A 70,492-nucleotide genomic window follows, 5' to 3' on the forward strand; every position below is an offset into this window, starting at 1 on the left:
TTATTTATTCATGAGAGACACAGGGAGAGGCAGAGACATAGGCAGAGGGAGAAGCAGGCTTCCTGCAGGGGGCCTGATGTGGGACTCAATCCCAGGATCCCAAGATCATGCCCTGAACCAAAGGCAGACACTCAACCACTGAGCTACCCAGGTGCCCCTCTCTTTTCTTCCTTCCTTCCTTCCTTCCTTCCTTCCTTCCTTCCTTCCTTCTTCTTCTTCTTCTTCTTCTTCTTCTTCTTCTTCTTCTTCTTCTTCTTCTTCTTCTTCTTTCTTTCTTTCTTTCTTTCTTTCTTTCTTTCTTTCTTTCTTTCTTTCTTTCTTTCTTTCTTTCTTTCTTTCTTTCTTTCTTTCTTTCTTTCTTCTTTCTTTCTTTCTTTCTTTCTTTCTTTCTTTCTTTCTTTCTTTTTTTTTTTAGAGAGAGAGAAAGAGAGAGCAAGCAGAGGGGAGAGAGAGAAAGAGAATCTTAAGCAGGCTCCATACCCAGCACATAGCCCAAGGCAAGGCTCAATCTCACGACCCTGAGATCATGACCTGAGTTGAAATCAAGAGTCAGATGCTCAACTGATTGAGCCACCCAGCACACAAAGATAAAAGTTCTTTTGTGCTCATTCAGACTTCTAGGCTCAAAGTCCCCTCCAGGTGCCATCCTTGATATATCCATTAGAGGTTATAGCCACAAATTCAACTCTGATTATTTTGAGCAGAAATTTATTTTTTAAGAATTTGGGTAGTTCACAGGATCACCAGCAGGACTGGAAAATAAGACTAGGAAAACGGCTGGGAACAAGGAAGACTGTGAAGTCAGGGCCACAGTCAATAGAACACTGAACACTTGCACCATCTTGCCCCATCAATGCCATCACCATCATCCCTGCCACTACTACTCCCAGAAATAGGATAAGGCTATCTATTGTCACTGTTGCCATCAGAATAAATCCCCCATTGGCCTTGCTTCTTTGCTTACTAGCTTCTAGTTCAATGTTCAATGTGGGAGTGTCCGATTGGCTGAGCCCAAGACAAGTGTCTACTTCCTAGCTACAAGAGAGGCTGGGAGAGTGTATAGCTACTAACTACCAACTGTGTCTCAGCTGCAAGTCCATACCTTTCTTTGTGACGCTTCCAGTGGGACTCTGCAAACTATGTTTTCCCTCATTCTTTTGCCAGTTGCTTCTAGTTAGACTCTGCATGGGAGACACTGAGAAGAAAGTGTAAATGAAGCAAGTGAAATGAAGAAAGAAGGGGTTTCCTTCCTATTTCTGGTTCTGATCAGCATCTCTCCAGTAGCAAAACACAGTTCTACCTCCAGCCTCCAGGTCCTTTTGGCACTTTTCAAGCAAAATGCATTGCACTTCCTCAGAAATACCAGCACCAGCTGGCTGCATATCTCGATCCAGTGGACCCATCACCAGGCTCCCCTCAGAGGTCTGAATGCCAGCCACAGTGGATTTTATTTTATTATTTTATTTTTAAAAATATTTTATTTATTTATGAGAGACACAGAGAGAGAGAGACAGAGAGAGAGTGACAGAGAGAGAGAGAGAGAGAGAGAGAGAGAGGCAGAGACACAAGCAGAAGGAGAAGCAAGGCTCCATGCAGGGATCCCAACATGGGACTCTATCCCGGGTCTCCAGGATCATGCCCTGGGCTGAAGGCGGCACTAAACCACTGAGCCACCCAGGCTGCCCGCCACAGTGAATTTTAGAAAACTGAGTGCCAGCCACACAGCCTCTACCTACCTGTCCTGCCAGAGGTGTGAGCACCAGCTGTTCCTGGGCCCCTTCTATGAACTCCTAGGTCTGAAAACCCCAAAGATTTTATTCTCTCAAATTTAGGAGTGATGGGTGCACCCCCATCCCCACCAATGCTCTTATAACCAATTCTCGGTATTAAATCCTCTGTGTTTGAAATACGAGTGCATTTCTGTGTCCTTTACTGAATCTTTTTTTTTAAATAATAAATTTATTTTTTATTAGTGTTCAATTTGCCAACATACAGAATAACACCCAGTGCTCATCCCTCAGTGCCCGCCACCCAGTCACGCACACCCCCCGCCCTCCTCCCCTTCCACCACTCCTAGTTCGTTTCCCAGAGTTAAGAGTCTTCCATGTTCTGTCTCCCTTTCTGATATTTCCTACCCATTTATTCTCCCTTCCCCTCTATTCCCTTTCACTATTATTTATATTCCCCAAATGAATGAGACCATATAATGTTTGTCCTTCTCCGATTGGCTTATTTCATTCAGCATAATACCCTCCAGTTCCATCCACGTTGAAGCAAATGGTGGGTATTTGTCATTTCTAATGGCTGAGTAATATTCCATTGTATACATAGACCACATCTTTATCCATTCATCTTTCGATGGACACCGAGGCTCCTTCCACAGTTTGGCTATTGTGGACATTGCTGCTAGAAACATCAGGGTGAAGGTGTCCCGGCGTTTCATTGCATCTGTATCTTTGGGGTAAATCCCCAGCAGTACAATTGCTGGGTCATAGGGCAGATATATTTTTAACTCTTTGAGGAACCTCCACACAGTTTTCCTGAATCTTGACTGATAGAGAGGCTGGCTCTTTCAGCTTTTAGAAGTGGAATGCTGGTTTTATTTAATAACAAAACTCTGGCAGAGACTTCTTCAACTGTAGGAATGGGATTAAGATAGTGAATATTGACAAACCATCTGACAGCCATTATATCCATCTGATTTCCAACTGGGCTGTGGAATCTGACAACACCTTGCTAACCCTTCAAGCCTGGCTTGTAGCTCTAGTTTTGCTAGGTTTGCTGTGTGATCTTGGATGAATCTATTTCTTACTAGAAGCTTCTATTTCTACATGGGTTTTTAAAAAGGAGGGTGATTGGGGCTGTGGAACTCAACATTCCCTGAGTTTCCAAACCATCCTCACCTTCCTCTGGGCATTTCTGGCTCTTGAAGATAGCTTCAAGGAGGAAATAAGGAGAGAAAAGATGGAGTCCTGGATCTGCATGACACCATGAATAACACTTGAAGATCCCTCTTGAAGTGTCCTCTGGGTTCTAATGGACAGAATAATGAGCAAATGGTTGATAACAAAGAAACACAACATCTTCCACTGAGGTCCGTGTAAAGCAGAGAGTTCCCTGTGCTAAACTCCTATGACTCTAAGTTCATTCCTAAGGACAGCAGGTGAGCAGACTCTATAAATGGCAAGGCACACTCTGGCCATTTCCAAGGACCACTGATTCAAGGGCCTTCTAGGACAGAATGATTTTGTTCCAGTCATTCATGTATGTCAACATTAATCAAGGACTGAGAGGTACCAATGGGACAGACAAGCATCAGGTGCTTATCAGATTTGGCTGGGTTCCTGAGCTGCTATAGTTCCTCGATTGAGAAGTACTCTCTGACATTATTAATCCATCACCTTCATCTTATGCATAGGAGACTGAGGTCCTGAGGGAATCATCCCTCCATCCTACCCTGTCCCAACAAGGTCATACATTCAACCTAGGGCAAATCTGGGATTTATATTTGGATATATTTATTCCCAGATAAGTGCTCTTCCCACAGGATGCAAACCAGTTTTGACTTTTTTGCAAATTTGGTCTGGATCACAAAGATGCACAAAGACAGGCTTCTCCAGAGAACAGACTCTCACAGATTTGTGGAGGCAAGAGCCAGATAAATTAAGGAGATGTAAACACAGGGGCCACTTGGATAGATGGTCCTCTGAAAACTGCCAGACGAATAGGACTTTGGGGTCTTCTGCACAACCTTTCCCTGATCCTCCCCAGACACCAATAGACTTCTTAATCTTTGATTTTTTCCCCCCACTGATGGGTTGGCCCTTAAATATCATCCAATCCACAGGTTCTGAAACTTTAAAATCACTTGGAAGTACTTGTTAAAAATGCATATTTATGGGATCCAGAGGACCCATATTTTATTTTTATTTTGTTGTTGTTTTGTTTTTATTTCATAATAACAAACTTAACTCTACAACTCAGCTAGACTTGGAGGGGAGTAAGGAAAACATGGAACCCATTGAACTGCAATGAGAGCACAAATATTATGGGATATTTCAAGAAGATGGGGGTGAGGAGGTGCTCTCTTCAGAAGGTGGTCTGGTCTTGCTGGACTTGCCGTTCTTGGACTCAAAGTGCTCCATGGCTTCCACAATATTCATGATCTCTTTGACCTTGCCAAAGACCATATGCTTGCTATCCAACCACTCAATCTTAGCAGTGCAGGTGAAAAGCTGGGAACTATTTGTGTTGGGTCCAGCATTTGCCATGCACAAGATACCAGGACCATGTGCTTCAGGATGAAATTCTCATCATCAAATTTCTCCCCATAGATGGACTTGCCACCAGTGCCATTATGGCAGGTGACATCACCACCCTGGCACATAAATCCCAGAATAATCCTGTGAGAGCAGGAAACTTTATAACTAAATCCTTTCTCCCCAGTGCTCAGAGCACAGAAATTCTCTGCTGTCTTTGGAACCTTGTCTGCAAACAGCTGGAAGGAGACCAAGGGCTCGCCATCCACAGACATGTTGAAGAACACGGTGAGATTGACTGTGGTTAGGTGGAACAGGCTGCTCCAGGACAGTGGCTTCTGCAATTCCTTGAGGACCTGTATTTTAGACAGCCTCTCCCCACCCTAAGTAACTCTAATGTAGGTGTTTGCTAACAGCATTTTCAGAAATATTCATTAGTTTAACTAGCCCCTTTTAAAGAAAAAGAAACAAAGACATGGAGAGGAAAGGAATTACTAAATAATAAGTGGATCCCAGACTTTCATTAGAGCCTCTTGATCCAAGTGATATCAGACAATGAACTCATTTGAAAGTTACATCCATTCGTCATGGATGCAGTCTTAAGCAACTGACTCTTGGTTTTGGCTCAGGTTGTGATCTCATGGTCCTGAGATCCAGCCCTTTGTGTCAGACTCAGCATGGAGTCTGCTTGAGATTCTCTCTCTCTCTCTCTCTCTCTCTCTCTCTGCCCCTCTGGCTTGTTCTCTCTCTCTCTCTCTCTCTCTCTTTCTCTCTCAAATCAATCAATCAATCAATCAATCAATCTTAAAAAAAGATACATCCAGGTTTTGGTGTGCTGTGGTAGTCAAGCCTCCTGCTGTGGGGCTCCTTCCTGAAGCCTGGCACCTTCTTATCTTTCCCAGTCCTTTGGGGACCCCTTTATCCATCCTCCTGACTTCCTAATGCCTTTCCTTTCCCCCATGCCTCCAGTCCTTGCCTCTCCTCTTCCTTCCACTTCTTTCTCATCTGTTCCAATTATCTACCTATAGCTGTGAAAAAATTCCCAGAACATTTTCTATTTCTCACCATTTTGTGGGTGAGAATTTGGGAGGGAATGAGCTCAGTGGTTCTCTCCTGAGGTCTTCACCCACTTTCAGTTGGATGTCTTCTGGGGCCACAGTCATCTGAAGCTCTGCTTAATTGGAAGCTCATTCATGTGGCTGGGAAATGACACAGGCTCTTGGGTAGACCTTGTCTGGGGCTGTTAACCAGAGTGCATGCTTGGGCCTCTCCAATATGGTTGTCTTGGAGTGACTGGACCTCTTACATGGTAGCTGCCTCACACACACACCCAAACAAGCATCCTAAGAGGATCAGGTGCACTTCTTCTGGCCTTAACCCTGGAAATCACACAGTATCATCTGGTTTTACTCTACTGGTCAAAGCAGTTCCACAGTGTGCCAAGATTCAAATGGAGGGAGCATAGACTCCAAGGACTCTACCTCTAGACTGAAGTGCTTGAAAGAATTGTAGGTCCCTTCTTTTAAACTGTGCCATCATTCAGTATCTTTCCTTCCTCCATCCCTCCTCTCTTCTCCCTTCCTCTGTCACTCTTCTTTGCTACCCCATCTCCTCCTTTCATGCTTCTCCCCAGTTATCTTCTATTTTGTAGTGTCTGTGCTGGACTCTGGAAGTGTATCCTTTTTAAAAAAGATTTTATTTATTTATTCACGAGAGACACATAGAAAGAGTCAGAGACACAGGCAGAGGGAGAATCAGACTCCTCACAGGGAAACCGATGTGGGACTCGATTCTGGAACTGGGATTACACCCTGAGCCAAAGGCAGACGCTCAGCCGCTGAGCCACCCAGGCATCGCCTGGAAGTGTATCCTTTATTGAAAGCCCAGAAAACAAGCTCATAGCCTTTTCAGATATGGAGCTTCATGAAATTGATGGAGCTCAAGCTTCATGGTCCCTCACTTGCGCAAACCCAGTTCTATTCTTAAGCATTTTATGGCAATTTTACCGGACCATAGCATCACCAGAGTTCCCAACTTGCAGGATTTCTATACCTCTTTCTCTCTTTCTTTTGGTGTCACTGGATGACCCAATGGTTTCCTTGTTCTGCAAACATTCCACAGAGGGAGTAGATGCGAATTATTCATTCTCAGAGATATCAGACCTATAGAACACTTTATTAGGGAAACTGGAGGCTTCCAAAGTATACACAGGTATGCTGAGAGTTGAAGAGATAGGGTCAGACATTGATAAAGGGTTAAAGGATGAAGGGCATTGTGTTTGAAGAGAAGGTGACCTGGAGGAAAGGGAGTAAGCAAATTCTGAGGTTCCGTTTTTTTGGAACAGCCAATGTTTTGGCAGCTGAGATTTGGCCAGAGTAAGCCAATATGAAGCGTCAGTCAGGCACATGTGAAGAGAACCTTGGATTATGAGCCAAATTCTGAAGGTTGTTCCAGTTCTCTTTATCCTACTGAGGGAGATGGTGACTCTGCAAGATAGCAGAATAAAAAAGGATGAGATGATTGGGCCTTACTCACCTCAGGAACCAAATGCTGTAGTTAATGGAACAAAAGAGATGGGATCATTTTTATATCTTTTCACAGGAAGATAAAACAGAAGTGGAGTGACTTTTAGGGCTCATAGGGTGCTTGTGTGCTCTGGTTTTTCCAGTCAAGTCCCAGTTTACACCTGTTGTCCCAATGTAGTAATTCATGGCATCCCCTTTCACTCTCAAAAGTTTCTTGGTTTGGTCAATAAAGCATGTGGTTGCCCTGGTTCTAATCACCTTAAAAAGGAAAATGAAGAGATTGGGTGATGGTGCATGGCACCAACACTGGGCTGGTTCACTGGGCCTTTTTCTTTTTTTTTTTTTAATAATAAATTTATTTTTTATTGATGTTCAATTTGCCAACATATAGAACAACACCCAGTGCTCATCCCGTCAAGTGCCCCCCTCAGTGCCCGCCACCCAGTCACCCCCACCCCCCGCCCTCCTCCCCTTCCACCACCCCTAGTTCGTTTCCCAGAGTTAGGAGTCTTCCATATTCTGTCTCCCTTTCTGATATTTCCTACCCATTTCTTCTCCCTTCCCCTCTATTCCCTTTCACTATTATTTATATTCCACTGGGCCTTTTTCTGACATAGTCTTGGACACTCCACCCCTTCTGCTTCCTCACTCTGCACCCTTTATCCATCTCATACCTCCCAACTTCCCTTTGGCTACTGCTCCTCATCTTACCTTCTCTTTTCCAAAGCATCCTCTATCGACCCCTCTACAAGGTGCATTCTTACCTTGTGATTGGACTTGTTCTATTTGCCCCAGGCCTGCCAACTTCCTGGAATGAGCCCGCCAACACCCAGATCTCCCACTGGTGCAGGTGAGCATGGGAGACGGGACCCCTGGGACTTACATATTTCTGGGCAGATGGCCCTGCAGACAGCTTCAGATTGGAAGTTGTTATTGTTCCCACTGCAACCACCATAGTTGAATCTGTAGCAGCGTTTGTATTCCTTATTGTACCACCAGCGTGGAATGAGGGCCAGGCAGAGGCCCACATTCATTGGCAAAGTGCATATGTCTGCAAGAAGATGGCAGAGCAGTACTGCTCGGGTGCCTGCCTTGCTAAAGAATATTCCAGGCATGTGCAAAGGCTTGGAAGAATGATAGAGCATGATATTTTTAGAGCAGCATGGATGTGCTAAAAAAAAATATTGTGCTGTTACACTTCTCCACTCTTTTGCACATGCTTGGAGAGTCCACCCCTCTCTTGCTTACTAGGTACATTTCTATTCATTCCTCAAAACACTCCACCCCACATCAGACTCTTCTGTGATCTCTCTCCTGGCTCCATTCTTCACTGTTTGCTTTTCTTTATTGCTTTTCAATCTTGCCTACACTTCCACATAATTGTAATTATTTATTCATATTTTCTGACTTCTCCATCAGAAAGTGAGGTTTGTACATTACATCATCTTGGTATACTAGTTCCTAGCAGATAATCTGGCACTGAGAGGTTGCTTCAGGAATGTACACAGTACAAAATCAAATATATCCTGAACTTTGAGAAATACTTAATGAGCAACTGTTTTTTTTTAAGTTTTTATTTATTTATTCATGAGAGACACAGAGACAGAGAGAGAGAGAGAGAAAGACAGAGACACAGGCAGAGGGAGAAGCAGGCTCCATGCAGGGAGCCCGGCGTGGGACTTGATCCCGGGTCCCCAGGATCACGCCCTGGGCTGAAGGCAGGTGCTAAACCACTGAGCCACCCAGGTATCCCCCTGAGCAACTGTTTTGTGCACAGTACTATGAGGTACAAATAGAGTTGTTTAGAACCTCACAGTCTGAAGCACAACAATGACAGTTTTTTATTAAAACTCTTAGCACTTGACATATATTGACATATAACCTTAGGAGGTAGGTCCTCTTATTGTCTTCATTTTGCAGATGAGGAAACTGAAGCTCAGAGAGACAAAGTAACTTCCCTAAGGTCACAAAGATGACAAGGGATTTGAACATAGATATTCTGTTGCTCTTAGAATTAAGACCAGATCCCTTACTCTGGCTGGCAAGACTCTGCCTTGTCAGAACCCTGCCTATGTAGCATGGCCTCACCCTCCTGATACTTCTCTCTCTCATCATGGGCGTACTTGCTCTCTAGTCTCTGAAATTTCTACGCCTGAACTTGCTGTCCCTGAACACAGGGACTTTGCACATGTGTGCATTTCCTGTGCCTGGAAATTTTCCCTCCAATTTTTGCCTACTTACAGCCAATCTTTCAGATCTTAAATCATAGATCTCTTTTCCAGGAAAACCTGACCTGCCTCCCCTGGCCTATATTGAGCAAGCAGAGCCCATCATGTGTGTAAGCGGCACCAGTAAATATTTGTTGAATGGATGAATGAATGAATGGTCCTTGATGGTCCTCTTTAAAGTTCAATCATATGGGCACAGAAGGAAGAGTGGAAGAGTAAAAAAGTGGTTAGAGAAGGAATCCTGGATTTATATGACAGAGAAGCCTGGTGGGGGGCAAGGGGGAATGCCAGGAAATAGAAATTGTATACTTGTTTCTTATAGCTATCGTATCACCTGATACTATTTGATGTTTGATGGGACTTCACTGAGAACTTGGCATCTCAGAGGATCACAGAAGAATAGCCAAGAGACCATGTGGTCTAATGCCTACATCTTTCTTACAGATGCGAGAAGCTAAGGTCCATAAAGCAAAAACTCTGTTATTCACATCACATACATGAATAGGGGCAGAAAATGAAATAAACTCCTCCCCATTCCAGCGCTGCTAGGATTTGGTTTAAGTAAAAGATGCACCCAGATTCTTGGTCAGAGACCAGCCATCAGGAAATCAGGGGAGGGGTCGAACACTGCCAGTGTAGATGGGCAGAAAGTGGGGGCCAGGAGGGAGGGCACTGGATACTTCAGGGGGTTTGTGTGTTACCTTCCTTGAGGTCTAAACATTTCTTTGAACAGTTAAAATTGCAGCAAGTCATCTTCTCAGGGCAGCTTTTACTCCTCGAGCATTGGTCGATTTCTCTGTAACGGCATGGTATTCTGGTACGGGGACACTTGACTGAGGAAGGGGAAAAAGGGAAGAAGGCAGGCAAGAACCCTCCATTGACAGGCCCAGCACATCACTGCAGAGTTAGAGAAGGCTTTTCGCTTCATCGTCCACAGAAGTAGAGACCTTCAGAGAGCTCAGGATTTTCATACCACTGGCCCCACTCCCAACCCCATAACAACTCCTCATCTATTCACCAAACACAACCCTACTCTCACCCGCACCGCCCGTAAGGTTTTAGGGAGAAGGATGCTCTCCTCTAGGACTACTCTGGTCATTGGATTTCCTATATTTGGACGTTCCCTGGGTGGGGGTAAAAGGGCTGTAGCTCCTCTAGGTGACTGAGATCTCCATTTGTGGAGTCAGGTAGCTGGGCTTTTGAATTCTCTGCAACCCGTGGTGTGGCAGGCACCATTTTTGGACCTTGATTCTTTCATTTGCCTGTAAAGTTATTTGGAGGTCTAGTTGACAAATCTTGGAGGCCTTGTCAGGCGGCCTGGGGCATATTACTAATAACTAATATTAAAGAGATACTATGAGCTTGTCCTCTTTTCCTTAATTCTCATGGCACTTCTATGGGTGAATCCTACCAATATCCACATTTTATAAAACAGAGGAATCTGGAGCACAGGGAGGTCATGTGAACTTCCCCAAGGTCACACAGCCACCAAAAAGTGGAGCCTGGATTTGAACCTGCAATGTATGGCTTCACTGCTGAGTGCTCAGTGTATTTTAACTGCTACTTATGGGAACCTTCATATCTCAGCATTCCAAGGGACTTCCAGAGACCATTCTTTACTCCACAGGCAAGGACTCTCTGGGGGTTTGGGTGTGGGGAGACTTTTGGGGGCTGCAACTGGAAAATTTGAAGCTGCTAAGGGTGGTGCTAGGGCAAGGGACCTTTCTTGTAGGAAAGGCCCACAAGATCCCAGCACCTTTAGTCCATCTCATGAGCTCCGGGTCTAGGCACCTCCAGAAGGAATCCCTCTCATAATGACAGTGGGGAGTCTGTTGCCATAAACTCGGGTTCCTGCACTCACAGAGTGCATCTTATCAGGAGGAAGGGGCCTGAGGGATGGACTGTGAATATCTCCCCTTTCTCCCACACAGGACCCCAGGTTGAGTAGGGGAAGCTTTCCTCATCTGTAGAATTCTTCCCAGAAACTTCCTCCCTCCCAGCAACTTCCATGTCTCCGCTGGGAGGATCTGGTCCCCAGTACTTACTGGCAAGTAACCCCTCAACCAGCTCAGGTTTCCGGACTCCCCCCAAGAGGATGAAGAGTGCTAGGACTGACAGAAGTCCCAAAAGCCCCATGTTAAGAGCTACTGGCCTGGCTGATGGCACCAAAATTAAGAACTGCTCCTCAGTAGCTCCTGCTTCTGAACTTTGGCTTCCCTGGAGCAAAAGCCACATATCACTGGAGACAAGCCAGCTACACTCCCTCTGTTGGGGAACATCAAGTCCCAGAGGTCATTAGTGGGAGTATCTGGAACCCACAGCACTAACCCTGGGGGAAAGGGATTTTGACAGGCAGCTTCTACTCCTCAGCTCACTGAGGCTCTCTGGCTCTCTGGTAGCCAGGAGGAGGGAGTAAAGCTTGTCTGGGACTTCTAGACTCCCTTGGAGAAAGGGATGTCCAATTTCATTTTCCATTTTCCAGGGGGGAGTTTAGAGATCAAGAATATGCTAGTTCTTGAGATGCCTGGGTGGCTCGGTTGATAAAGCATCTGCCTTTGGCTGAGGTTGTGATCCTGAGGTTCTGGGATCAAGCTCCATAGCATCGGACTCCCTGCTCACTGGGGAGCCTGCTTCTCCTTCTTCCTCTGCTCTTCTCTTCCCCACCCATGTTCTCTCTCTTTCTCTCTCTCTCTCTCTCTCAAATAAATAAATAAAATCTTAAAAGAATATTCCAGTTCCCTCTTTCCAATCTTACCCTTCTCCTGATATGTTTTTGTCTGCTTCTTTTTCTCACGCTGTTTATTTTTCTTCTCTCTATGCTTCCTCCTTTTATTCTGTCCCTTGCCTTTTTCTCTTTTCCTGTGAGTCTCCCTCTGAGTCTCTTTCTCCCTGCCCTTTGTTTCCCTTCTTTCTCCTTTTTGTTTTCTTTGGGCCACTCCTTTCTCTTAACCATTGCCAAAAAGAAAAGGTATTGCCATAAGGAGCTTTTGGGGGAGGAGACAGGTTGATCCCAGGTTAAGCCAAATCTTCAGAGAGTATATGTTGAGATCATGGTGCTTTGAAAGCAAGAGAGGATGCCAGAGCTAACAGAGAGCCTCTGTCATTGTGTGCAATTTGGAATGTATGATGCAGGAGGAAATGATAAATATCAGTTACAACCTCAGAAACAGAAGCCATAGGCCATGAGGATCCTTCCTTGAACTTTTCAACTTAAGGTTTGAAGCAGAAATATGACATGTTCTTGGCTCACCTTTGATTTCACCTGCAGCTGCAGGAGACAGATCTAGTGAACTTTTTTGTTCTAATCCATTTTTTAAAGTGAAGTGGAGTTCACATCAGATAAGATTAACCTTTTTTAAGTGGACAGAGTAGAGGCTTCTTAGTACCATCACAATGTTGCATAATCACCACTTTTTTTTTTTTTTAATCACTCCAGAAGAAAACCTTAGGGGCACTGGGCTGGCTCAGTTGGAAGACCATATGACTCTTGATCGCAGGAGCTTGAGCTCCACATCTGATATAGATATTACTTAAAAAAATAAAACTTTTTTTTTTTTAAAAAAAGGACTACCTATTAGTAGTCACTATTTCCCCCAGCCTAATCCTGCCCCTGGCAACCAGTAACCAGTAACTTTCTATTTCTATAGATTTACCTTTTCTGGATATCTCATATAAATAGAATCATACAGCATATCATCTTTCATGTCTGGCTTTTTTTGCATAGCCTAATGCTTTTGAGGTTCATTCACATTGTAGCCTATATAACCGCTTTGCTCCTTGTTATGGCTGAATAGCATCCAGTGCACAGTAATAACTTCCCACTTCTAGTGTCAGAGTCTCTACTTCTGTGCTGTGGGTTTTCTCTGGCTCCCTGACAGCTTGCTCAGCTTGCATGAGGAACAATCTAGAAGAGCAAGGGGTTTAATACACCCAGATATCTGGGGGGGGATGGGAATTAGTGAAAAAATGCCTCAGCTGCTCCATCACGGAGATGAATGCAGACATTTGGACATATGTTTACAGGGTTCCTTAGAAGGTCCCCAGGGGGAGTAAGCTGCAGTTTGTCCCCATCGTAACAGCTCACAATCGACTCTTCTCTTGCCTGTATCACTTACCCGCCCCCTCCCCCCCATCTTGTGTGTTTGGAAAGATGTCCCAAGTAAACTCCTTTATCCATGTCCTTGTCCTAGGATTGGTTTCTGGGGGATTCAAACTAAGGCAGTGCCTGTAGACCCTTGTCCTAAAAGGGTCTTATAATTTTTTTAAGAAACAGAGAATAACAATGTCTTTGATGCTCTCAGCTCTCGAAGTTCTGACTGTTTTCACTCCCTTTAATGGTGTCACAATAGCCTCAATGATCCTTTACTCTATGCAAGATGTAATGTACCAAACAATGTGAATTATTCAGCCTCAGAGGCATGGGACTAAACAGAATCTTAATTGGGGAAAACTGGGGGCTCTAGACATCGGACATAAAGGAAAGAAGCATAGGGATGGGATCAAAAGAGAATTATACCATGTTTGAAAAGAGGCTGAGATAGGGAAAGAGGAATGCAGAAACCAAGGTTCTGTTTGGGGGAAAACCTGGGGCCTTGGAATGTAGACTGGAACAGTGGAACCCAACGTGGAGAATCAGCCAGGTGCATGGACACAACCTCAGATCACGAGCCACCTCCTGGTGGTTGTTCAGGTGCATCCTTATGCACTGAGGAATAGGAACCCGGCAAGAATGTAGGATGGGACCCACTAAGCATCCTGGGCTCAGCTTATCTTCAGTGTGAGTCTTGAAGTTATGTTTGTGCTTCTTTGCACAGTACCATTTGAGGTACATGCTCTGCAATATTCACACCATTTGCTATCCCACACATCCACATCTTTTGCTCTGCATTCCCTCTGCCCACCCTGCTGCTGCTCATTAGCGGCACTCCCACCTCTCCCTTTAAAACCTCAAACATCAGCTCCTCTGTGATGTCACTGACTCCATCTATACCCCATACCCCACAGACACCTGGACCAATCCTGCATTGTTCTACCATGCTTCTGATTTCATGTGTGTTATTGTGGCTGGTTTACATCCTTGATCTCCTCCATGAGGTTGTGAGCTTCCAAGGGAGCTTTTCAGATTTTTTAGATTGTGTCTAATTTCTACCCACTCTGCTCCATTGTCAAGTCCTGCTTACTTTACCTCCTAGACACCTTTCAAACTCACCTCACTCCTCTCCATCCCCTCAGTTCCTCTCTGGTTCAAGCTACCACATCCTTTATTCCTGAGTCCTCAAAGATACTCTGTTCCTTCTTTGTAGGCATCGTAAAAACCTGATCATGTCACAGTCCACCTCAGTGGACTCATTTGCTCTTGGCATCAAAGTGAGATACTAGCCTCTGGTCCGGAGTAGTTGAAGGTTTCCTGGTGCTAAGTTGCACTTCAATAAGGAGAAAGGCAGCACATCTGCAGCAAAAAGCTGGTAAATACCAACAGCTTAGTTATGACGTACAGCAAAAATGTGCCAGTAATAGCCACCAGGGGACTCAAAAATTAACAAGCACAAACAAACAAAAAAGAGAATAATGAGTTAAAAGCAACCATGAGACTGCTGGTACAATCCTACAGTCATCTTCCGTTTGGGGAAACTGAGGTCCAGACAGGATGAAGATACTTCCTAATATTAACAAAATATCAGGGGCAGTGATGGTTCTAAATTGCAGGTCACCCCAACCCAGCAATCTTGCTCAGAGACCAGCCCTTAGCAAAGCAAGGATGATGCCACCTAGGTGGGCAGATGAGAAGGTGGGCAAGGTGGATGGTTATTCTGAGGCTCAGAATAATATCTTGATTGAGGTCTAAACATTTTTTTCCACAGCTGAATACACAACACTTCTTGTTGTCATCTAGACATTGTCTGTCCTTCGCACATTCATCCCTTTCTTGGAATTCACATTCCCTAGGGAAAGGACAGTTTTACAACCATGAATGATGGAGGGCACAGTGTCCACTCTTCCCCCAACGTGAGGCAATTCTGGGGAGTCAGGGAAGTTTGCTTTGTCTTTGCTCATCCACCAAGAGACCTTTCTTCAGGGTGTCTCATTTATTTCCCAGCACTGTCTATGCTACCCTCCCTTTTGACACCCCTTATTCTCTACCTTCTTACCCCATGCCTAGTTCCACCCCCTAGCCTCATCCCCTCTAAGGCAGGATGTCTCAACCTTGTCACTAGGGCCTGATCATTAGTTATGGGAGGAGAAGGGCTGTCCTGTGCACTGTAGGATGTTTAGCAGCGCCTTAGCCCTCTACCCACTGTACACCAATAGCACTCCCCAGTTTAAAAACTAAAAACATCTCCTGACATTGCACATGTCCCCTGGAAGGCAAAATGGCCCCACTGAAAGCCATTGGTCGGAGGTAATTTGGTCATTTTGGCCTGGTTGAGGAGTCCGTATTTGGGAGTTCTTTCTGGGGGGCACTATTGCACAGTGATTAGTATTGCTTACTCTGACTTCAGAGAGTTGGGTTTTAAAATTCTACCCCTTGGATTACCACTCACCTCTCTGAACTGTGGTTTCATCACTTGTAAAATCATTTTAGCCTCAAGAGGTGTTGAGGAAGAAATGAGACAAAGTGTGTAGGGACGCTTGGGTGGCTCAGTGTTTGAGCATCTGCCTTTGGCTCATGACCTGATCCCGGGGTCTGGGATCAAGTCCCGCATTGGGCTCCTTGTGTGGGCCTGCTTCTCCCTCTGCCTGTGTCTCCGCCCCGCACTCTGTCTCTCATGAATAAATAAATAAAACCTTAAAAAATTTTTAAAAAGTGTGTAAAGCTCTAATCATAGCAACTGATGCATAGCGATGTTAACTAACATTTGTCAACTGTTTGCCATAAGCCAAGAGCTTTTCTGTGCATTTAAATCATACCTTGTTCAGTTTTACTGACATCCCCATTTTGCAGAGGAGGAGATACAGCACATGGAATTTAAGCATCATGCCCGAGGTCATGGACACTGAGTGGTGGAACCAGAATGTGGATCTCTCAAACTCCTGACTTTCTAAATGTTCAGTAAATGGCAGCAATAATCATTATTACTATGAGGTCATGGATTCTTAACTGCAGTTCAAAGAACCTTCTGGATACTGTCTTTTATCCTTAAGGTAAGGCACCCCTGGGGTTGCAGGAATGGTTTATAATACTCTGCAGTATTGTATTGCATTTGAAAGAATCAGGACTTGCTAGGGATAATATCCTGAGAAAGGGGGCTGTTTCTGTTGTGGGGTGAGAGGAAGGGCTCCTAGACTTCCCAGATTCCTACAGTCTCTCTCATACACACTAGATCCTGTGACTCTTCCCTCCACTCCACTCTACCCCATTGACCCTCACTTCAAAGGGGCTGAAAGTCCTGCATTCTTGCATTCACTGAAGGGCTCTTCCATAAAGAGAGAAATTGGAAGAAATATGCAAATTTCTCCCAACTTAGGACCAGCGCTAACATGGTGGGAAGCAACTCAAGTCTTATGCCTTGTTCCTTCCTCCTAGTAACTTTCCTCTCTCCAGGGTGAGGGCTGAAGCCCCAGTACTTACTGGGAAAGATCCAGTCACTCAGACAAGAACCCTTGTCTAGTGAATGGGACATTCACTAGAAGGGTGGATAAGACCAGGATGCTCAAAAGTCTAGAAGACTCCATACTGAAGAAGAGCTGGTCTGTCCAGTGATTCCAGAGCATGAAAATGTCCAGCTGCCTTTGACCAGCCTATTTCTTCAGTAGTCTGTATGTTGGATGTGAGAACTGGAGTGAAGCCAGCCACCTCCTTTCCTGCTGGGAACCCCAAGTTCCTGAGATCATCAATGTGACAGCGGGTGTCTATAGCACACAGCCCTGGGGAAGGGTCTTTTGTTGCATGGTTCCTGATCCTCAGCAGCCTGGGCAGAAGCGTGCCCTCTGGTCAACCAGGGGGAGTGGGCAAAGCTTGTCTCACATTCCAGGTGACCTTCGGAGTCAATGCCACCATCAGGGTCGTCTTCTTGGTAACTCTGAGAGTTGCAGAATGTGCCTGCTCTCCATTCACTTTACATTTTATCTGCACACTAAGTGGCATGTCCTTTTTGTTTGTCTCTGACATGTGTCTCTATGGATCTCTTGTTATCTCTGTCTTTCTGTGCTTCTCTGTGTCAGTGTCTGACCTACTCTCTTCTTCTTTGGGTCTCTCAAGGTCTCTGTGTCTCTTTATCCCTCTCCTATCCTTTCCTCCCATCCTTCTCCATTTTCTCTTTCAGTAGTTTATATTCTTTGAATAAGGCCAAAAGAGTAAATGTGTTGCCACAGAGTGGGGCATGGGGAAGGAACAGCCTGTCAGCACAGTTTTCAGAGAGTATTTGTCAAAGTTGTATTACTTTGAGAACTTTAAGGAATGTCATAGAGCTTCTAGGGGGGTGTCTCCCATCTGGTGCAAACTCCTTGTTGTTGGAGGAGGAACTGTAAGATAGGGAGACCTGCCTGAGAGACTACACCCAAGAAGAGGTCCATAGCAGTGGAGTGGCTGGCTTCTGACTGGACTGGTGAAAGGGCTCTGGAGAGAGTGCTAGGGTACTTGGTAGCTTTCCAACAAAGAGTCCACATGTCAGCCAGTCTCTCAGTCTTGGCAGGGAGAGAGACTCTCTTCAGAGAGTAAATGTCATCTGTAGGGTCCTCATTTCTTCCATTAACTAGCTGTTGCACTTTTGGGCCAAGCTTTGTTCTCCATTTGTCCTACATGATGGGCAGAAGCCAGACAAAGCAAGCCTCATCATCAGTTTAGTGATGATATGGTCACAAAATTTAGGATCACTGACAGAGCCTTCTATGGGAGTTTGTGATGTGGGTCTCAGCCTATTTACAGTGAGTTTCTCAGCTAGGAAGGCCTGAGACATCCCTGAGTGGGGGGCATATTTACTCAAAGAGAGGCCTCCAGACATTCCCCTCACAGACATCCCCCTACCACCACTGGGCCAGTGTTGTGGTTGGATAAGATTTTGTGGTTCTTTTTATGATCCCAGGACTTGCATCTATCATACCATCAGGGAACTTAAGAGAACAAGATTTAATAGTCACAAGCCTTGTAGGGTACATGGCAGGCTAGAGGGCCACACAGGAGGTTGTGGACAGAGAATGTGGGAGAAAGTGCAGACCTAGGACTCTCCCTTTATTAGGGTCCCAGGGTGAAATGTAGGGTTTCATGAGTTCACTTTCTGTTGGTGAATTTAAAGCACATAGAAGTGGGTATTAGGGTGTGGGAAGGGAGAAACTGGGCTTTGCCATGATCAATGATTTGGATTCCTTGAGGACTTCCTAAAAGTGGAACTTCGTGGGTGAGGGGAGAGTGGTTGCTCATCTAGTCCTGTCATTACAATCTGTGTTATACAGCTGAGTTGTCCTATTGTGTATTGCAGTGGGTGTCTTTGAAATGGATGCCTCACCACTCAAAAGCTTAATGTCAGGCACTCACATTACAATGAAAAAGCTGACTCTCAGGCACTTACACTACAGAATCCCATACCATCAGTTTCAGGGACCCAGTGGACCCCACAAAGGGAGCAGGAAATAGAATTTCTAATGAATAACCAAGATGTCTTCAGAGGTGCTGTCCCTCTTTATTCTGTGTCCTTCTCAAAATCATCCCAGAAGAGATTACAAAGCTGAACCACCTGGGTGGAAGGACTCTGAGGGCACAAGTCCCATTTCCTCATCTTACACATAGGGGTCATAAGGCCCATTGGAGTGCAGATGCTGATTCAATGTCATCAAGTGAGTGAGTGTCAGAGATACAGGTCAGAGGGAATGGAGTGTCTGAGTTCTTGTCAGAGGTCACTATGGAATCTTCTGATATTAGTGTGGACATAATATGTTACTATGGAGTGGGAGGAATAGTACGTAAAAGGGGAGGGGGTGAAGGTGATGTGTACAGTGGGGACAGAAGCTAAGGAATTCCAGGGTCTATAAATGCCCAAATGGTTCCTGCGGCCCCCAAATAAGACCAAATTCTTCTCTAAATCTTCTTGAAAGTAAATGAAAACTCAGAATTCTGATTGTTCTATCTATCTATCCTGTCTTGCTTAATTTCCAGCCCCACCCAAGGGTCTCACTTTCAAAGCAGGTGAGATGAAATTTATGTCTTTGGGGCCTGAGATGAAAGACACATTTTGGCCCCTTCCCTCACCCAATATCTTGAAGAAGGCGAGTAAGGATACATGTGGATCTTTGCCCTGCTTCTCTTACCTCCTCTCACTGATGGTCATAGTACCCTGCCTCTACTAGCTCAGCCACACTTCTGTTCAAGTACCTATCCCCTGTCAGAATGAGAAACTCCAAGGGGTACTAAGCTTGATGGCCTCTACCTGGAAATTTTTGCTTGTTAATTAGGCCAAGACAGTTTCCTCAAACTTCCTGTCCCTGGCTTTCTGTGTTGTTTCCTGAGTCCCTACATGTATTACTGAGTTTCATGTTGTGTCCTTAAATGAATTCTGACCTTCATTAAACAGGCCTATGTTTAGAGCCTAGTGCTTAGCACATTAATAGGCCCGGAATAAATGCTCCAAGTAAACTACTGGATGAGGAAGGTAGGTATGTGGGTGGTTCATAGTATGATGAATGGGAAGATCATTTGAAGAATATGAAGAAGGATGGGTGAGGGTATCATGGACATTTGGATGCATGAATACATGAACATGGATGGGTGGGTGAAGAAGTGGGTTGCACTGAACATAAGGATGGATAGGTTAGTCATGGAATGAATGGGTCTATTTGATGGAAACTCTGAATGGAAGGGAGGTGAGTAAATTGGTAGGTGGATGGAGGGGAGATGGGCATAGAAATGATGGAGAAGTATGTCGTTGGGCATGAGAGGATGGTGTGTGTATGAAAGATGGATAAAGGCTGGATATAAAACAGGCAGCTGCATAGGCAGAAAGAAGATGGGTGGGAAGGGTAAGTGGATGGATATATGAGTGAAACCATGGATGAAAAGACAGGTAAATTTAAAGATATATCAATGCAGTGTAGGTGAGTGGGTGGATACATGAGTAAATGGAGGGAATGGTGGTGAATAGGTGGGAGTAGGGTAGAAACATGAGTATAAGAATAAAAACATTAACGAAAATTAAAGATAAAAAATCATGTACAAAATAATTTATATTACTCTAAAGTAATACATTTGAAAGTGGAGAGAAAATGGATCAATTTTAGCAACACATAAGAGACCTAACTTTATAGAAGAAGAGGTAGAAAGCCTGTACAAGTATAAGATAAAACACAAAGAAAATTAGTAAAGATATATCTTACAGAAAGAACCTAACCTAGATGCTTTTGGAGCACAATTTTGTCCAGCTTTCAAGGAACAGAGGATATCATTAAAATGTTATTATTGAAACTATTATTAAAGATACTACAGATCTTGGGAGGTGTCTGGCTGGCTCAGTTGGCAGAGCATGCAACTCTTGATCTCCGAGAGTGAGTTCGAGCCCCACTGGGGTGTAGACATTGCTTAAAATAAAATAAATAATAAATTTTAAATGAGCACTGGGTGTTATACTATATGTTGGAAAATCGAACTCCAATTAAAAAATATACAAAATTTAAAATATTACAGGTCATAGGGAGAAAAAGTACGTTTTCCAATCAGTTTTCCATGCTAGTTTGTTGAAAGGTATATGACTCAGATAGTAAGACATACCAAAGTAATAGACCTATTTTTCTTTTGACCATTGATGTGAAAATTCTGCACAAATTATTTGCTTAAAGAACCTTCAGTGTATTAATACAAGTATATCCTCAATACGATTAAGGTCAATCCAAGAATGCAAGGATGATCCAACACTTGAAAATTTAATAATGTACTCTCTTATACCAGCACTTTAGAAGAGAAAAATCATTACATGATTTTTGGATGCCTAAAAGGTTTTTGACAAAATGCCACAGTAATTTCTAATAGCAGCTGTAAATGGATGAAAACAACCCAAGAGTAGTAACATCTGTTGATCCCAAAGCCAACAACAAGTATCATTTTATACAGCAAGAGACGCTGACTCTAAAATAAAGAACCAGACAGGGATAAATGTCATTACCTTTATTTTCAGCATTGTTTCAGAGGCTCTACATGATATAAAAAGACAAGGAAAGATATAAGTCGTGAAATTGGAATAAAGAAGAGTTAAATTTCTCATAATTTTTGGTTGACATGATTCTCTATAAAATCAAAGTAATCCCATTAAATACTGTTCTACTTCGAAGACAATTTGGAAGGTAGTTGGATAAGAGATAGTATTGATAGCTTTTTATCATGCTAGTCATAGTTAATTACATCGATGATAATATTTTCCACTTACTGGTCATTTTTGAGATTCCAGGCACTTCAGTCCACAATGTGAACAGCACTTCTGGGACACTGGGCAATCACGATCCTGCAGGCACTTGGGTCTCTCAATCTTGGAACACATCAGGGGCTTGCGTGGGCAGAAACCTGATTTGACTTTATGGGATAAAATAAGACTTGACCTTGAAATACTTGATCATAGTTTGAGACAAATTTGGGGGACTTGGGGAACCCTAAAAGGGCTATCTTCTGAGGAAGCCTCTTACTCTTTCCCCCTAGAGTAACAATAGTGTGCAGAAGGCAGAGTATCAGCATTCTATGGCTAATAATTTGAGGAGTATCAAAGAGGCTTGCCATGTCTGACATAGAGAATCCGTTAGGATTCCTGCCACTCCCACAAAACTAATGGATTTGGGTTTCCTAATCCCAAAGTACCAGAGTCTGAAGGAATGTTAGAGAGCATTCAGAACTTCCTCATTTTAGAAATTGTAAAATTTGAGGATTTTGTAGGGGCATGTGAGTTACCTAAGGCCATATGGAAAACAAGTAGAAGAGTTGAAGTCAGTTGAAAGGCCTTGGGTTCCTTCCAGGACACCAGGCTGTACCTCAAAACACTAACAATCTCTGAGACGAGAGCATATTATCTCAGCACTACATGCAGAAATGAGCACTAGTCTCAGAGGTACAAAGTTCAAGTCTGCCCCAACAGCATTTTGCTACCCATCTTTTCCCCAGCATCCCTTACATGATGTGAGTATGCTCTACATGTTCTGAAGTTTTGTGTAGACAGACATAAGACTTATTAGGAATGGACGTAATGGTTATCATTTTTTTTGTATGAATAAGTGGATATTGTCACCTGTTGGTCAGTGAAGAAGAGACTCAGAATAAATAAGTTCTCATGGGGAAAAATAGGCAGTGATACTATGCCTGGTTGGCTTTGAAGACTAGCACAATAGTTTCCTGAAATCAGGAAGGCAACAGGAGAGCAGTGATTGGGCCTTAAAAAAGGAAAATTTCCCAAGAGACATCTAAGGTCAACCAAAGGGGCATCCCCATTCCATGAGACAACATGACATCCTTAGCATATTTGGGAGGTATATCTCCAGTCCTCACCTGTCCAGGCCTTGGCACAAACAAAGCCACACATGGATTCACAACATTTGTCACTTTTGGGGCAATCCATGTCACCCTTACAGGAAGCTGGACACTCCATACGGTTCTTGAAGGGGAAGAGTGGGCACTGTCCAGTCTTGACTAAAACAAGAACAGATGTGAGTTTCCTCAAACCCCACCCATCTCACACCCTTCAAACACCTTTACCTTCTCTTCAAAACTAGTATATCTTTCTGTGACTTGGTTCACTCTACCATGACTACCTCTGGGAGCCTGCAGAGGAATGCAATGCCTCAGCATCTCATGGGATGTGGTAGGAAGAGAGTTAGGCTTGTTCTTTGAAACCCCAGGTAAGAAGGTGGCTCCTCAGGTTGGGCTGGCAGCTGAGGATGTGGTAGGAAATGGTCAGATTCAGTGGAACAGGACCCTGAACTTTACAGATTCTGGATCTATTTTTAAGGTAGATCTAAAAGGATTTCCTAACTCAGTAGATGTGGATTGAGAATGTTGATGTTGATTCATTAAGGGTCATTTAGAAGTCGATTTCAATCAAGATGGGGAGAACTATGGGCAGAGCAAGTTTGAGGTGGGAGAGCAAAGATGAGGAGTCTTGTTTTAGACAAGTGAAGCGTGAGGTGTTTGTGAGATTGAGATGAAGGAGTAGAGTAAGCAGTTGGAGTTTGGGAGTCAAATTCAGACTGGAGATAAGACTGTGTGGGTCACTAGGACCTGGGTGGTATTGAAATCAATTTGTTAGGATTTTGTGCATGTTTCCTGTGATCATTATGTGATTGCAAATTCTATGAGGGCAGGAAGTATTTCTTGTCTTCTCTTTCTCCTTCTACTCCTTGTCCTTCTTCTTCAAGTCAGACTCAGACAGACTGTGGTGTGTTTGACTCTCAGAGCTATTGTTAGGTTCTTTCTGAGCCCCAGATGGAAAAAAAGTTTCCCCCAAACTCACCCAAGCCCATTTCCCTGGTTGCTTCTTTCTGCTGGCTTCTGAGAGTGAGCCAAGGTCTAATCCATAGTGCCATGATTCCTTACAGCATCCCACAACGGGTAAGGCCACAACAGTGCCTTGTCTATTCAGGCTCACTGGATGTACAGAATTAAAATTCCAGATCTACCCAGGACCCACTGTGAATCCTTGGGCGACTAACTTTATCTCTCTGACTCTGTTTCTTTGTGAGGCTAATAGACGTGATGGTACAGTATTCAGCTCGATTCACAGACCCGGAGGCCAAAGTACTAGTGCTGCCTTGTATGTCACACAGTGTTGCGTTTGAACATCAATGGTCACTCCCTGGATTGCTACTATTTAGTGAGCCCACACTACTGAACAGCCCCCATGTCAGACCTTGTGTCCTGATCACATATAATCCTACCAACACCTCACCTCAGTGAAGTCTTTGCTGTTAGTCCAGTATTACAGGGGAGGGACAGAAACTCAAAGAGGTGAAGAAATTTTCAGGAAATGGGAAAAGGAGGAGTTTCATCTACCTCTGCAAGACACTGTCTCCCAATATTACTGGTGTTGGTCATTAGAGTAGGAACTAATCCACAGCCCTCACCTTCACCTCACCCTGTTCTTCACTTACTCCATGCTCTACTCCTACTTCATGGGATTCCAGACCTGACCTGTTGATGCTTCATTCTTGGATGAGTCCTCAGGTACTACTCAACAGGCATGTGCTCTATGTCATTTTTCTGCCACAATGTCTCCATTAGGTAAATGCTATTTTTATCCCCCTTTTATAGACAAGAATGCTGAAGTGCATGGAAGCAGAAGACTGACCCAAGGCCACTCATTCAGTGAATGACAGAGCTGACTTGAGTCAAGACAGTTTCACCTCAAAGCCTAAGCTTATACCTAGGCTGGTATGCTATTTCTGGTTAGACTAGTTCCTCGGACTGCTAGGCTTATAAGTCTTACCAACTGATGAGCAAGCCACTCTGCAGTTTCCTCTGCTGATGAAGTTGTTGGCATTCCCATAGCAGCCTCCATATTTAAACGGTTTGCATATCCGATGTTTAAAGTCAAAATACCAGCGCGAGAGCCCAATGTTACAGCTTCCTTGGTCTGAGGGTAGCATGCAGGGTTCTGAGGGTGGGAAGCAAAGAGTTAAGGCCAGAAAGGGTAGTAGAAAAGAGAAGGGGTCAGGTTCTTAGCTTCTACACAATTCTTGGTATGACCATACAAGTCATACAGAGCCACTGTCAAGAAAAGTCTAGACTAGTTCTCCTACAAATAATCTATGTTGTGCACTATCTCTGAGCACCATTTCTACCTTGCAAAAGACATAGTGAAAAGCATATGAGGATGTTTTGTAGCTGATCTTTTACTCTAAGGCCCTGAGCTTTGGGAAGGTGAGACTTGTTCATTGACTGTATCCAAAGTGCCTAACAAAGCACCTGGTGTATAGAAGGAACAAGCCATGAAGAAAGAAAAACAGCAATGTCTCATGTCTGGATCCTGTCTGATGCTCACAGCTGAACCATGTCATTCTCTATTAGAAATAGATAGGTCACAGGACATCCACATCAAAGAAGATTGCTCTAGGGCCATCATAAAGGGAAACTAAAAACACAATATTGTGAAACCCATGAAATGCCAAACACCTATGAGTGATTTATGCTTCTCTATCCATTATGGCTTCATCCTCAGTCTAGCCTGCCCTCTCTGTAGATAAGATTCCCTGAGAGTGTCCCACTTTTCAACAACACCCAATATAGACCACCCAGGCCCCAAATTCCCCAATCAAAGCCTCTCTCCTATAGTAGATTCTTTCCTGAATCTCAGTAGCTTTTTACTGAGATCCCTCCAGTTATATATGGTGAACATTCTCCCTCATTATAATGAATAATAAATCCACCTTGTTCACCTATAAGTGTATTCCCGATGGCCTTTGTCTAAAGGACATTAAAACAGACAATTTGGATATATATATATATATATATATATATATATATCATAATTTCCTATTATGAGATGCTCTATATTTTAAGTTAGCAGGAAACTTATTTGAAGGCCAAAGGGTCCAAAACTAAGGCCAAAGGGTCCAAAACTAAGCCCAGCATCTAAACCAACTGAGCTTTGTATTTACCACATGCCCAGCAACAGTCTCTTGACGTTAGGGGGCACGCAACTAGTATTAGTTATTTGTGAATGCTTGAATGTTGACTCAAAAAAAGACTATCATCCATATTATCCAGTTAATATCCACCATGCCTGAACTCATTGTTTGTACTTGAGTGTTGGGAATCTGAATAGTAAAAGAAAAGCATGAACCCTAGCTTTTTGTCCTACCATCCAAGAGAATCATTCAACTAGTTCTGGATGGAGCAGGAAGAAAGGCACCTGTAAAGGCACCTGTGCCCACAGCCTGGGGGTCACTACCTTGGAATGGATCCATACACTTCTTCTCACAGGCGAATGAGCAGCACTTCATGTAATCCTGGCAGTGCAAATCACTTAAGCAGAAGTCTGGAACTTTAGTCTCACAGATGACCCTGTCTTTGGGGCATACTCCTGGTTTCCCTGCAACAAAGCAATGTCCACATTCACATCTCTTGAGAGTTTCAGCTCTCCTCCTATGGCAAAGGTGAAAAGTGATGTTCTATCGGCCCTGTCTTCTACCTTCCATCCTCTGTTCTCACTCTGCTTATATTTAGGGATTGGGTCTGTTTCTCACCACTCATGGTTCATTTAGATCTATCTGAGTCAGGAATCTATGCTCAGGTCAACTGAAGGGGAAGCATCTCAGATTCCACAGCAGGGAGTTATATGAGGATCAAGAGTCTTACCATAAGTTCAGGAGCTCCTCTCTCCTCTTGGAATAGAATATGTTAATGCCCATGGCATCTACCTCCAGAACTGTAGTTGATTGGGGAAGTTAATTAGTAAGGAGTAGAGGAAATATCATGGAAATAGGAGTATAGGAGTCACCAAAAAAACCTGATTTGGGCTCCTGGCTCCTTGTGAGCTCAAGGCCAAACTGAGTTCCACTATACAGCTTCGCAGTTACCTCTAAAGTGTGCAGAAATGGGCAGCAGGAGGAGCACTCCAAGACAGACCTGGTGTGGAGGCCTGACGCCAACACAACTATAAATAATCTTGGGAAAAAGGTATTCCTTTGGAGTCCAACGTTTCTCATCTATAATATGAGAAAATCCTTACAACCTGCTTAAAAGAATTAAGGGGATAATGCCTGTAATGCATTTGTCACAGTGCCTGGCACATGGAAAGAGCTTGGCAGATATGGGTTTTCTTCCTCCTTTTTAAGGGCTAGACATGGCTTCCTAATTGCCGGGGTTGTAGGAAGCAGAATTTGAAAGTTGCTTCGCCAAGATTCTCATCCTCTGGTTATTAAACCAAATATGAATTTAGGTGCTGCTGTTAAGGGAGTTCATAGATGTGAGTAGAGTCCCAAGTTAATTGATCTTAAAATATAGAGATTATCTGAGCGGACCAGTCCTAAGTTCTTGAGTCCTTAAAATGAAGCGCTTTCCCCCTGATTAATAGGGAAGAGGTAAGAGAGATTCAGTCCAACGCGCTATTAGTAACATTGAGGATGGAGGAAGCTAGGTGCCCTGGATGGAAGGTGGCTTCTGGAAGCAACCCCCATGGTACAACTGCAAGGAAATGATTCTGCCACAGCCAGAGTGCATGGCCAAGAACTCTGGGTTCCTAGATGGGAATGGCAGCTTTGGCTGACACCCTGGTTTCAGCCTGCCAAGACCCTGAGCAGAGAATCCTGGCACACTATACCAGACTTCTGGCCTAGAGGTAATGTGTCACACAGCGACAGATAACTACTATACTGTGCAGTTGGCTGCAGGACTCTAAACCAAGCAGCTCTCCAGTGAGATCTGACCAGAGAAGCATGATTCATTTGGATACTACTGAGACTTGGAATTATAGAAGTTTGGAATTGGAAAGACCATATAGGTCATTAGTATCACCCTCCCAATTTCCTAGGCAAAGGAAAGAAGAAGAAGAAGAAGAAGAAGAAGAAGAAGAAGAAGAAGAAGAAGAAGAAGAAGAAGAAGAAGAAGAAGAAGAAGAAGAAGAAGAAGAAGAAGAAGAAGAAGAAGGAGAAGAAGAAGAAGAAGAAGAAGAAGAAGAAGAAGAAGAAGAAGAAGAAGAAGAAGGAGGAGGAGGAGGAGGAGGAGGAGGAGGAGGAGGAGGAGGAGGAGGAGGAGGAGGAGGAGGAGGAAAGGGAGAGGGAGAGGGAGAAGAAGGAGAAGTCAGATGTGAAAATACAGTTAATGAGGGGCAGCCCTGGGACCTCCAATTCATGACTCACTCTGGAAGCCAGAAGCCCCGAGCATGCCATTGAGACTTTTAGTACTTTCCAGATATATTCCTTACCCTTCATACCATGCTTCATGCATCCACCATGGACATCTGAGGCTAAGAAGAATTGTGGTTCCTAATCTGGAGTGTACAATGGAAACCTCTGTGCATCTTTTAGAAACTGCAGACTGTGGCCTGAATCAGAATCTCTAGAAAGTGAAGCCTAGGGACTTCAATTTTTAAAAGCACATCTGGGGACACCAAAGCAGGCAGTTGAGCATCATGATGCAGGCTACTCCTTGGGAGCCAGTGTTCTAGCAAATTAAATAAAGGAGACTAGGGATCCCTGGGTGGCGCAGCGGTTTAGCGCCTGCCTTTGGCCCAGGGTGCAATCCTGGAGATCCGGGATTGAATCCCACGTCAGGCTCCCTGCATGGAGCCTGCTTCTCCCTCTGCCTGTGTCTCTGCCTCTCTCTCTGTGTGCCTATCATAAGTAAATAAAAATTTTAAAAAAGGAAGGTCTATGACTATTAATATATAAATAAATAAATACATAAATACATAAATGAGAGTAAAGCAAATCAAATAAGGGATACCTCCAAGAAGTAAAAAGGCATAGAAATCTTGAGATTCTAAAGACAAATGTCCCCACCTAATGTAGACTCTAGTCAGTCCAGCCTCCCTTCTGCTTCTGGAGGCTTGTAAACCATTTTTTTGGTTTAGCCATTGTACCTTCTTGCCCCACTGTCAGCTTCAGCTCTCACTTATAATCCTCCTCCCTGCCGGTCAGCCGTCCTCAGTTCCTTACCTTGTCTGTGCCGTCTCCTCCTGAATGCACACACCCTGATGGTCCCTCTGCAACTACTAAGGATGCTCCCTGGGTGTAGATATCAGCTCTCTGCTGTCTTTACTGGACACACACTTTCTGCACCACATCCATATCCATGATGCTAACTGTGGTTCCTATACCTCTCTCCAGACCCATCTTCACTTCCAAGCTAAAGACACATATTCAACCACCTGGGGAACATGCATCTGGGCATCTATAAGACCTCTATGCCCACATGTATAAAACAGAACTAGGGTCTCCCTATGCCTCAGCAATGCCTCCATCTCTCTACTCACATCTTTATATTTGACATCAGCAGGCTCCCAGGTGGTCATGAGAACCCTGAGATTCCTTTCTCCCAATATTTCACCCCAGCATCCTATCAGTCATGGACTTGGGCCAGTTTTCCCTCTAGTCTCTCTCCAAGCCCCATAGCTTCTTCTCTTGACCACCATTTCCAGGGCAGGCCAGACCTCATTCCATTTCTGTCCTCCACTGTGCAACTGCCTCCTCACTGTCCTCTACCTCAGGCTCCTGCTTAGTGATAGATTCACTTTAAAAATTAATCTTGGAAAAGACACATATCAGGAAAAGGTAGAGAAATAATTTGGAGGCAGTAGATGAGGGAAGGATCAAAGGGCCCAGGGTGTGTGAGCAGGGCTAGTTCTCTAAATCCACAGAAGATGTGGCTTTAGAGAACTCACTCAAATAATGTGAGTCCTTGCCTCCCGCCTGACACTCAGTCTCAGAAAGGCCTGCTAAGGAAGGGTGGCTGAAGCTCCTCTGAACCCACGTATCTCTATTTTGACTGGCGATGAAGTCGTCTCCTCCAAAGAGATAGAGAGAAGCAGCAGGAGTGCTATATTCCTCCAGGAGAAGGTCGAACTGTGGAGAGGAAGGTTCCTGTGTGGGATGAGAAGAGGCAGAGGGATTAGGCACAAGCCAGACAGACATATAGAGCTTGTGCTGAGAACCATGGAGACAGTCCACCACTTCTCTCAGTTCACAGCTGAGGAAACCAAGATGCACAGTGGGGAAGGGGTTTGTCTGAGGTCAGGTGGAGAGTAGGGCAGGACCTTCAGGCCTAGGGCCTTCCCAGTGACCCCACACTCTGCCATGGTCTGGAGCATGTCCCAGCAGGACATTTGCCCATTGTCTTGTTCCTCCATGAAAGACCACATGTGAAGGATCACAGGATTGTTCTGGAATAGTTGCAGGGCTGGTTTGCCCACTGTCACACTGTCATTCCAAGGGCAACCCTAGCCATGAGTGGACACCTTTTCCTTGCTTCACTGATGACAAGAGACTGATGGTATGAGGTCTTCATGAGGGCCTGAGCATGTCCCTCTGGGTCTTAGAGCCCCAGAAGCAAAAAATCCCAGGTGACCTTGGGTGAAGAAAAGAATGCCTCATCTTCCTTCTGGTGTTATCCAAGCCTAGCTTCTGATACTCCCAGAGCACTCCATACACAGATGACCCTTCCCTACTCACTTGACACCCATTTCAACATGTCTTTTCTTTGTCCTTATGTCTTCTAAATTCTGTGATGTGAAGAACTGATAATGCCTTGCCATGTTACCTCTCTCAGACTAAATGCATCTCAAAAACAGCAAGAGAGATAGATGGAGGCAGAAAGGAGGGGAGACAGAAAGAGAGGAAGGCCGAGAACGTTGTTATGCCCAGGAAGGCACCTATGTTGTTGGTGGAACTTCAAACATGAAGTTCAGACATGAAGTTCTGAAAAGGCATAGAGTCTTTTCCAGATCTCCTGAAACCATATTACGTGGCTGCCTAAGACTAAAGACTTATAGCAATGTCTTCATTTTTGTCCCTAGAATTCTAATCCTGAATCCTCCCCACATTTTACAACAGTGCCTGGGCTGTTCAGTAATGACAGTTATGGCTCCAAACTCAGTGACACTAATTTTTGATCCTGGCTGGTAACTTAGCACTGTAGCTGTGTCTTGGAGCCTTAGTTTCCTCATCTGGAAAATGGGAATGATACAGCATACCTGGCAACTTTGGTGTCACTGTAAGGATTAGATGAAATCAGGTGAAGCTTATTCATGAAGTGGCATGGCATGGTCAAAAATAGTGCTTGGAGTTGAATCTGAACTCATGTGGTGGATCCCCTACTTGCCAGCTATGCCTCTTGGCTCAGCCACTGAACCTCACTGAGCCTCAGTCTTTTTTCCTTTCTTTTTTCAAGATTTTAGTTTTAACTAGTCTCTATACTCGACGTGGGGTTTGAACTTACAAGCCCAAGTACAAGAGACACATGGTCCTCTGAGCCAGCCCGGTGTCCCTTACCTCAGTTTTCCTCGAAGGAAATAGTAACACACCTACTTCATAGACATGAGAATTAATGAAACTCTTGTGGAAAGCATGATGACTGGTGTAATTAATATATTTTAGGAAGTAAACAAATAATTTACTGAATGTCAAAGAAAAGGTGCCTATTGTCTTTTTGGCTCTTGAATTTCCCATAAACATCTCTGTATATCATTATTTCTCTTCCCTGGGAAGATTAGCCAAGGCCCTATGGTGTCTTAAATTCTTTTTTTTAAATTTTTTAAAATTTTTATTTATGATAGTCGCACACAGAGAGAGAGAGAGACAGAGAGAGAGAGACAGAGACAGAGACACAGGCAGAGGGAGAAGCAGACTCCATGCACTGGGAGCCTGACGTGGGATTCGATCCCGGGTCTCCAGGATCTTGCCCTGGGCCAAAGGCAGGCGCTAAACCGCTGCGCCACCCAGGGATCCCTAAATTCTTTTTTTTTTCACTTTTTAAAAATTAAATGTATTTTTTTTTATTGGAGATCGATTTGCCAACATATCGTGGAGTCTTAAATTCTTATATCAAATCACTCTTTGGGTTTGAAGTTTTATATCTATTGACCCAGTCTTAAGTAGTAGTTGATCAGACAGCCTATAGTCTCTTAGTAGGAAGCAGATCTCCAGGGATGCGGGTACAAGGAAAGATGTAGATCAATTGGATTGCCAAATATAATGTAGGGTATTCGGTTAGAATTTTTAGTAGAAGTATATCCAATGAAATATAAAGACTGTAGTTACACGAAAAACGATTCAGTATTTATCTGACATTCAAATTTAGTTGGTCATGTAATATTTTTATGTGCTAAATCTGGCAACCATAAAACAGTGAATTCATTCTGGAGGGGTATTTCTTTGGGCAAGAGACTACAAAACATGTGTCCTGTGGGGAACAAGCAAACGTGTGTGGCTTACTGGTTCAGTGGCCCTGCGGACTGGGACAGATGTGGGAGGCATGGACTCGATCGTCCTGTAGGAACAACAATGAGCCAGGAATGAAGACACTTTGATCAAAGCCCAAGTTCCACCATTAATTCACCATGTCAATTTGGGCTACTTTTATTTCAGTCTACCCATTTGAAAAATAAGGAGGCCAACTCAGTCAGTCCTGTCCATGCTGCATGCTGGCATTCCCCTACTCCAGAGGACACAGATTTTCTAGAGGCACAGACAGGTTTAAGGACATGATGTCCTGGTTCTTAAATTCCACATTTACTGTTTCTTGAAGTTGGTCTGCCTGAGAAAAAGCCTGCAGCCTGCCTTTCTCCTCTTCTATCTGTCTCTCAGAATGTCCTGTGCTGCTTCCAGAAAAAGGTGGGGATGGGAGCATATGCCTTACCCATCTCTTATATGTGTTGAAAGTATAAAAACTGAGTTCTAAACAAAGGAACAATTTGAAAATGTATTTTCCTTTTTATTCTTTCTTTTTTAAATAAATTTATTTTTTATTGGTGTTCAATTTGCCAACATATAGAATAACACCCAGTGCTCATCCCATCAAGTGCCCCCCTCATTGCCCCTCACCCAGTCACCCCCACCCCCCGCCCACCTCCATTTCTACCACTCCTAGTTTGTTTCCCAGAGTTAGGAATCTCTCATGTTCTGTCTCCCTTTCTGATTTTCCTGAGTATGCTTCCCTGGGAGCAAAGCAAAAAATATGTGGATAGGAAATAAGGGGACAGCACCTTGTTTCACTCAAGTGTCAAGTTATAGTATGTCATTATGCCTTTAGCTCCCTCTTCTAGAGTTAGAAATCCCAAGGACAATGGCATATATCCACAGGGATGTACATAAAAACATTCATTTCAATTGAAAAGCGAAGTCAGTCTTTTTGTGGGAGAAACTGGTCTGATTTGGCTAATTGAAGACTGTCTCTTCCAACTAGCTGATTCGTTGAGCATTTTCCATAAATATAGGGAGTTAAATCTGTGGCTTCAAAAAAATTTCTGACTGTGTTTAAAGCATGTTAGTAAGATAAAAGCATTTTATAAAATATATACTATCAAAGGTCTATCAGAGTTAACTTTCCAACATTTTTGGAGTGCATCAGATTCATCAGATTCAATAAGGTGTCTAAATAAAAGAATAACAGGTATAATTAATAACATTATTGAACATGTATTAAATATTGGTAATGGCTTTTTGGTAAACTTCCCAAAATTAAGAAAATCACTTGTGATTTTTTGTCAGTATCCTAATTACTTAGAAATAAATTCTTTTCAAGTATAAGATTTCCAATCTATGCATTTATAAAATTTGAAAGGGGGTTTAATGAAGCTGCTTTTTAATATTTAACTTAGATCATTAAAAATAATTTTTATTAGAGAGCATTTTGTGATTTGGTGGGGCAACGTACTAGAAGTTCAAAAAACCAAGTGACATATCTATAACAAAATTTTGTTCCCCTGCACTTACTTATCACTAAGAGATGCATTACCTATAGAATTTTGCTTACCATTGAAATTTTGGTAATCAATAATTTCAATGTATTTACTTACATATCCATTGTTATTGTTATTTAAATAACGAATGGAATGAAAAATCAATGCATAAGAAAAAATTTTATTCCTAGAGTCTTCTGGTCCCAGTAAATGAAAACTTAAAATTTCAATCTATATGCATGTTTTTATTGCATAGCAGTATGAAAAGGTGGTGATTAAAGACTCTTGAGCATAAGATTATATTGCCTTAGAGTAAGAGTCTGTGGGGTATTAGGAATGGAAATATGAATTCAAGGAGAAGGAGAAGTGTTTTAAAATGTCCGACTTTTAAAGAAAGGCTTTCCATGTATTTTTTAAATGGATTGTAGGTATCAAATTAGGACTTTATTTATTTATTTATTTATTTATTTATTTATTTATTTATTATTTGCATCAACATGGATGGAACTGGAGGGTATTATGCTGAGTGAAGTAAGTCAATCAGAGAAGGACAATCATTATAAGGTTTCAATCCTACGGGGAATATAAGAAATATGAAAGGGATTATAGGGGAAAGGAGTGAAAATGGGAAAAGTTAGAGAGGGTGACAAAACATAGAATGGTATTTTGACCCCAATCGATTTATTTTTATTTATTTTTATTTTTATTTTTTTGCTTCTGCTTTATTTTCTTTTTTTAATAATAAATTTACTTTTTATTGGTGTTCAATTTGCCAACATACAGAATAACACCCAGTGCTCATCCCGTCAAGTGCCCCGCTCAGTGTCCGTCACCCATTCACCCCCACCCCCCACCCTCCCTTTCCACCACCCCTAGTTCATTTCCCAGAGTTAGGAGTCTTCATGTTCTGTCTCCCTTTCTGATATTTCCTACCCATTTCTTCTCCCTTCCCTTCTATTCCTTTTCACTAATATTTATATTCCCCAAATGAATGAGACCATATAATGTTTGTCCTCCGATTGACTTATTCCACTCAGCATAATACCCTCCAGTTCCATCCACGTTGAAGCAAATGGTGGGTATTTGTCATTTCTAATGGCTGAGTAATATCCCATTGTATACATAAACCACATCTTCTTTATCCAGTCATCTTTCGATGGACACCAAAGCTCCTTCCATAGTTTGGCTATTGTGGACATTGCTGCTATAAACATCGGGGTGCAGGTGTCCCGGCGTTTCATTGCATCTGTATCTTTTATTTTTAAAGCTGGGCAGCTTCAACAAGATTAATATCTACAACATGTTTGCATAATACATTTGAGATTCATCCATGTTTTTGCGTGTTGTCTGGAGCTCTTATGGCTGATTTATGTTTCATCTTATGAGGTACCATAGATTGTTTTTCCATTCACTTAATAGACATTGGGTTGTTTCCAGTTTTTGGTGAGTATGAGTAAATCCTCTACGAATGTTTTCATACAGGTTTTAATATGGACATAAATGGTCATTTCTCTTAGCTAAATACCAGGGAGGAGGACATCTGGGTTATGTGATAAGTATATGCTTATAAGAAACTGCCAAAGTGTTTTCCAAAATGGCTGTACCATTTTGCATTTCTACTAATAACATATGAGAGTTCCATGTGCCTCATATCCTTCCTAGCATTTAGAATTATAAATGTTTATTTTAGTCATTCTAATACATGCATAGTGGTACAAGTGCAACAACTTTTAAGAGATTAAAGTAATTTTCTTGAATTTCTGGGTCTCTAAGAATCTAAATCACTTAAAATGATGGTAGGGTTTGTTTTGTTTTTTTTACTATTTCCCAACAGTCCATTGTCGAATGACAATGTTTCACACCCAGTGGGTTCCTCAGTCCCTGAGCCTGGGTGGTCAAAAGTTTCCCCAGAACCCCATCACAGAACCTACCTCTTTTCCCAGCTTCCCCACATGGCAGAGGTTGTTCTTTGCAGTAAACGGAGGAGCATTTTGCAATCAAAAGATCTCCTGATGGTCAGGAGCCGGGGGAAGAGTGTGAATTTCCAGGTTACAATTTTTGGAAACTACAGGTAAGGCCCCACTGTGACTCTACTACATCCCATGACTGCCTACTGCTTCCCCCACTCCCACCACACAGCGGAGCACAGCCAGCCTCAGGCTCTATTTCCAACTGAGAGCTCCTCCCTCACATCTTCCTCCTCCCAATGACATAGCATGTCTCCTGCTTGGCTACTCAACCAAGAATGTGCCTTTAGCCTCAGCCACAGGGCAGACCTTGAGGAGGACAATTAGCTCTATGGGTCTCTTTCATGCACCTTGCCCTAAGCTTAGGCAGAGTAAGTAGATGCCTCCTTCAAAGACGTAACTCCTATCTAGTGATCTACATTCTGATATTGAAATCCTCTAAGGGTGGTATACAGAGCACTACATCTCTCTGCTATATGTTGTTTAAATGTCTTAAACTTTCTAATTTTGTGTCTCTTTGACCTATCAGTAATTCAGAAAGTTGTGTTGAGGGCTCTCAAGACAAACACTTCTCAATTTACCCCTGTAATTCCATCCTTGTTTGTTTAATATATATTGATCCTATTGATTTAGGTAAATACAAACAATTTCTGGTGAATTGGATCTATTATCATTGTACAGTGACCCCTTCTCTATCCCTAGAGTAAAGTCATCTTGTAGCTCTGTATTGTCTGATATTAATCTATCTATACCATGTCTTCTTGGTTTACATTTGCCTCGACTTTCCCCTCTCAGTTTGCTTTCAACCTTTCCATGCACCTGTGTTTTATTTTTCTTACAGTGTCTATATACATTTAAAAAAATCCTTTCCAGTCATCTTTGCTGATCAATTGGCATTTATGGAGTTAATGACATGTGTGTTCATTTCTACAATCTTATTTTGAGTTTTCTTTTTTTTTATTTTTTTTTAATTTTTTTATTGGTGTTCAATTTACTAACATACAGAATAACACCCAGTGCCCGTCACCCATTCACTCCCACCCCCCGCCCTCCTCCCCTTCTACCACCCCTAGTTCGTTTCCCAGAGTGAGTTTTCTATAATCTCTTATTATTTGCAGATTCTGTACGTGAAAATTTATTTTGTTTGCTGAACAATTCAATATCAAGGAAACAGATAACTTGATTAATAAATGGACAAAGGACTTGAATGGGAATTTCTCCAAAGAAAACTACAAATGATCAACCGGTATAATGAAAGATGGTCAGCATCATTGATCGTCAGGGAAATGAAAACCAAAACTACAGTGAGATCTCCAGTTACACCTTGTTAGAATGGCTATCATCAATAATCCACAAGATAATGAGTATTGGCAAGGATGTGGAGAAAAGGGAAGTCTTTTCCATGTTTGGTGGAAATTTAAATTGGTGCCATCACTATGGAAAACAGTCTGGATGTTCCTCAAATAATCAGAAACAGAACAACCATGTGATTCAGCAATACCACTTCTGACTATACTATATCCAAAAGAAATGAAAGTAATATCTTGAAGCGATATCTGCACTCCCATATTCACTGTAGTGTTACCCATGGTAGCCAAGATATGGAAGCCATCTAAGTGTCAGTGCATGGGTGAATGGATAATGAAAAAGTGATATATATGAACTTTATTCAGCCTTAAAAATCCTGTCATTTGCAACAACATGGATGAATCTGGAGGATATTATACCAAGTAAGAGAAGCCAGGTACAGAAAGGCAAATCCTGCATGATCTCACATGTGGAATCTCAAAAAGTTGAACGCATAGAAGCATAAAGCAGAATAGTGGTTGCCAGGGACTGAAGGGTGTGTGGAAAAGAGAAGGTACTGTTCAAAGGGGGCAAGCCCCCAGTTATAACATGGGAAGTTCTGGAGATCCAACATGTAGCATAGTGACCATAAATTATAAAACGGTATTGTACACTTGAAATTTTCTAAGAGAGTAGATCTAAGTGTTCTCACCACACATTATAAAAAAGAGATGGCTATGTGAGGTGTTGGATATGTTAATAACTTCATTATGGTGATCATTTCACAAAATGTAACTATATCAAAACTTATGATACCCTTCTTCAATACATACGATTTTTATTTATCAATCTACTTCAAGAAAGCCAGGTGAGGGGGGGAGGAGCAAGATGGCGGAAGAGTAGGGTCTCCAAATCACCTGTCTCCACCAAATTACCTAGAAAACCTTCCAATCATCCTGAAAATCTATGAATTCGGCCTGAGAATTAAAGAGAGAACACCTGGAATGCAACAGTGAGGAGAGTTCGCGCTTCTATCAAGGTAGGAAGACGGGGAAAAAGAAGTAAAGAAACAAAGGCCTCCAAGGGGGAGGGGCCCCGCGAGGAGCCGGGCTGAGGCCGGGGCGAGTGTCCCCAGGACAGGAGAGCCCCGTCCCGGAGGAGCAGAAGCTGCACCGACCTCGCCGGGCGGAAAGGGGCTCGCAGGGAGTTGGAGCAGGACCCAGGAGGGCGGGGATGCCCTCGGGCTCCCTGGGACACTAACAGGGACCTGCGCGCCCAGGAGAGTGCGCCGAGCTCCCTAAGGGCTGCAGCTCGCACGGCGGGACCGGGAGCAGCTCGGAGGGGCTCGGGCAGAGGAAGAGGCTCCGTGCGGAGGGGGCTGCGCGGTTCCAGGAGCAGCTCGGGGGGGGGGCTCGGGGGCGGCTCCGCGGAGGGGGCTGCGCGGCCCGGGAGCGCGAATCCAACAGCGCAGGCCCCGGAGCACAGGGCGCCGGGACACAGCCCAGGATCCCGCCTCCCCCGGGACAGGCAGAGGCCGGGAGGACCCAGGACAGCAAGGAAGCTCCTGCCCCAGCTGAGAAGATCAGCGGCCCCGCCCCGGAGCCTCCAGGCCCTGCAGACCGGGAACTCCGGAGTTCCTGCGGGGGCTGAATCCAGGGCTCCAGATCTGGCCCCGCCACTGGGGCTGTTCCTCCTGCGGCCTCACGGGGTAAACAACCCCCACTGAGCCCTGCACCAGGCAGGGGCACAGCAGCTCCTCCAACTGCTAACACCTGGAAATCAGCACAACAGGCCCCTCCCCCAGAACACCAGCTAGACGGACAACTTCCAGGAGAAGCCAAGGGACGTAAAGTACACAGAATCAGAAGATACTCCCTGGTGGTTTTGTTTTTTTGTTTTGTTTTGTTTTGTTTTGTTTTGCTTTTTGATTTGTTTCCTTCCCCCACCCCCTTTTTTTCTCCTTTCTTTTTCTTCTTTTTTTTTCCGTTTTTTTTCTTCCCTTTTTTTTCTCTTTCTCTTTTCTTTCCTTCTTTCTCTCCTCTCTTTTTCTCTTTTTCCCAATACAACTTGCTTTTGGCCACTCTGCACTGAGCAAAATGACTAGAAGGAAAACCTCACCTCAAAAGAAAGAATCAGAAACAGTCCTCTCTCCCACAGAGTTACAAAATCTGGATTACAATTCAATGTCAGAAAGCCAATTCAGAAGCACTATTATACAGCTACTGGTGGCTCTAGAAAAAAGTATAAAGGACTCAAGAGACTTCATGACTGCAGAATTTACATCTAATCAGGCAGAAATTAAAAATCAATTGAATGAGATGCAATCCAAACTAGAAGTCCTAACGACGAGGGTTAACGAGGTGGAAGAACGAGTGAGTGACATAGAAGACAAGTTGATAGCAAAGAGGGAAACTGAGGAAAAAAGAGACAAACAATTAAAAGACCATGAAGATAGATTAAGGGAAATAAACGACAGCCTGAGAAAGAAAAACCTACGTTTAATTGGGGTTCCCGAGGGCGCCGAAAGGGACAGAGGGCCAGAATATGTATTTGAACAAATTCTAGCTGAAAACTTTCCGAATCTGGGAAGGGAAACAGGCATTCAGATCCAGGAAATAGAGAGATCCCCCCCTAAAATCAATAAAAACCGTTCAACACCTCGACATTTAATAGTGAAGCTTGCAAATTCCAAAGATAAAGAGAAGATCCTTAAAGCAGCAAGAGACAAGAAATCCCTGACTTTTATGGGGAGGAGTATTAGGGTAACAGCAGACCTCTCCACAGAGACCTGGCAGGCCAGAAAGGGCTGGCAGGATATATTCAGGGTCCTAAATGAAAAGAACATGCAACCAAGAATACTTTATCCAGCAAGGCTCTCATTCAAAATGGAAGGAGAGATAAAGAGCTTCCAAGACAGGCAGCAACTAAAAGAATATGTGACCTCCAAACCAGCTCTGCAAGAAATTTTAAGGGGGACTCTTAAAATTCCCCTTTAAGAAGAAGTTCAGTGGAACAGTCCACAAAAACAAGGACTGAATAGATATCATGATGACACTAAACTCATATCTCTCAATAGTAACTCTGAATGTGAACGGGCTTAATGACCCCATCAAAAGGCGCAGGGTTTCAGACTGGATAAAAAAGCAGGACCCATCTATTTGCTGTCTACAAGAGACTCATTTTAGACAGAAGGACACCTACAGCCTGAAAATAAAAGGTTGGAGAACCATTTACCATTCAAATGGTCCTCAAAAGAAAGCAGGGGTAGCCATCCTTATATCAGATAAACTAAAATTTACCCCAAAGACTGTAGTGAGAGATGAAGAGCGACACTATATCATACTTAAATGATCTATTCAACAAGAGGACTTAACAATCCTCAATATATATGCCCCGAATGTGGGAGCTGCCAAATATATCAATCAATTATTAACCAAAGTGAAGAAATACTTAGATAATAATACACTTATACTTGGTGACTTCAATCTAGCTCTTTCTATACTCGATAGGTCTTCTAAGCACAACATCTCCAAAGAAACGAGAGCTTTAAATGATACACTGGACCAGATGGATTTCACAGATATCTACAGAACTTTACATCCAAACTCAACTGAATACACATTCTTCTCAAGCGCACATGGAACTTTCTCCAGAATAGACCACATATTGGGTCACAAATCAGGTCTGATCCGATACCAAAAGATTGGGATTGTCCCCTGCATATTCTCAGACCATAATGCCTTGAAATTAGAACTAAATCACAACAAGAAGTTTGGAAGGACCTCAAACACGTGGAGGTTAAGGACCATCCTGCTAAAAGATAAAAGGGTCAACCAGGAAATTAAGGAGGAATTAAAAAGATTCATGGAAACTAATGAGAATGAAGATACAACCGTTCAAAATCTTTGGGATGCTGCAAAAGCAGTCCTAAGGGGGAAATACATCGCAATACAAGCATCCATTCAAAAACTGGAAAGAACTCAAATACAGAAGCTAACCTTACACATAAAGGAGCTAGAGAAAAAACAGCAAATAGATCCTACACCCAAGAGAAGAAGGGAGTTAATAAAGATTCGAGCAGAACTCAACGAAATCGAGACCAGAAGAACTGTGGAACAGATCAACAAAACCAGGAGTTGGTTCTTTGAAAGAATTAATAAGATAGATAAACCATTAGCCAGCCTTATTAAAAAGAAGAGAGAGAAGACTCAAATTAATAAAATCATGAATGAGAAAGGAGAGATCACTACCAACACCAAGGAAATACAAACGATTTTAAAAACATATTATGAACAGCTATACGCCAATAAATTAGGCAATCTAGAAGAAATGGACGCATTCCTGGAAAGCCACAAACTACCAAAACTGGAACAGGAAGAAATAGAAAACCTGAACAGGCCAATAACCAGGGAGGAAATTGAAGCAGTCATCAAAAACCTCCCAAGACACAAGAGTCCAGGGCCAGATGGCTTCCCAGGGGAATTTTATCAAACGTTTAAAGAAGAAACCATACCTATTCTCCTAAAGCTGTTTGGAAAGATAGAAAGATATGGAGTACTTCCAAATTCGTTCTATGAGGCCAGCATCACCTTAATTCCAAAACCAGACAAAGACCCCACCAAAAAGGAGAATTACAGACCAATATCCCTGATGAACATGGATGCAAAAATTCTCAACAAGATACTGGCCAATAGGATCCAATAGTACATTAAGAAAATTATTCACCATGACCAAGTAGGATTTATCCCTGGGACACAAGGCTGGTTCAACACCCGTAAAACAATCAATGTGATTCATCATATCAGCAAGAGAAAAACCAAGAACCATATGATCCTCTCATTGGATGCAGAGAAAGCATTTGACAAAATACAGCATCCATTCCTGATCAAAACTCTTCAGAGTGTAGGGATAGAGGGAACATTCCTCGACATCTTAAAAGCCATCTATGAAAAGCCCACAGCAAATATCATTCTCAATGGGGAAGCACTGGGAGCCTTTCCCCTAAGATCAGGAACAAGACAGGGATGTCCACTCTCACCACTGCTGTTCAACATAGTACTGGAAGTCCTAGCCTCAGCAATCAGGCAACAAAAAGACATTAAAGGCATTCAAATTGGCAAAGAAGAAGTCAAACTCTCCCTCTTCGCCGATGACATGATACTCTACATAGAAAACCCAAAAGTCTCCACCCCAAGATTGCTAGAACTCATACAGCAATTCGGTAGCGTGGCAGGATACAAAATCAATGCCCAGAAGTCAGTGGCATTTCTATACACTAACAATGAGACTGAAGAAAGAGAAATTAAGGAGTCAATCCCATTTACAATTGTACCCAAAAGCTTAAGACACCTAGGAATAAACCTAACCAAAGATGTAAAGGATCTATACCCTCAAAACTATAGAACACTTCTGAAAGAAATTGAGGAAGACACAAAGAGATGGAAAAATATTCCATGCTCATGGATTGGCAGAATTAATATTGTGAAAATGTCAATGTTACCCAGGGCAATATACACGTTTAATGCAATCCCTATCAAAATACCATGGACTTTCTTCAGAGAGTTAGAACAAATTATTTTAAGATTTGTGTGGAATCAGAAAAGACCCCGAATAGCCAGGGGAATTTTAAAAAAGAAAACCATAGCTGGGGGCATCAAAATGCCAGATTTCAGGTTGTACTACAAAGCTGTGGTCATCAAGACAGTGTGGTACTGGCACAAAAACAGACATATAGATCAGTGGAACAGAATAGAGAATCCAGAAGTGGACCCTGAACTTTATGGGCAACTAATATTCGATAAAGGAGGAAAGACTATCCATTGGAAGAAAGATAGTCTTTTCAATAAATGGTGCTGGGAAAATTGGACATCCACATGCAGAAGAATGAAACTAGACGACTCTCTTTCACCATACACAAAGATAAACTCAAAATGGATGAAAGATCTAAATGTGAGACAAGATTCCATCAAAATCCTAGAGAAGAACACAGGCAACACCCTTTTTGAACTCGGCCATAGTAACTTCTTGCAAGATACATCCACGAAGGCAAAAGAAACAAAAGCAAAAATGAACTATTGGGACTTCATCAAGATAAGAAGCTTTTGCACAGCAAAGGATACAGTCAACAAAACTCAAAGACAACCTACAGCATGGGAGAAGATATTTGCAAATGACGTAGCAGATAAAGGGCTAGTTTCCAAGATCTATAAAGAACTTATTAAACTCAACACCAAAGAAACAAACAATCCAATCATGAAATGGGCAAAAGACATGAACAGAAATCTCACAGAGGAAGACATAGACATGGCCAACATGCACATGAGAAAATGCTCTGCATCACTTGCCATCAGGGAAATACAAATCAAAACCACAATGAGATACCACCTCACACCAGTGAGAATGGGGAAAATTAACAAGGCAGGAAACAACAAATGTTGGAGAGGATGCGGAGAAAAGGGAACCCTCATACACTGTTGGTGGGAATGTGAACTGGTGCAGCCACTCTGGAAAACTGTGTGGAGGTTCCTCAAAGAGTTAAAAATAGACCTGCCCTACGACCCAGCAATTGCACTGTTGGGGATTTACCCCAAAGATACAAATGCAATGAAACGCCGGGACACCTGCACCCCGATGTTTATAGCAGCAATGACCACGATAGCCAAACTGTGGAAGGAGCCTCGGTGTCCAACGAAAGATGAATGGATAAAGAAGATGTGGTTTATGTATACAATGGAATATTACTCAGCTATTAGAAATGACAAATACCCACCATTTGCTTCAACGTGGATGGAACTGGAGGGTATCATGCTGAGTGAAGTAAGCCAGTCGGAGAAGGACAAACATTATATGTTCTCATTCATTTGGGGAATATAAATAATAGTGAAAGGGAATATAAGGGAAGGGGGAAGAAATGTGTGGGAAATATCAGAAAGGGAGACAGAACGTAAAGACTGCTAACTCTGGGAAACGAACTAGGGGTGGTGGAAGGGGAGGAGGGCGGGGGGTGGGAGTGAATGGGTGACGGGCACTGGGGGTTATTCTGTATGTTAGTAAATTGAACACCAATAAAAAATAAATTAAAAAATAAATAAATAAAAAAAAAGGAAAAAAAAAAAAAGAAAAAAGAAAGCCAGGTGAAATTTTTTAAAAGTAAGAAGTTTCCACTGGGTGGTCAGCACTAGAGTAACGAACAGGTTAAAAATATATTATTACTTTGAGTAATCCTTGGTAAGTCAAGATATTTCATTCTTTTGCTTTTTACTTGTTATGTATTTTATTTCTAGATATTCTACTTAGTACTTTTTCAATATCCTTGTGATTTTTGAAAGATTTTATTTTTAAGTAATCTCTAGACCCAACATGGTACTCCCAATGCACAACTGCAAGCTCAAGAGTCACATGTTCCACCAACTAAGCCAGCCAAGAGCCCCAGTATTCTGGTGATATTTATTTTCCAAAATTTATTTGGTATTTTAGTTGGTGTGACAGATAGTTGGTTGCATTATCTTTTTACATTATATGGCAATGCACACTATATTCTGACATATATAGTACACAAAATAAGATCCTTTAGAAGAGTTATGCACAACACATGCAATATTGAATTTATACATTGGATCCCAGGATATGACTGAAGAATAAAAGATGGACTAGGCATGTTGGGTGTTGGGCTGAAGGAATCAGAAGTTACTGAACACAGTAAATACACATCTGGTTTGAGGAGTAACTGCAGCATATATAACATTGACAGTGGTGCCTCCGAGATGATAGAACTATATTACGTTAACCAATTTAGGACTACACAAGCAGGTATCATCCAGCATCAGGATATAGCTGCAGGGTTTTGTGCACCATTCCCATTTGTAACTTTAGGAAACTGATGTTTTTCTTAGGCCACTTTAATATTACGACTTGAGTAACAGGTCAGATAATAAGGACAACATACACAACCTCCAACTAAAATCTTGTTGCAGTCTAGACAATGACGTGGTACATTAGAGAATTTTATTTTTTTTATTTTTATTTTTTTAAATATATATATTTTTTAATTTTTATTTATTTATGATAGTCACACACAGAGAGAGAGAGAGGCAGAGACACAGGCAGAGGGAGAAGCATGCTCCATGCACGGGGAGCCCGACGTGGGATTCGATCCCGGGTCTCCAGGATCGCGCCCTGGGCCAAAGGCAGGCGCTAAACCGCTGCGCCACCCAGGGATCCCCTACATTAGAGAATTTTTAAACTGCAGCTCCTTTTGGGTCCCCCAAAGTATATCTGCACTCTTCTTCAAACGGGCCTCTTCCTCAGGAGTCAGAGTCACCTTCACAACATTGGAGATTCCATTCTGTTCCAAATTGCAAGGAACACTAAGGAAGACATCATCCTTTATTCCATAGAGACCTTTAATCATGGTGGAAATTGGATGCACCCACCTAAGATTCTTCATTACACTTTCTGCCAAATCTGCTATAGACAGTCCAATGGCCCAGGAAGTGTAGCCTTTCAGTTTGATCACCTCATAGGCACTGTCAACCACCGGTTTGTGACCCTCTTTCCACTGTTCCTTATCTGCATCAGTGCCTAAGTCAGGGTGCAGATTCTTCAGAGAGACCCCAGCAACATTTACTCCATTCCATACAGGCACACTGGAGTCTCCATGCTCTCCAAGGACCCACCCATGATAGCTTAATGGGTGAACTCCCAGCCTTTCCCCCATTAGGTAAGGGAACCCGGCTGAATCCAGATTGCAACCACTTCCAATAACGCAATTTTGGGAAAGCCACTTATCTTCCAAGCCACATAGGTTAAGGTATCCACTGGATTGGAAACAACAAGCAACTTGCAGTTTGGGCTGTATTTGACAATATTAGAAATGATGAACTTAAAGATGTTCATGTTAGACTGGACCAAATTAAGACGACTTTCTCCCTCTTGCTGACATGCCCCAGCTGTGATAATAACCAGCTTGGAATTTGCAGTCACATTATAGTCTTTGCCAGAGCCAATTTTTGGTGTTCTAAGGAAAAGGCTGCCGTGCTGGAGATCCATCATCTCTCCCTTCAATTTGTCTTCCATGACATCAACAAGAGCGAGTTCATCTGCCAAGTCCTTCATTAAGATACTGATGGGGGGATCCCTGGGTGGCGCAGCGGTTTGGCGCCTGCCTTTGGCCCAGGGCGCCATCCTGGAGACCTAGAATCGAATCCCACGTCGGGCTCCCGGTGCATGGGGCCTGCTTCTCCTTCTGCCTATGTCTCTGTCTCTCACTGTGTGCCTATCATAAATAAATAAAAAATAAAATAAAAATTAAAAAAAAAAAGATACTGATGGCACAAGTCATGCCTACAGCTCCAACCCCAACAACTTAATCTTATTCTGGGGGATATGGTCTTCCTTAAGAAGATTCTGAATCACCTGATCCTTGAGAGTTGCTATTTTGGACTTAGAACCAAAAGGAATCCGGAATTCACATCGGGCAGTGGAGGCGGCGGCACGGAGCCAGGTCAGAACTTGGCGGCGGCTGCTCCGACTCTCTGGTGATATTTAGGTTCTCTTTCACTTTATCTGTGCACTATTGCCATCTTTCTTTTCCTTTCCTTTCCTAAGCACTTTTGTTTTGTGCTCTGTCTATAGTAATTTCAATATCTGATGTCTCTGTGGATCTCTGCTATTTCTCTTGACCTTTTTCTTCCTTTCTTGTTTTCTTAAACGGGTGGGAATTTCTTTTTCTTGTGAGCTCGTATATTTCATGGAAATTCCTCTTTCATGACACATGACCTGTAGAATTTCTTGGAATCCTGTGTTTAAGTGAGCAATGTCAAAATCAGTTTGTTTCACATACTACCCTAAACACTCAGACTGTTTTCATCTCAAGCCTTGCCTTTAGGTTTTTCGGACTTCACCCATGTGCTAATTCCTGCTGCACTGTTATGTGGGAAAACTAGCTTGTAAGTGATGAATTTTTGGAGGAATCTTTTCCCCACTCTACTGAATGGATAAAGGATATGTGGAATGGATATACAATGGATCATTATTCAGCCTCGAAAATGAGGAAAATTACCATACAGGCTACAACATGGATGAACTTGAACCCAAGCTAAGTGAAGTAAGCCAGTCACAAAAACCAAATACCATATGATTCCACCTTTGCGAGATTCCTAGAGGAGTCCGATTCACAGAGACAAGAGAAGGGTAGTTTCCACAGGCTGGGGGGATAGGGATGGGGAGTTGTTGTTTAATGGGTACAGAGTTTCACTTTTACAAGATGAAAGAGTTCTGGAGATGGATGATGGTGACAGTTGTACACCCATGTGAGTTTACTTAATGCCACTGAAGTGTGCACTTAAGAATAGTCAGGATGGGGATCCCTGGGTGGCGCAGTGGTTTGGCGCCTGCCTTTGGCCCGGGGCGTGATCCTGGAGACCCAGGATCGAATCCCACATCGGGCTCCCTCCATGGAGCCTGCTTCTCCCTCTGACTGTGTCTCTGCCTCTCTATCTCTCTCTGTGTGACTATCATGAATAAATAAATAAAATCTTTTTTAAAAAAAAAAAGAATAGTCAGGATGGTTGGGGTCCCAGGTTGCTCAGTTGGTAAAGCATCCAACTCTTGACTTTGGCACAGGTCACAATCTCAGAGTTGTGAGTTTGAGTCCTGCATTGGACTCTGTGCTGGGCAGGGACCCTGCATATGATTCTCTTCTGCCTCTCCCTCTGCCCCTCCCTCCTTCTAAAAAATAGTCAAGATGGTTAATTTTATGTGTATTTTACCACACTTACAAATAATAATAAATACATAAAAGGGACTTTTGATTTCTGCCCAGATGTAGAAAGCTGAATAAACCCCTCAAACTTACTGAAAACAAAGCTTGACAATTTTTTTTATTGGAGTTCAATTTGCCAACATATAGCATATCACCCAGTGCTCATCCCATCAAGTGTCCCCCTCAGTGCCTGTCACCCAGTCACCCCCACCCCCCGCCCACCTCCCCTTCCACCACCCCTTGTTTGTTTCCCAGTTAGGAGTCTCTCATGTTCTGTCTCCCTTTCTGATATTTCCCACTCATTTTTTCTCCTTTCCCCTTTATTCCCTTTCACTATTTTTTATATTCCCCAAATGAATGAGACCATAAAATGTTTGTCCTCCGATTGACTTATTTCACTCAGCATAATACCCTCCAGTTCCATCCAGTCAAAACAAATGGTGGGTATTTGTCGTTTCTAATGGCTAATATTCCATTGTATACATAGACCACATCTTCCTTATCCATTCATTTTTCAGTGGACACCGAGGCTCCTTCCACAGTTTGGCTATTGTGGACATTGAAGCTATAAACATCGGGGTGCAGGTGTCCCGGCATTTCACTGCATCTTTGACAACTTTTCTTAAACTCACCAGAGCACTGAGATCCCAGGACAACTAACCAGTGCAGTATCAATGGAGACAGGCACCTGCAAGGAGATAGAAGACACAAACATTGATTTCCTAGGAGATAGGCAGCCAGAAACCAGAAAGGATAGTTAATCTAGGTGGTTGACATATTGCTAGAGGCTGAGTATTACTCTGCCATTAGAAACGACCATTTGCTTCGAAGTGGATGGAACTGGAGGGTATTATGCTGAGTGAAATAAGTCAATTGGAGAAGGACAAACTTATATGGTCTCATTCATTTGGGGAATATAAAAAATAGTGAAAGGGAATAAAGGGGAAAGGAGAAAAAATGAGTGGGAAATATCAGAAAGGGAGACAGAACATGAAAGACTCCTAACTCTGGGGAACGAACTAGGGGTGGTGGAAGGGGAGGTGGGTGGGGGGTGGGGGTGACTGGGTGACAAGCACTGAGGTGGGCACTTGACGGTATGAGCACTGGGTGTTATTCTATATGCTGGCAAATTGAATACCAATAAAAAATAAATTTGTAAAAAAATCAAAAGAAAGTGAAAAGTCTGAGGCTGCAAATACTGGGCAAGGGTGGAGGCAGTGGGCAATTCACACACTCTTACAGATTTTCTCCAAAAATCCATGGTGCACTCAAGGTAACCACAGCAACAAACAACCCATAAATCACAAACTAGCCTGGGTCCTGATTAGATTAACACAAATTTCCACATTAAAGACCTAATATGGGCAGCCCAGGTGGCTCAGCGATTTAGTGCCACCTTCCACCCAGGGCATGTTCCTTGAAACCTGGAATCCAGTCTGGTGTCAGGCTCCCTGCATGGAGCCTGCTTCTCCCTCTGCATGTCTCTCAGCCTCTGTCTCTCTGTGTCATTCATGAATAAATAAATAAAATCTTTAAAAAAAAAAAGATCTAATAGAAGGAAAGGCGAACCCATTTCCAGGGATAAATACTATTACCTGTTTCTGGTTCCTTGCCCGTCCCACTGAATATAGCTATAAAAATTGGAAAGTCAGTACTAACAGACAGATGGGAAAGAAGGCTAGAATTCAAGTACCACATTGTTGATGATGGATCTACTGGGATTTTTCCCCCTCTGATATCCCCCACCAAACCTGAAAATAAGCACTAGGGCACAGGTAGAATGACGGGAGAAACTTTCTAAAGTTGGCTTGAGACATAGAAAAGAGAACTTGTAATGCCCAGAAGAGGTGCAGAAATCACCTGGTTTTTTCTCTTTCTCTTAATTCTTCCCTTTCCTCCTTCTCCACCTCTCCCTCCTCTTTCTTTTTTCAAATATTTTATTTTTACATAATCACTACACCCAACACAGGGCTCAAACTCACAGCCCGACATCAAAAGTTGCATGCTCTACCGAGCCTGCTGAGTGCCCCTTAATTTTTCTTCTATGTCCTAGTCCCTAAGAAAAAGAGTGGTGATCAGGATGGGAAGGAGCCAAGACTCTGAGAGAGGGGAAATCTTCCTCTGTTGGGTGCAGCTGTAATTCTATAGAGCAAGTGGCCACCGTTGTCCCTGTTTATCTTTTCTCTCTTTGTTCTCTCACCAACTGGCTCTGGATATGGATGTAGTTGTGGAAGGGCCTAGTAGAGCAGGATAACCAAAGCCTAAGCTGTTTGGAGCTGAGGGGAAATAGAAGGCACGGGGGGGGGGGGGGGAGATGACCAACAAGAACTTGAGAAAGCAAACACATATAGTTGTCTATTTATTTCTGGGTTCACCTCTAAGCCATTGCATGCATGGATGTGATCCTAGCTGACATACTTTGAGAAATGAACCAGCAGATAGGTACACCACCACCTAGATCCCGGACTAGCCATGTGGTGGTGCATATTCAGGGAGGCACCAAAGGAATTGCAAACAGTGGCTTTGAACAACTGAACTGACATAGGAACACAACTCACCCAAGACAGGTTGAACTCACTCTGCACTTAACCATTTGAATTACTTTTGAAAACACAGTATTACCTTCTCTGTTCAGTGTGAACAAGACTCAGAGTCTTAAAACATTCAAAATGTACAGGATAGGGACACCTGAGTGGCTCAGTGGTTGAGCATCTGCTTTCAATTTAGGGCTTGATCCGGGTCCAGGTTCAAGTCCCGATTCAAGCTCCCTCTGGAAAGCCTGCTTCTCCCTCTGCCTATGGCTCTGCATCTCTTTGTGTGTCTCTCATGAATAAATAAATAAAATATGTTTAAAAATGTCCAGGATATAATCCAAAATTTTGGAATATATGAAATTAAAGGAAAATACCAACTCCTATGGCAAAAGGCGACCAACAGACTCCAGTTTCACGATGAAATAAATGTTGAAATCATCTTTAAAAAGTGTTAAAGCAATTATTATAAAAGTTCTGAAACAAGTAATCAAAACACCCTTGAAAGATGGAAAAATAGAAAGTCTCGGCAAAGAAATGGAAGACCTAAAGAAGAAGAAAATGGAAATTTGAAATGAGCATGATAACTGAGATTTAATGCTCACTGAATAGGCTTAATATCAGAATCCACAGGGCAGAGAGATAGGAGCAACCAACTTGAAGACTGCTGCATGGGAAGTATCCAATTTGAACAACAAAGAAAAAAAAAAAAAGAAGAAGAACATACCAAAAATATACAGAGCCTAAGGGGCAACAACCAAAGTTCTGATGCTGAAAAAATATTTGAGGAAATAATGACTGAAAATTCCTAAATATGTTGGGAGACATAAGACTGTAGATCAAGAAACTTTGATGATCACTGAAGACTTGCTCTCTCAGCAACTTGCAAGTATGCAATACACTAGTATTAACTATAGTGAGAATCCTGTGCATTAGATTGCCAACACCTGGCAGGGAAGACCTGTGGTGGGGGTGGGACCAGGGGAGTGCAGGTGCGCAGCAGGATGGACTGTCTGTAGATGAGTGCTGTGGTACAGGCCAGTGACTGAAGACAGGGCCTGATCCAGGACCATAAGTGGCAGCAGTGGCTCTGCAGGTCAGCACATGAAGCGCTCCTGTGGCTTCACATTTTCCCAGGGCATGTGTACTGCAGTGAAGGCCTGTCACAGGTAGGCCAGCCCCAAGCATGTACACTTCACTTTGGTGGGGTCAGTCACGGGGGTCTTGACAGGCATCTTGCAATTGCACAGCTACAGAGGCCTGGGTCGGCTACTGGTGCAGTTCCTGAGCTCCATGTGGGCAGAGGCTAAGGAGTGGAAAGAGACTCAAGTGTCTGGTGACAGTGAGAGTGGCAAAAGCTACTGAAATCTGCTTTGAGGTCTATGGATGCCATGCTGGCCATTGGTATCTTCAATGGCAAATCTGCTGGGTTGGTTTGTAGGGCAGGACACCATTTGCCACAATCACTTCCACTGTGTGTCTGCTACTGCAGAACTGTTTTTGTTCACAGAAAGCTGTGTAATTATTGATCTATGTGGAGGGACAGAGGCTAGGGTCTCATGTGTTGCCACTTGCTGGACATCATTCTGTATGCATATGTTTTGAGATGTCATGTTCATTTTTCAGTTCCAAATATTTTTTATTTTCTATCATGATTTCATTTTGACCTATGACTCCTTAGAATTGCTTGTTTAATTTTATTTAGATTTTATTTCTTCGAGAGAGAAATGGAGCAGAGAGAGAGAGAGAGAGAGAAGGATAGAGAGACCATGAGCGGAGGGAGGGGCGAGGGGAGAGGGTGAAGCAGATTCCCACTTAGCAGGAAGCCCAACATGGGGCTCAATCCCAGGACCCCAGGATCAGGACCCTTGCCAAAGGCAGACAATTAGTTGATTGAACCACCCTGGTGCACTGCTTTCCTTAACTTTTACCCATTGGAAATTTTTTCTATCAATTTTACCTTACTCATTTCTAGTTTTTTTTCCCACTGTGATATGTTTGATTTCATTTTCTTGACATTGGCTGAGACTTTTTAAAAAAAATGTTCCATTTGCTTTCTTAAGAATGTATATTCTCGGGATCCCTGGGTGGCGCAGCGGTTTAGCGCCTGCCTTTGGCCCAGGGCGCGAACCTGGAGACCCGGGATCAAGTCCCACGTCGGGCTCCTGGTGCATGGAGACTGCTTCTCCCTCTGCCTATGTCTATGCCTCTCTCTCTCTCTCTCTCTCTCTCTCTCTCTGTGTGTGTGACTATCATAAGTAAATAAAAGTTAAAAAAAATTTTAAAAAAAGAATGTATATTCTCTAGTAATTCATTTTGATACATGTCAGTGCTTGCTATTGTGTTGTTCAAATCTTCTAGATCCTTCCTGGGTTTGTTGTATTTAGTTTGTTTTGTCTTCCTACTCTATTGGTTACTGGGAAGTGTGTTAAAATTGTCTGCTGGTCAGTTATGCTTCTGGCAATGGCAGGCCAGTTGACTTGGGAACAATCCTTCCAAGAATGCAAAATGAGATCTCCTGGGGTTCTCCTGGCCCCATATTTGGATACTCCCAATTGTGTTTCCAGGATAGGTTACCTCTGGGCTTTGAAGTGAGACACCCCAGAGCAAAGGCTCAGCGTGTTCCTCAGTGTACCCACTGGTTAAGAGTGTCCTATCTGCCTGGTGGCTCCAGAGTCTTTCTCAACTGCTTCTTTTTGTTAATTGCTTAGCAGAAAACAGTTCATTGGTTTTGTCCTAAGGCAAGCACCCCCTGCTAGTCCAGGAGAACACTATGGACCTGTCCTCCTTCGCCCGTCTCAACTATCACTCTTTCTTCACAATGCCCCTTTCCAACCCTATTCGCCACCAGATCTCCTATTTTAAGCACATCTCTGGCCCCTGACATATATGCATTTCAGGAAACTCAAGTACAGGGGCATGTAGAGAATGAGGTCTACATATCTCTTTGTCATCAACCTGCTGAGAGGACTTGAGTAGGTTCAGCCACCTATTGTGCCTATTGGTTTTCCTTTGTTAATTTTAGCAAGTAATACCTGCGTGTTGCAGGTTTCATGGATATAACAACAGAGACCAAAAAGGAAGAGTTGGCAAGTTCCAGTATGCTGGGGTCATAGAGCTTAACGCCAAATTCATAATCCAATCTTGTCCACAACTTCATCTGTTGGTTTGGGGACAGGAAGTAGTGAGGGAATCAACCTTTCATATCCTCAAGTTCCCTTTCTTCTCCCCCACTCTATATTTAATACTGTCTTGGAGGAAAATTAACTTTCATTTGAGTTGCCCCAATTCCTCCCTATCCTCCAATTTTAGGACTAAGTATCTCTTCTTCCAGGAAACCTGATACTATGATGCACAAAATGACCTCTCTGCATTTATATCTTAAGGCACTGAGTGTATATCCCATTCACGCTTTTTTCCATGCCCCATCCTGGTTTCTGCTAGTTTGGATCATAAGACTTAACCTTTCCCTGGACTGTATGCCAACAGAGAGTTAGTCACACCTCGACTCATGAGGAGTGGTTCTTCCCTCAAGTCTGGACACATTGTATGCTCTCTATAACCTTCTAAAGTTTGTTTATTTTTTAAGAGTATTTGCACTTGAAGATATTCCTATAGTTTCCAAGTGATTGAGTAAACGACACCAACAAATAAGGCATTGTTGGAGAGGAGAGCTTAGAGAAGCCAATGGTATTTCCTATCCATTCTAGACCATGGGTGCTGTCACCTGTGAGATTGATTGTACTTCCCTGGATTAGTTCAAAGGGAGTCCACTTGTGGGAACCTACTAGAATCACAGGCCTGAAAAGAAAAGATAAGCTGCATAAGGAAAGTCTGGAGAACTCAGAGGGATGGTGCTTCCTGTAGCTATAAGAAGATCCCACACATAAGCAGTTTTCCTCAGAGATGGTAGTCTATGAACAAAGAGAGTCCAGGAGTCTTGGCTAAGGAGTTCAGACTTCTGAATGGTGAGAGGGTAGAGAAATCCACTGGGAGGCAGGCGTTGGAAACTTAGGTACTAAATGAAGGGAGCTAAAGGTAGTGGTACTATAGAAGAAGAGACAGAGGTTCTGGGTTAATGCCACTGTTTATTTTTCAGGGAAAAGAAGCTGATATACAATGGTTCAGGGAAGAGGGTTGGCAAATAGGAGAGACATTGCCTTGGGACCCATCCACTCCCCTCCCTGCCGCCTCCCAGCTGGGATAAGACGATCATACCACTGGACATCATGTAGAATTAGCCTGACACCTTGTAGGTGTCTATAGGTCCTAATTCCAAATGGTGGTTGGGTGACACAAAGTAGTTACAGCCTCGGTTCTGGGTGTAGTGTCCTTATGGGTCTCTGAAAGAGAGAAGGGGTAGTAGGTATTCAGTGACCACACAGTTTGCTGAAACATATTTCTTTGAGAGTAACAGATCCTCCCAAACCCTGGGGGCAGGGATACTTAATGTGGTTTAGGGGATGCCCACACAAGGCTTCCCTTGGGTTTTTTCGAGTCTAGTGAGCAAAGGGACATTAATATTAGATCTCCTGAGTTTTGAATAAATCAGGCAGGCCTACAAGCAGACAATGGGGGCTTGGGCTGAGGGAAGGGGTGGGGATCCCCAGTTGGAATGGGTCCTGGGACTGAGGAGGTATAGTCTCTCTGTCTTTCCCCTACAATAGTGGTTCTATAGGTTTAACAAACGAGTGGCAAGAGGAAGTGATTCTTAACCCTACCGATTTGTCGGATATTCAAGCAAATACTTCCACAGGCAGCAAAGCAGCATTCATACCCAACAGCACAGTCCCAGGAATATTGGCACTTTCTTTGGCACTCGTAGTAGGTAGGTGACCTCGAGCAATCTCGCATTTTCGGTTTTACTACAACTGAGAAGGAATACATGAGCAGTGACTCCAAGAAGAAGAGTTTTTCTCACTATTATCAGCCCCTCTAAGGCCCCAGCACCACCTCCATTGGTTTCTCTTCTTCTTTTCCCTGCTCAGGGATCTGGGAGGCCTTTTCCATTCCAAGAGTCAAAATCCAGCTCCTACCCCCTAACAAACCCAGCAACCATGAGGCCACCTCCATGGAATTCAACATCACATGACCTGAGTCCTGAAACCCAGTTCGCAGAACAAAGAGGCTCAAAAGATCTACTGGTCTCCTGCTCTCATTTTACAGAGTGAGAGGAACAGGGTCCCAGAGGAAAGGAAGAACCGTCCCTTGCTTTTCCCTGTCTGGCTGAGACAACCCTCCAAACCTGGCTATTCCTCAGAAACCTTTGCCAGCCAGTATGGACCCACTCCTCTCCCCTCAATTCTGCTGATTTTAATTGTTTTACCCCAGCCATTCCAAACTTCTCTTGGTCAATCACCCATTTTAGTACTCTTCCCACATCCAATGTTTTAAAATACTCAATTTGGTAAACAAAGGGCATATTTCAAGAGATAATTAGTCCCCCTTGCCCAATTTGGTGCTCATCTTTGGAACTCCTGAGTGGAAGACACCAATTCCTGGTGGTTCAAGCTAGGCATTCTCTATGCAGGCTTTGAATCCTGTGCAGCTTTCCACCACTACAGGTCCTCCTCAACAAAAACACCATAGTCCCCGCAACATACAGAAGAACATCATTACTTGTCACATCAGGAGTCCCTGAAACTTGAGAACTGCACATTCAGCTTTCCTCTGGTATCCTGGCTTAAAAAAGGAACCAAGAGTTTCACATATGCCAGTGCCGGGTTCCTTTTTGTTCTCTAGCCCCTCTTCAGTTTGAAGCTCCACCAAAATACCTACTGAAATTTGGACGACGAGTTACTTTCTTAGTTTTTTCTTTCATAGTTCCTGTCACTGGCATGATGACCAGGCAGTAGAGTGTCACCAGCTGGAAAACCAACCACTTCATGATGTTAACTCTGGATGTCTGAATGTGAGCCTGGCAGCAGACCCAGTATTTTACCAGGTCCTGCAGGGGGTAGCGAAGGGCTTTGGGGTGTGGAGTTTGGAGAACATGTGACTGGTCTCTCACTGCCCCATCTGGTTCTGTCTCATCTTTTCCAGGCACCACTCCTTGGTTGGGCCCTGGTGTCTCCTGAGGTACTTCCTATTTCTTATGTTTTCTACTCTGCTCACTGAAGAAATGAATTCTTCATATTTAATCATTTCTATTTTAGAAATTTGAAAAATACAGAAGTACAAAGAAAATGAAGGAGATATAATCAGCTATCCAACCTAGATAGGTAATAGTGTCATTTGTTTTCATAGAAAGATAGCTTTAAAATTGTCTTTTCAATAAAAAAAATCATACATCTTTACTGTTTGAGAGTTTTAGTAAATTTTAAAAGCCATTTAAGAATGTCAGTCCAGCAGTGAAACACTGAGACACCTGCATTCCGATGTTCATAGCAGCAATATCACAATAGCCAAATTGTGGAAGGAGCCTCGGTGTCCATAGAAAGACGAATGGATAAAGAAGACCTGGTCTGGGATCCCTGGGTGGCGCAGCGGTTTGGCTCCTGCCTTTGGCCCAGGGCGCGATCCTGGAGACCCGGGATCGAATCCCACATCGGGCTCCCGGTGCATGGAGCCTGCTTCTCCCTCTGCCTGTGTCTCTGCCTCTCTCTCTCTCTGTGACATCATAAATAAATAAAAATTAAAAAAAAAAGAAGACCTGGTCTATGTATACAATGGAATATTACTCAGCCATTAGAAACGACAAATACCCACCATTTGCTTCAATGTGGATGGAACTGGACGGTATTATGCTGAGTGAAATAAGTCAGTCAGAGAAGGACAAACATTATATGGTCTCATTCATTTGGGGAATGTGAAAATTAGTGAAAGGGAATAAAGGGAAAGGACAGAAAATGAATGAAAATATCAGTGAGGGTGACAAAACATGAGAGACACCTAACTCTGGGAAATGAACGAGGGGCAGTGGAAGGGGAGGTGGGCGGGGGGTTCGGGTGACTGGGTGATGGGCACGGAGGGGGGCACTTGGCAGGATGAACACTGGGTGTTATGCTATATGTTGGCTAATTGAATTCCAATAAAAATTTTTTTAAAAAATTTTTAAAAAATAAAATGCTGTCCCACAGCGCTATATGTATTATTATGGCTACAGGGTCTTTCCTCCATAGTTTTTTAAAAACATTTTTCCCACTGGTATTTTTGTGTATATTTTTTTTTTATTGGAGTTCGATAACCTCCAGTGCTCATCCCATCTAGTGCCCTTCTCTCCACTGGTTTTGTAGTAGCACGTTAACAATATACAGTTAACAAATGGGAGGAAAAATCACAAGCTCCTTAAATCTTTTTTTATGCTTTTCCTCCTTGCTGTGTCAAATGTGTTCATTGCTCTTTTATCTCAGTGGCTGTATCAACACTTAACAGCTGCAAGTGAAGCTGATAGTGAATTTGGTCACACACACAAAAAAGGGAGAATTGAGAGACAAATGAAGTAACAACCAGCAGTTTGCTAACTGCCATTTACTCTGCCATCAAGGCTCAGGACCTTTAAGACCTAAGCGCAGGCAGGGAAGCTCGGTGAGGCGGCCACTTGGCAGCCAGACTGCGCGGGAACTGCCCATTTTGCTTAAAGTGGACACGGTGAGAAGGATTACAAACATCCCATTTCTCTACCTCGTCATCAAAGATTTCTGCTTTAATCCTTAAGGACGAGCGTGGCCTTCACTTGGTCAGGCACATGCTTGCCGCTCAGCGCCTCGACAATCGCAAGCGCAAACGCAAAGCTGGTTGCAGGCCCCCGGCTGGTGAGGACCAGGCCGTCCTTCGCCATGCGGTTCTCGGAGTAGCTATAATGACTTCAATTCATCATTTTGTCTTTTGCAAGTGGGTGCGTTGTAACTTTGCTTCCAAAACCTATTTCATGAGCCCAAAGAGCTGTAGGACCTGCACAGATGGCGGCTATGAGGCCCTTCCTGTCTTCTTGCTCCTTCATTATCTCCTTCTCGGCAGCGTACTCACATACATTCTGTGTCCCTCTTTTTTTGCATCTTCCAGACTGGCATCAGGACAAATGACGTCTCGGCTACGCTGTACTGGGTCTTTCTCAGCCAGACCCGCAATGGTGACTTTAATTCCAGCTCATCTCATGACATCTATAGAAATGACTGTCTCCATCTCCTCTGCTCCTTTGGCCAGGATGACCAGAGCTCTTTTTTTATTTTTATTTTTATTTTTTATTGGAGTTCAATTTGCCAACATATAGCATAATCCCATCAAGTGTCCCACTCAGTGCCCGTCATCCAGTCACCCCCACCCCCCGCCCACCTCCCTTTCTACCACCCCTTGTTCGGTTTCCAGAGTTAGGAGTCTCATGTTATGTCTCCCTTTCTGATATTTTCCACTCATTTTTTCTCCTTTCCCCCTTATTCCCTTTCACTATTTTTTATTTTCCCCAAATGAATGAGACCATATAATGTTTGTCCTTCTCCAATTGACTTATTTCACTCAGCATAATACCCTCCAGTTCCATCCACGTCGAAGCAAATGGTGGGTATTTGTCGTTTCTAATGGCTGAGTAAAATTCCACTGTGTGTGTGTGTGTGTGTGTGTGTGTGTATATCTCACATCTTCTTTATCCATTCATCTTTCAATGGACACCAAGGCTCCTTCCACAGTTTGGCTTTTGTGGACATTGCTGTTATAAATGTAATTAAACATGTGCAAATCATGTTTAACTCAACAGAGGATGAATGTCAATTTCCTCAAACCTTATAAGGTACCACAGTGTAAGTCTGGAGATAATTGCAGGAATCAGCCCTCTATTGCCTATAAAAATTTGAGTATCAGAGGAATATTCGTACATTTTGTACTGGGGTAGATGGGGAGTCGAAGCTAACCCCGATATTCACCAGTATCGTAACACTGGGACAGTCCTATGACTTCTGTAGACTTAGTTCACTCATGAATTCTTGGCACTTCCATGGTGAGAATGAAATAAATTGACATCTTTAAACACTTTCGTAATACCTGGCACACAGTAGGTGCTCAATGCAGTACCTTCGTCTTATCGCCAATCTTGCTTCCCAATGACACATAGCAAGCCCCAAGTACCAGAAGAACTCTCTTAGTTTATAGTTTACCCTGAGTATTAAAACCCGGTCCTAGAATTGGACTCTTAGAAGAAAACCTGTTTGGTCCAGGAGTCGGTGAGATTTGCATGCTTATCCAAGCAGATCTGCCAACTCCACATGGATTGGTAGCAGAGCCAGGAGTAGATATAGGAACTCAAAACAGCCATTTCAAATGAACTACCTCTACTCTCTGAAAGAACAGCAAATGTGGGGAATTTGTTCTGGTATTATGGAGTGAGGAGGTGAATTCTGAGAAGGGACCTTTTCACGTTCTGTGAGGTGGAGGGTCAATTACTCTACCTTGTCCTTCAACTTAAATTATTTCTTCCTGTTGACAGGCTCCACCAACCTACTCCCTTGGAGAAAATCCCTCAGGCTTTTCTTCTCCCCTGCCTCCTCTTCTTTCCTTGTTCACCCTAGTGACTGTGGGGAGAGCTCCACAGACTGTCTCCTCTTTCAACATTTTCTGGGTGGGATAGCTCTTCCCAAAGACACACAATCTTACTCTTTAACCTGAAGTCAACTGTAAAGAACTCCCTGTCCAAAAAGAATTCCTAAAGGATGCTTAAATTTCCATCATCAGCCATTTTTTCTTTGGAGATTGGATCCCTTTACAACTACAAGTACTGTATGAAATATATGTAGCCAGAAAACAAATACAGCTCAAACTCATACCTACAGAGAATGGTCTGGTGGTTTCCAGAGGTGGCAGGTAGAGTGTGAACAAAATGAGTGACAGGGACAAAAGGTACAAACCTCCAGTTACAAAATTTTTTTTTTTTTTTTTTTTTTTAAAGATTTTATTTATTCATGATAGTCACAGAGAGAGAGAGAGAGGCAGAGACACAGGCAGAGGGAGAAGCAGGCTCCATGCACCGGGAGCCCGACGTGGGATTCGATCCCGGGTCTCCAGGATCGCGCCCTGGGCCAAAGGCAGGCGCCAAACCGCTGCGCCACCCAGGGATCCCTCCAGTTACAAAATAAAGAAGTCCTGGTGATGCATTGTATAGCATGGTGACTGTAGTGAACAATACTGTATTGTATATTAAAAGGTTGCTAAGAGAATAGATCTCAAAACTCTCATCACTGGGCACCTGGGTGGCTCAGTCAGTTAAGCATCTGAGCTTCAGCTCAGGTCATGATCTCTGGGTCCTGGGACTGAGCCCACATTAGGCTCCCCACTCAGCATGGAGTCAGCTTGTCTCTCTGTTCCTCTCCCCTGCCCCTACTCCACGCTCTCTATCTCTTTCTCAAGGTAAAAAAAAATAAATCTAAAAAAAAAAGTTTTTGACACAAGTAAAAAAAAGCGTAATTGTGTGGTGATGAATGCTAGCTAGACTTATTGTGATGATGATTTCACTATATAAATATTGAAACTTTATGCTGCATATGTGAACTAATATGATGTTATATGTCAATTATCTCTCAACTAAAATGCAAATACTTGTGGAGTAAGCAATCAGTAGGTTTTAGGGAGGGCTCAGGAATGGGGACTATGAGAGCAGATATCAACCACACAAACTTGCGGTTTTAGAAGAATGCATGCACACATTATGGGTCAAAATACATAAGCAGGTATCATATATGTGTATATATATGTATATATTAAATGATATTATATATTATTTAACATTAATACATATACATATATGTATATGTTTTAATAAATGTGTGTGTGTGTGTGTGTGTGTATATATATATATATATATATACACATATATATATATACTGGATGTATGCACATGGATGTCTCCAGGCAGTGTGTGAAATATTCCTGGACATAGAGTTTGGTAGAAGGAGGTCTGCTTCTTGGGAGCCCTGGCCCTTGGCCCGTGGACTCTTCTTTTTTAACAAGCTCCAAATCATGTGTATGAGTGCCCAGTGCAATGCTCCTCTCTGATATCTGGTGAGCAAATCCCCCCAGCCCTCAACCCACAAACATGTGCCAAGACCTTGGTGCTAGATTTGGTCACTTCACTTCCCTTATTTGCTAGATGGCCACCTGCCTTTCCTTTTTTTTTTTTTTAATTATTTTTTTTCCACCTGCCTTTCCTAAATCCTTCCTGTTCAGTCTCTTTTTATCCACTAAAACCCCCAAGGCATTTGGCGGGAGATAGTGTTATGCTTTAATTACCAAAATATAATCAATCCAAACTTGCACAAAGCAAGTCCAAGGCAAATAGAATTATAAACTGCACTTCAGTCTACCAATGGGTAGACTCAGATGCATCAGATAGACTCAAGACTTGGGTCTGTTTGGGTGACCAGAACTGTGAGTAAGGTACAAAGCATTCCTCCTAGCTTAGCCGGATATACTGCTCATATTAAAGAAAATCCAATCCTTTGGAATGGGAAAGTATCAGAGGGAAAAGTCTGTGACATGGCCAAAATGTAGCTCCTGGGGAGAACTTACAGATCTGCCACAATGCAAATCACCATTAAGTTTTAGGCCTTTGGTAGAAAGGGAGGTGGGCGGAAGATGGGGGTGACTGGGTGACAGGCACTGAGGGGGGCACTTGATGGGATGAGCACTGGGTGTTATTCTATATGTTGGCAAATTGAACACCAATAAAACATAAATTTAAAAAAAAGTTCTGGGCCTTTGAACCTTGTTTTTCTGCTCTTCTGTCCTGGTTCCAGGTCACAACCTCCTCTCCCCCTCCCCAAGTAAGAAGAGGCCACATAAAAGAGCTATCAGCCAGTTCCTCACACACTCAAACCCTTTCAGAGGTAAGTAGGGATAAGGGTCTGGAGGCATCAGTTTTTATTGGTGGTTTGCTTGGATGAGTTCTCTGAATAGGTGGCATCAGCACTATTCCTGTGAGATGGAGATTACTGTCTCTGGTGTTTGAATAAGAAACTTGAGACAGAGGGGACGTCCCACAGGTAAAAGGGGCATACATGAAACAAGATATCTGTATTCCTGACTCTAGATCCAGTACTTTCTCCTCTTTAACATTATCTGGAAAGCCCAGGATCCTGAATTCTGAGAGGAGCAGTTGTTCTGTGTCTTTGCAATGCCTAGGGGTTTTGTCATCATCCTACACTGTATCTCAAGATGACCAAAAAATTCACCCAGAATCCTGTATGTGAGTAGTATCCAGCCTGGATGTGATTATATATCTCTTCTGGCTCAGTTAGTGCACCTGAGGTGTGCAAAGAAGGGGATTGAGCATCCCCAGGATCCTGAGCACCCTTTAAGGGCAAGTAAGGAACTCAGAGAACTGGACTAAGAGTAAGGCCTTTTCAATGAACAGATCTCAAAGTTCTGGAAAACTTAGATATAGAATGATAGTTTCATATTTTTTACAATTTTTCATTTATTTTTATTTAAGTTTGATTTGCCAACCTATTTGCCAACCTATTTGCTCATCCCATCAAATGCCCTCCTCAGAAACAAATACATAGCTTCATGGAACCCACGGCTTTGGGTTTACTGTGTTTCTGTCAGTGTGTACTAGTTTTCCTTTTTCTTTGAGCAAAGGCAGTGTCCAGGAATGCAGCCCGCCCCAGGGCCTACTCACCTTCACCCAGCTACCTCCTACCTCATATCCCCACCTGTAAAGGGATGACAGAGCATCTGCATTGCTCATCTACCTTGCTATGCACTGCTGACTTCAGAGGATCACAACTACACTCTGAGCCAGGCTAAGGAACTAGGTATCCCAACAACCCTGAACTGACGTTCTTTTGTTAACTATGTGAGTGATTTATAGGATTTCTGGCAATCTACCATGCTCAAAGGTAGTTGGCCTTTGACCTGGAGCTTCTCCAGTTAGGTCATATCCCTTGGTAAATATTGCTCATTGGTAAATGAAATCTCAATATCTTCACTTGGCAATTTTCCTTCATCAAGCCATGCTGAGGCTAGGTGGCAGGGACACAGGTTCTGAATGGAGAAAGTTGGAGAACAGATGTAAGCATCTAAGAGTATGATCCCTCCAGCCTTGGATCTTTTACATTTTAATTGCTTCCCTCTTTTGCTTTCTTTTTTCTTTTTTTCTTTTTTCTTTTCTTTTTTTTTTTTTTTTTTTGAAGAGTAGTTGCATTTATTATGTATGTGGCATCATCCTCTGGCCCTTCCATAGCTTTTATTTTTTTTTTATTTTTATTTTTTTAATGAATTTATTTATTATTGGTGTTCAATTTACCAACATATAGAATAACACCCAGTGCTCATGCCATCAAGTGCCCCCTCAGTGCCTGTCACCCAGTCACCCCCACCCCTGGTCCACCTCCCCTTCCACCACCCCTAGTTCGTTTCCCAGAGTTAGGAGTCTCTCATGTTCTGTCTCCCTTCCTGATATTTCCCACTCATTTTTCTCCTTTCCCCTTTTGCTTTCTTTCCATAATGTTCTTCTCTTGTTCTCCTCAGGTCTTTTAAATCTAACCTGCTCAAAGTCAATGTGTCAAATGTTCACATGCTAAAACTTGCCCTATTTTCAGCTTCTAAATTTCACTTTTTCATCAAGAATACGTTTTCACAGCCCCTTTTCAAAAATTTTGCACCTTTTAAATGATCTCTTGTTTTTGAGGGAGAGGGATTTTGGTTGATTCCTCTCAAGCCCCATTGTTCACTAGAACTCTCAGGGATGATGGAGAATTTGTATGTCTGAGCTGTCCAATATAGTAGCCACTAGGTACATGTGGCTATTGAATGCTTAAAATGAATGGGAGCTGAATTTTGAATTTAATTAAAACCATCACATGTAGATAGTGGCTACCTTACTGGACAGTACTTTTCTTGGTGGAAAACTTCTGAACAAACATAAACACTTCCAGAGGGAAGGACAATCACTGTCTTGAGATATTCATTGGAATTTTACTCTTATCTTGGGCTCTTTTTTTTTTCTATGATAGTCACAGTGAGAGAGAGAGAGAGGCAGAGACATAGGTGAGAGGGAGAAGCAGGCTCCATGCACTGGGAGCCTGATGTGGGATTCAATCCTGGGTCTCCAGGATCGTGCCATGGGCCAAAGGCAGGTGCCAAACCGCTGCGCCACCCAGGGATCCCTTATCTTGGGCTCTTTTATTTTCTTTCCTCTTTGGTTTCAGAATGGTGAAGCAGCAGATAAAGGCTAAAGGGGGCAGATGGAAGGGCTCTGGGAATTCTGAGTGTTAATTAAGGCTCCTGCTTCCATATGCTATCTCCCCCACCCCTCAGCTGCCAGTAGTCAGCAGGCTATTTCCTCTTCTGTCCACTGTTTTCTTCTTAACCACTACTATCATCTTTGTCCTTCCTTATTTTATTGTTTTATTAGCTGTCAGCTCTACAAATTAAGGATTTTTTTATAAATTTATTTTTTATTGGTGTTCAATTTGCCAACATATAGAATAACACCCAGTGCTCATCCCATCAAGTGCCCCTCTCAGTGCCCGTCACCCAGTCACCCCCACCCCCCCGCCCACCTCCCCTTCCACCACCCCTAGTTCGTTTCCCAGAGTTAGGAGTCTCTCATGTTCTGTCTCCCTCTCTGACATTTCCCACTCATTTTTTCTCCTTTCCCCTTTATTCCCTTTCACTATTTTTTATATTCCCCAAATGAATGAGACCATATAATGTTTGTCCTTCTCTGATTGACTTATTTCACTCAGCATAATACCCTCCAGTTCCACCCACATCGAAGCAAATGGTGGGTATTTGTCGTTTCTAATGGTTGAGTAATATTCCATTGTCTACATAAACCACATCTTCTTTATCCAGTCATCTTTCGATGGACACCGAGGCTCCTTCCACAGTTTGGCTATTGTGGACATTGCTGCTATAAACATCGGGGTGCAGGTGTCCCAGCAGAAAAAAAACTAAAAATTTTAATGAAAATAGTTTTAAACATCTAGACGAGAGAAGAAATTCTGAGCTTAGTACTAAAAGCTAACATTTATTGAGTGTATACTATGTTCCAGCTCCTATGCTAAGTGTTTCATATACAAGATTATTTGATCCTAGTAACCTAATGAGATGAATATGGATTTATTTCTGTGATACAGAAATACAGATGAGGAATCTGAGGCTCCAGGAATTATGTGATAAGCCCAGTTTCCACAGCGAAATGTTGGGGGGAGTGGTTATTGGGATTCTAGTTCAAGCCTATTTGACCCTGATGCATATGTTCCTTCCTCTCTAAAATACAGCAAATTGTGGTTGTAGAAATTTCCTTTCTATTGCTTTTAAAAGAACAGGAGGTGTGATAACACACATTTGATATTCAGGTTGTTTCCTTGCTTCTTCAGGAAAGCTTAGGTATGTCCCTCAAATTTTGCATGACCTTTAGTCATAAAACATCTCAACTTAATAATTAAATGTGCAGGCCATGTAATGAGTCAGAACTCCACAAATTGTTGAGAACTGAGGACTCTCTCCTCCCTCAGAAGCTCTAGTTGTGAGAAAGGATGTGGTCAGTGTCTCCACCTTGGGCTCTTTGTGATTCTGTTCCTTCCCCTCCATCTGGCTAATAAAAGTTTCTCTCTCCTAGGTAGTAGAATCAGAAAGAACCAATAAGTAGGAGTAGGACAGTTCTCACACAGTGCACTACTATCATAAGTTGGCTTTGTGCTTCTTATACTCTTTCATGGGAGATATCAAGGATTCACTACAGATACAAAATGGCATCTAATCATTTGCAATACAGATGTTCCCCAACTATAGCCCTCTTCTCTGCTACTAAAGGCCACTGTAGCCAGATTCATCACCCTTTAGATTCTTCAGTCATGACTCAGGTCTACAGGATCCCTATAGACTTCTAGAGAGACACAGTAAGCTCTATGAGTAGTAACCACAAAGCCTTTTCCCTCAACTTGGAATTAGAAGACAGCTTCCCCACTTCCCCAAGCAGAGCTTTTTACCAATAAAATCTTTGAAATCCTCTCTACAACCCATTCAACTTTGTTTTCTTTCTTTTTTAAATTTAAATTCAATTAATCAACATATATATATATATGTATATATATATAGTACATAATTAGTCTCAGATATAGTGTTCAACAATTTATCAGTTGCATATAAAACCCAGTGTTCATCACATTATGTGCCCTCCTTACTGCCCATCACCCAGTTAACCCATCCCCTCACCCACATTCCCTCCAGCAACCCTCAGTTTGTTTCCTATAGTTAAGAGTCTCTCATGGGGGCAGCCTGGGTGGCTCAGCAGTTTAGCACCTGCCTTCGGCCCAAGGCAGAGATCCTGGAGACCCGGGATCGAGTCCCATGTCATGCTCCCAGCATGGAGCCTGCTCCTCCCTCTGCCTGTATCTCTGCCTCTCTCTCTCTCTCTCTCATAAATAAATAAAATTTTTTTAATGTTTCTTTTTTTATTGGAGTTCAATTTGCCAATATATAGCATAACACCCAGTGCTCATCCCATCAAGTGCCCCCCTCAGTGTAAAATCTTTTTTTTTGTAAAATCTTTAAAAAAGAGTTTCTCATGGTTTTTCTCCGTCTCTGATGACTTCCTATTCAGTTTTCCCTCCCTTCCCCTATGATCCTCTCTACTGTTTCCCATATTCTACATGTGAGTGAAGCTATATAATAACTGTCTTTCTCTGTTTGACTTATTTCACTCAGCATAATATCCTTCAGTTCCATCTATGTCTATGCAAATGGTTAGTATTCATCCATTCTGATGGCTGAGTAATATTGCATTGTATATATACCACATTTTCATTCATTCATTCATTCTTTCTTTCTTTCTTTTATTTATTTTTAAGATTTTATTTATTCATTCATAAGAGACACAAAGAAAGGCAGAGACATAAGCAGAGGGAGAAACAGATTCCTGCAGGGAGCTTGATATAGGACTCGATCCAGGACCCTAAGATCACAACCTGAGCCAAAGAAAGACACTTAACTACTGAACCACCCAGATGCCCCACATTTTCTTCTTTAAAAAAAATAGATTTTACTTATCTATTCATTTGAGAGAGAGGGAGATAGGCAGAGAAAGCGTGAGTGCAGGGCCAGGGGAAGAGGGGGAAGCAGGCCCCCTGCTGAGCAGGGAGCTCAATACAGGGCTTGACCCCAGGACCCCAGGATCACTACCTGAGGCAAAGGCAGATGCTTAAATCAACTGAGCTACCCAGGCTTCCACACATCTTCTTTATCCATTCATTTGTCAAAGAACATCTTGGTTCTTTCCATAGTTTGGCTATTGTGAACATTGCTGCTATGAACACTGTGGCGCAGGTGCCCCTTCATCTATTTAGATGAAAGTTTTAAGAGTCCCTTGACTAGATCTTGGCCATCAACTTTCATAAGCCCTATTGACTAACCCATCCCTCATAACTCATTCTGGAATCACTCTGGTACTCTCTGTCTTAGGGTATGTACTAACTATTCCATTATATTGCTTTATGTATGTTCTTAACTAGAAAAATCAGGACACTTGACATATTCTATGATTCTAAGTTCATAAAAATAATGAATATAACAGGGATCCCTGGGTGACTCAGCGGTTTAGCACCTGCCTTCCGCCCAGGGCGCGATCTTGGAGTCCCAGGAAGAAGTTCCACATCCGACTCCCTGCATGGAGCCTGCTTCTAACCTCTGCCTATGTGTGTGTGTGTGTGTCTCTCTCTGTGTCTCTCATGAACAAATAAATTTTTTTTTTTAAATAATGAATATAACAAAAAAGGACACACATACACAGGGTATCCATGCATAGTGGAAGTCCTAATGCTTATCTGTTTCCTTTTTGTATTTTTCTTGTTATTGTTTGACAAATTATACAAGCTGAAGATTTATTGCATTTATTATTTATTTATTTATTTATTTATTTTTATTGAAGCTCGATTTGCCAACATACCGTATAACACCCAGTGCTCATCTCATCAAGTGCCCCCCTTAGTGCCTGTCACCCAGTCACCCCATCCCCCCATTCCCCTCCCCATCCACTACCCCTTGTTCGTTTCCCAGAGTTAGGTGTCTCTCATGTCCTGTCACCCTCTCTGATGTTTCCCACTCATTTTCCCTTCTTTCCCCTGTAATCCCTTTCACTATTTCTTATATTCCCTGTATGAGTGAAACCATATGATTGTCCTTCTCCAATTGACATACTTCATTCAGCATAATACCCTCCAGTTCCATCCACATTGAAGCAAATGGTGGGTATCTGCCCTTTCTAATGGCTGAGTAACATTTATATATATATATATATATATATATATATATATATATATATATATATCTCACATCTTCTTTTTCCATTCATCTTCCGATGGACACTGAGGGCTCCTTCCACAGTTTGGCTTGTGGACATTGCTGCTATAAACATTGGGGTGCAGGTGATCTGGCATTTCGCTGCATCTGTATCTTTGGGATAAATACCCAGTAGTGCAATTGCTGGGTCATAGGCTAGCTCTATTTAACTCTTTGAGGAACCTCCACACAGTTTTCCAGAGTGGCTGTACCAGTTTGCATTCCCACCAACAGTGCAAGAGGGTTCCGCTTTCTCCACATCCTCTCCAACATTTGTTGTTTCCCATCTTGTTAATTTTCACCGTTCTCACTGGTGTGAGGTGGTATCTCATTGTGGCTTTGATTTGTATTTCCCTGATGGCAAGTGACGTGGAGCATTTTCTTATGTGCTTGTTGGCCATGTGTATGTCTTCTTCAGTGAAATTTCTGTTCATGTCTTTTGCCCATTTCATGATTGAATTGTTTGTTTCCTGGGTGTTGAGTTTAATAAGTTCTTTATAGAAAAGATTTATTGCTTTTAAATCAGAAAAAATGCATTAAAAAAAAACAATTTTGCAAAGGAAGTAACACGTAATGTGAGTTGGGGAAGTACCCTAGGGAAGCCAATGGCTAGCTTGATACGCTGTTAGGTGCCAGAGGGTGAAAGGGAAAAGTAGGAGAAAGAATAACCCAATATTCACAAGCATTTTCTATCTTTTTCTGATCCCAGTCTACTTAATTCCTGTTCTACCACAGGCAGCATTTGGAGAAGACCAGTCCTCTGCCAGAACTTAACCCAAACACACAGAGTGACAACAATGAAGCCCCAGGTTCTCCTACTCATCATGCTCATCTATGGGTTTATGCTACTTCTGGCTCTGCTGGGAGGCATTAAGGACAAGATTTTTCTAGGTGGTATGACATGGGAGGAGGGGTCTCTGCCCAGGCCTGGGATGTCAGGTGTAACTGATTATGTGACCATCTTTTCTGGATCACAAACTCCTTAAAATAGAGACATAAAGAAAGATTTAGGTTGGATGTCCCTAGTTTGGAGCCCCTCCAGCTCCCTGTCTGAGCTCTGAAAGTGACGATGGGCATATGGAAAGGGAACATAGCTTTGTCTGTAAGTGCATACCAAAAGCTGGCACAAAATGATAATTTCCAGTATTAGACTACCTTAGACAGGGGAAACACCAACACAGAGCTGCCCTCTGAGTCCATATTTTCAGGTCTCTTGCCTTTAATGAATACCAAAGGGCAATATTATTTACTTGGAAGGGAAGAATCTTTTAGAATGAGAAAAAATGGAAAAGGCAAGTGAGACATTGTTAGGAGTCAAAATTTGGGGCCAGATGATAATGAGGGGATAATGAGGAAGGTTGTGGGATAGTGAAAGATATAAAATGTAGAGTGAGGCTGAGTGATTAGGTGGTATGAGCAGAGAAGCAAAGAGACAAGGGGAAAGATAGTACCTATTCTCCCTCAGCTCAGTTTTCCATTCTGTAAACTGGGTATGGGAAGTGAAGCTAAAGAATATTATAGGCCCCGAAATCCCAAGTGCTAAGGAAATAGACCTGGTGAGGTAGTGCCAAAGTTGTGAAATTGTCCTGGCTCCTATCTTTAGGGAGCTTGGAGAGGGCCCAAAGGCCTGAGGTGCTATGGGGACATGTGGAAAGAGGGAAGGCATGTGATGCAACAAGGGTCTTCTATGAAAAGACTCAGCTAGAATTCAAGGAAAGGATTTTTTGGAAATGAAAACAAGTGTTTTGTTTGTGACTACGAGCTCAGTATTCAGAGCTCAAGAGTTGTTAAGCTTGGGAAAGGTGTTTTCTCTAAGTTGTGGGTGATGGATCTGCCAACACCTACCATCTCAGTTCCAGTTGGAAGAAGAGCCACTGAGCAGTGCTGGGTACACAGCCTCTGTTAAAGTATTGTAAGTAGAGGTGCACTAAATTACAGAAGTGTTTATCTCCCAATCATACATGTTGCTGGACCTTCTGTGGAAATATCTGATTGGACAATGAGTGAGTTGGTTGGAGTAAGATGATCGGGCCTGGACATGCTTCCTCACTACTGGTCACCCTCATCCAGAAGCTGTGACATGGAACAGATTAACCAAAATCCTGGCCAAAGAAGCAGGAAGCATAAGGCAATGTCCTCCTATCTCCATACCAAGACTGCCATTTAGGACAAAAACCCAAACACCAATGTGAGGGGCTCACTTTTCTTCCTTTGCTCTCATTCAGTTCCCCCAAAGGGTCATCCATTGGTTTGTTCATCCCTCCTTTGTCCAAGGTCCAGACTATTGCCTACTTCGTCTGGCCTTTCCATTGGTCCCTTGAGGCAGGCAGGCCCAAAGAGTCTTGGGCTCCACCTACGTCCCCAGTTAGC

At 42.9% G+C, this 70,492-nt stretch overlaps 4 protein-coding genes, 1 long non-coding RNA gene and 1 pseudogene across 6 annotated transcripts; 1 reads left to right on the forward strand and 5 right to left on the reverse strand.

Moving 5' to 3' along the window:
* Positions 1-4,058: 4,058 nt before the first annotated feature.
* LOC140617794 (peptidyl-prolyl cis-trans isomerase A-like) lies at positions 4,059-4,534 on the reverse strand. The gene is made up of 2 exons (XM_072799730.1): positions 4,283-4,534; positions 4,059-4,214 (listed from the first exon to the last, which is right to left on the reverse strand). Exons 1-2 carry the CDS (start codon positions 4,532-4,534, stop codon positions 4,059-4,061), a joined length of 408 nt encoding a protein of 135 aa, XP_072655831.1.
* Positions 4,535-6,423: 1,889 nt separating this feature from the next.
* On the reverse strand, positions 6,424-11,261 carry LOC140618529 (WAP four-disulfide core domain protein 6A-like). The gene is made up of 4 exons (XM_072801216.1): positions 11,058-11,261; positions 9,714-9,845; positions 7,668-7,835; positions 6,424-6,745 (listed from the first exon to the last, which is right to left on the reverse strand). Coding segments are annotated over exons 1-4 (492 nt in total). The 5' UTR covers positions 11,248-11,261; the 3' UTR covers positions 6,424-6,743.
* A 2,155-nt stretch (positions 11,262-13,416) lies between these two features.
* LOC140618530 (uncharacterized) lies at positions 13,417-25,220 on the forward strand. Its single transcript, XR_012018633.1, has 4 exons — positions 13,417-13,789; positions 14,316-14,477; positions 15,956-16,155; positions 24,221-25,220. It is a non-coding gene; the product is annotated as an uncharacterized lncRNA (long non-coding RNA).
* On the reverse strand, positions 20,135-35,456 carry WFDC8 (WAP four-disulfide core domain 8). Its single transcript, XM_072801215.1, has 8 exons — positions 35,237-35,456; positions 29,381-29,490; positions 25,860-26,000; positions 24,396-24,563; positions 22,463-22,603; positions 21,360-21,502; positions 21,099-21,126; positions 20,135-20,517 (listed from the first exon to the last, which is right to left on the reverse strand). Exons 1-6 carry the CDS (start codon positions 35,293-35,295, stop codon positions 21,363-21,365), a joined length of 759 nt encoding a protein of 252 aa, XP_072657316.1. The 5' UTR covers positions 35,296-35,456; the 3' UTR covers positions 20,135-20,517; positions 21,099-21,126; positions 21,360-21,362.
* Positions 35,457-44,746: 9,290 nt separating this feature from the next.
* LOC140618532 (L-lactate dehydrogenase A chain-like) lies at positions 44,747-45,716 on the reverse strand (annotated as a pseudogene).
* A 111-nt stretch (positions 45,717-45,827) lies between these two features.
* LOC140618533 (protein WFDC11-like) lies at positions 45,828-56,094 on the reverse strand. Of its 2 annotated transcripts, XR_012018634.1 has the most exons (5): positions 55,631-56,094; positions 54,574-54,723; positions 54,071-54,195; positions 47,954-48,009; positions 45,828-46,356 (listed from the first exon to the last, which is right to left on the reverse strand). XR_012018634.1 is itself a non-coding variant. In XM_072801217.1 (3 exons), exons 1-3 carry the CDS (start codon positions 55,737-55,739, stop codon positions 54,122-54,124), a joined length of 333 nt encoding a protein of 110 aa, XP_072657318.1. In that variant the 5' UTR covers positions 55,740-56,085; the 3' UTR covers positions 53,928-54,121. The 2 variants fall into 2 exon arrangements, 1 of the variants encoding a protein (XP_072657318.1); XM_072801217.1 differs by lacking the exons at positions 45,828-46,356; positions 47,954-48,009 and having other exon boundaries at positions 53,928-54,195; positions 55,631-56,085.
* Between the last annotated feature and the right edge of the window lie 14,398 nt (positions 56,095-70,492).

This window comes from Canis lupus, chromosome 26 (assembly GCF_048164855.1).
Source record: "Canis lupus baileyi chromosome 26, mCanLup2.hap1, whole genome shotgun sequence".
Taxonomy (NCBI): domain Eukaryota; kingdom Metazoa; phylum Chordata; class Mammalia; order Carnivora; family Canidae; genus Canis; species Canis lupus.

What these genes read in the sequence shown, in the direction of transcription:
- LOC140617794 (XM_072799730.1), bottom strand. Translation starts at nt 4,534, where the DNA reads ATGTCTGTGGATGGCGAGCCCTTGGTCTCCTTCCAGCTGTTTGCAGAC. An exon ending in TCCTGAAGCACATGGTCCTG is followed by an intron (nt 4,215 to 4,282) that starts GTATCTTGTGCA and finishes TGCACTGCTAAG; the next exon opens with ATTGAGTGGTTGGATAGCAA.
- LOC140618529 (XM_072801216.1), bottom strand. Translation starts at nt 11,247, where the DNA reads ATGTGGCTTTTGCTCCAGGGAAGCCAAAGTTCAGAAGCAGGAGCTACT. An exon ending in GGTTGAGGGGTTACTTGCCA is followed by an intron (nt 9,846 to 11,057) that starts GTAAGTACTGGG and finishes CCCCTTCCTCAG; the next exon opens with TCAAGTGTCCCCGTACCAGA. An exon ending in ATGTTTAGACCTCAAGGAAG is followed by an intron (nt 7,836 to 9,713) that starts GTAACACACAAA and finishes ATCTTCTTGCAG; the next exon opens with ACATATGCACTTTGCCAATG.
- WFDC8 (XM_072801215.1), bottom strand. Translation starts at nt 35,295, where the DNA reads ATGCTCCTCCGTTTACTGCAAAGAACAACCTCTGCCATGTGGGGAAGC. An exon ending in GCCAGTCAAAATAGAGATAC is followed by an intron (nt 26,001 to 29,380) that starts GTGGGTTCAGAG and finishes GCTTTGTTGCAG; the next exon opens with GGAAACCAGGAGTATGCCCC. An exon ending in TTGTGCCAAGGCCTGGACAG is followed by an intron (nt 21,503 to 22,462) that starts GTGAGGACTGGA and finishes TATCCCATAAAG; the next exon opens with TCAAATCAGGTTTCTGCCCA.
- LOC140618533 (XM_072801217.1), bottom strand. Translation starts at nt 55,739, where the DNA reads ATGAAGTGGTTGGTTTTCCAGCTGGTGACACTCTACTGCCTGGTCATC. An exon ending in AACTCGTCGTCCAAATTTCA is followed by an intron (nt 54,724 to 55,630) that starts GTAGGTATTTTG and finishes ATTCCTTCTCAG; the next exon opens with TTGTAGTAAAACCGAAAATG. An exon ending in CTTGAATATCCGACAAATCG is followed by an intron (nt 54,196 to 54,573) that starts GTAGGGTTAAGA and finishes TCTCTCTTTCAG; the next exon opens with AGACCCATAAGGACACTACA.